This window comes from Mobula hypostoma, chromosome 7 (assembly GCF_963921235.1).
Source record: "Mobula hypostoma chromosome 7, sMobHyp1.1, whole genome shotgun sequence".
Taxonomy (NCBI): domain Eukaryota; kingdom Metazoa; phylum Chordata; class Chondrichthyes; order Myliobatiformes; family Myliobatidae; genus Mobula; species Mobula hypostoma.
In genome coordinates, this window is record NC_086103.1 from 134,488,799 (window position 1) to 134,560,887 (window position 72,089).

At 38.7% G+C, this 72,089-nt stretch overlaps 1 protein-coding gene across 1 annotated transcript; it reads left to right on the forward strand.

Moving 5' to 3' along the window:
- The first annotated feature begins 2,598 nt into the window (after positions 1-2,598).
- Positions 2,599-57,845, forward strand: LOC134349552 (GRIP and coiled-coil domain-containing protein 2). Its single transcript, XM_063054048.1, has 23 exons — positions 2,599-2,834; positions 7,540-7,596; positions 7,736-7,820; positions 11,204-11,271; positions 11,772-11,876; positions 12,180-14,630; positions 19,687-19,759; positions 24,002-24,102; positions 24,192-24,290; positions 25,561-25,680; positions 26,614-26,778; positions 26,914-27,018; positions 28,002-28,164; positions 28,733-28,833; positions 29,441-29,518; positions 33,738-33,875; positions 38,982-39,103; positions 40,125-40,301; positions 43,205-43,422; positions 47,426-47,620; positions 51,739-51,878; positions 53,319-53,520; positions 55,235-57,845. Exons 1-23 carry the CDS (start codon positions 2,700-2,702, stop codon positions 55,300-55,302), a joined length of 5,166 nt encoding a protein of 1,721 aa, XP_062910118.1. The 5' UTR covers positions 2,599-2,699; the 3' UTR covers positions 55,303-57,845.
- The last annotated feature ends 14,244 nt before the right edge of the window (positions 57,846-72,089 follow it).

The window sequence follows — 72,089 nt, forward strand, 5'->3', positions numbered from 1 at the left end:
TTAACAAACCGCCAAACTCAGTACTAGTTCCTAAAGCGGTAAATGCGAACACAGTCTTAAAGTGGTAAATTAGAACACAGTTCTTAGAATGGTAAATTTGAAAGTCCAAGATATTTATACAATTAGGAGAGACTTTCCTGAAGTAAAGAATTCCTCGAAGATGTGATGTTACTGTCAATCCCAGCTGGAATCTGCCTTGTCCGCAGGATTCATGACAACGGAAATAAAATGGTTTAAAGGAACTGACCTTTTCCTCTGTAGAATAGGCTAGATACTGCACAACCTTTTCTGCTTTAGCAGAGGTTATCTCATGCAGATCACTCTTTCTTCAACGAATTCAATAATGGTCGATCCTCTCCAAAACCAACAAATAACTCCTTCAGGTTCCCGTCTTCACTCTCCAATAATACTGAAAAGGTACATCAATAAATCTGGCAGCTATTGGTGAAACTGCATCATAAGGCAAATATGCAGTATAGCAGAGTATCTCACTGACGATTTAAACTGAAAACTAACTGCGTCACCAGGGGTCTACCCTTATATACCTGGTGAGAACAGGTCATCACGTGACCTCACATCGGCGGGAAAATTACATCATGTGACCTCTGCAAGACCATTACATCATCCTCATAAGACAGTCACAAGATCCATGAAGTATGTAACACTGAATATCTAGAATTGTGTGCAAGCCATTAGATATGTGTGCATGATCTGAAATAGCAGTGTGTGAGAACACAAAGGAATGCACGGATGCACGACTTTTCAACAGAGACTGTACTTTATACTTTATTGTCACCAAACAATTAGTACTAGAATGTACAATCATCACAGCGATTGTACTGTACTGTATTGACTGTACTCTGCAAATGCCTTAGACATATATATATATCAGTATTGCACTGTACTGCTGCCGCCAGAAAAGCAAATTTCATGATGTATGTAAGTAAATGATAAATCTGATTCTGATACTGGTCTCCATTGTGGACTGAGAGCAGGAAGGGGGCCGAGAGAGAGGGGGAATCATGGTTGGGAAAAGGGGAAAGGAGAGGGGATGGAGCAGGAAGTACCAGAAAGACATTCAGTAAGGATCAATAAACCAATTGTTTGGAATCAAGTGACCATGCCTAGTGTCTCAGGCTGGGTGTGTCTACACCCACGCCACACCTCACTCTTGGCACTCCTTCTCTGCCATCTGTCCCACACCCCTCTCAATGCTCCATCCTCACTATTCCCAGCTTCCTTTGTTCCTGCCAGATTTACAGACTCGTTCTCCGCTCCACGTTGACAAATACAGTACTGTGCAAAAGCGTTAGGCACCCTAGCTATATATATACACATGTGCCTAAGGCCTTTGCACAGTACTGTGTATGAACACTGGCAGTGTACTGGATTCAGCAGCAGCATACAGTACTGGTGTGATTAGTGGGATCTGGTAGTTGGAGATGAATTCACTGAGCTCACCAAATCTTGAAGAGAAATCAAGTCTTCAGAATACGACTCCTAGCATTTTCACTGACTTTTAGCAGGCAGAGACAGGTGAGTTTTTTCCTGCATTTCTTTCTCCAAATCGTCTCGTGCTGCTCAAAGGATACTGAAGTCTGTTCTTTCCCTTGTGATCCCCTGTCTTCTACCAAACCACCTCTGGAATGACTTCTACTGCACCCACATTCACTTCCCCTCCAAGAACTGCAGGTTAACGCTAAGCAATGGGGGCTATCCTCAATGACACTTGCCATCCATGAAACAACGGGCAAAGATGAAGTTTGTGCTGGATGCTTTAATTTCATTCAGCAGGCAGTATAAGTATCATCCCTTCCTTGAGCTAGAGGCATGGGATCCACACTGCAATCCTTAATTATTGTCCAATTTAGTCTCCATTAACTCGCACCGAGCAAAAGCCTAATTTAGCAACGCTGAGCACTTTGCAACTAAATTCTTTTTCTAATTGTGTTTTCTTGTAAAAATTGTGTATAATTCATGTTTAATTTATGTTTTTCCGTGTGAATGCTGCGCTTAGGATACGTGCCTGTGTTGCTGCTGGATATGTTCGATTGGATCTGTGCAGATGACAGTAAGATCGATTTTGATGTAGCAAACTTCTTTACTTTTACCGTCTCAGCCTACATTTGTGTTATTCGCAGTAGGATCGATACGACTATTGATTTATTTTTGGACAGGATAAATGACACGAAGGGTTTCGGCCGAAACGTCGACTGTTTACTCTTTCCCATAAATGTTGCCTGGCCTGCTGAGTTCTCCCAGCTTTTTGTGTGTGACACGCTAAATAGTCTTTTTAATAATGAGAATCATTGTGTAGAATCCGGCAAATGCAGGCCGGATATCTCCAGGAAAAAAACATAATCTGGAACTGTTTTAATAATGTATCATGTGTTTTTTACGTAACAACTAAAAAAATCATGCAAGCTGTACAATTTGTAAAAGCTGATAAAGCAATGTACAGTATTAAGAAAAAATGTGATCATGACCTCGGCTCAAAGCAACTAATCAGGAAAGAAAATATTAGAGCTGTGCATAACAGTATTAACATTTCAAGTTATGTGATCAATGACCTTTCAGCTGAACGATATTGCAGTCCAGTATTTTGCTGTCGTGTATCAAGCGTAGCAGCCAAACGGGAGCGAACAGGCGGGACTGCCCGCCTCCACGTGTACAGAGGCGGCGGCCGCACCCCGGTTGTCATGGTTCCTCTCACTTCCGGTCTCCGCTCCAGTTTGGGGACGTCATCAGGCACGCTGCCGGAAGAGCCTGATCCCGGTCGGGGTCCGGGGTCCCGCGGCCGAGTTGGGGCGGTACGCGGGCAGAGAGCCATGGAGGTGAGTGTGGGGCTCCAGGCTTCGTCAGCCTTAATCTACGACTATCCGGGCGGGCTTCTGGTGGAAGGGCCATTCGATTATTTATCAGCTTGGTGCCAAAAGCATAAGCAAATCGATCACGAATACCGCGGCAAAACCTGCCAGACAGGCTGCTTTATTATTGGTATTAAATGTGACGTTTCAATGTAGTATGTACTCACTCGGGCTGCAACCAAGTTAGCGAAGATGTAATTCCGAATGGTGTATCTGCGTCATCTGCAAGCAGGATGTTTGCAAGCACATCCTGGAGGAGCTGAAATGAATCTCAAAACAAGAGATTCTGTAGATGCTGGAAACCTTGATAACACGTAAATTGTTGGAAGAACTCAGCAAATCAAGCAGCATCTATGCAGCATATATTTCGGGCCCGAAACGCCGACTGTTTATTCCTCTCCATAGATGCTCCTGACCTGCTGAGTTCCTCCAACGCGTTGTGTGTATTGCAGAAATTAATCTGAAGTCATTTAAGAACAGCAATTGCCCCAACATTAAATGTACTTCGATGTAGCTGCATCGTGGACAGCAACTTAGATGTTCTACTTAAAGGCTAAAGTACCTTTTCAATCTTGAGTGAAGCATTCGTACACGTCTATATACGGGTAGCAGTGCTGTTTTCAATTGCTGATGTGTTTGCATTTACTGAAGCTTTCGACAGTGCCTAACTAAAACATCCAACTTGCAGGGAAACAGATTTTTATGGTCTGCGAGTAAGGAACATAGAATGACTCTTCATTATGACACAAAGTTAAATTCTGATTGTTGCCTTTTGACATAAAGCTGGCTATGTTTTAGTAATATAATTCTCGATTCGTGTTATAGTAGAGAAAGGCGCTTGCAAATAGTTAATGGCATGCCCCTAGAATGTGCCAACAAATCTTAGTGAACAAATTAGTCAACAAATGCAGCAAATACCAGTTTGTTGACGACTAAGGAAAGAATATTCAGATCCTGAAAGAATAATGATGTGGGGATTTATTCAAATTATATGTCTGCTTTTCTAACTCTACAGTCCATCTGAAACATCTTGCTTGTAGCATTTATGTACCCCATTAATACTGCACTTGTCAGCTAATATTCTGTAACTTAATCTTAGAATCAGAATTGAACTCGTAATCTTTTAAGAATTTAAAAAATTAGCCAATATATATCTGACAAGCATCTAAGTTTCCTTTGCTCTCCATCTGTTTAATTTTATTAAAAAGTCAAGTGTATGATATTGGAATGGTGTAAAATTTGCTGGAAATACAATTAAGCAATTTATGCCTCCATTCGCTCTTTCCCACTGGAGGCAAGGAAAAAACAAAGCAAATTTTATCAGTTCCTTGGTTATATACATGCCATCACGTATTTCAAACTTGCCTCGAGTGAGAACATGATATTAAACAGTAAATGAGATCATGGAGGATAATGCTTAAATGAACTAAAGTGCACTTGCAGGTGTATAGGAACGGAAAAGGCTGCAGAAAGTGATGGACACAGCCCACTCAGTCCCTGGCAACACCCTCCCCACCATTGAGCACTGGCACAAGAAAGCAGCATCCATCATCAAGAACCACCTCCATACAGGCCACGCTCTCTTCTGACTAATGCCATCAGGCAGAAGGTGAAAGAGCCCTAGGTCCCACACCACCAAATTCAAGAATAAGTTATTACTCTATAACTGCTGATCGCTATTCTGTACTGGTTTTATGAACTACAGACTCACTTTCAAGGACTCTATACAATTGATGCTCTCAGCACTTTTTTTTCGCACAGTTTATCTTTTGCACATTGGTCGTTAGTCTTTGTCTGTTTATGTATAGTTTTTCGTAAATTTTATTGTATTTTTTATCCTGTAAATGCCTGCAAGACAGTTAATCTCAGGGTAGTTTATGGTAACTTATCCATATTTGATAATAAATTTACTTTGAATTTTAAACATGGCTATGGCTAATCATTGATGGAAATATCAATCAGCTATTATTTTGGTTTTAAGTATAATAGAACTTGTAACAAAATATATTAATGTATCACTTTACCATTTTTTAATTAGTAAGCTCTAATCTATAATGAAGGCAGTTAAACTAAAATGGCATGTTTATGAGATGCTTCTCACTGACACTACAGCGTGGTTTTTCAAAGACTGCATTATATATAAGAGTGTAGTGTACAGTACTTTTTTGTGTCCGATGCCAAGATATATTTTGGGACTGTCAGGCCAATATCAGGATTTGGGGTATACTCTAATAATTGGGCTTTTATCTTGGTCTGGTGAATGCACAAAATTGAACATGCTCTGGTAAAACTTTGTAAAAGGAATGCTACAGAAGTGGTGTTCAGTTATTTAATGCTTCAATAAAATAAAAATTATAAATAGTATTAAAGTAAAAAATGTTGCAGCCACAAATATATATTTTTTAAAAACTGTTGTTGCTTTCATGTTTCATTGAAGTCTCATTTACTCAGTTAGAATTTTTAAAAATCCATCTGAGAATAGATGTGCTGCAAAAGAACCCATTGTTAATTCAGGATATTTCCACGAATTTATTCCAAGTGTCCAGTATGCACAGAACCCTATCGACATTCATGTAAATTTCCCAACCAAATACTGAAAATGGGAACTGAGCTTGAAAAGTGTGTTCTCTTGCAATGAGATAACCATTGATTTAGGTCAGAGCATGTTGGAAAAAAAAGTATTTAATGAGACTCCAAATCTGCTTGTGTAAGATGGATTTACAGTGCCTATAAGAAGTATTCACCCCCCCGAAAGTTTTCATATTTTATTATTTTACAACATCTTGGAGGATTTAATTCAGCTTTTTTGATACTAATCAACAGGAAAAGTCTTTTGTGTCAGAGTGAAAACAGATCTCTACAAAGTGATTTAAACTAATTACAAAACACAAAATGATTGCGTGAGTATTCACCCCCTTCAAGTCAGAATTTAGTAGGTGCACCTTTGGCAGCTATTACAGCCTTGAGTCTCTGTGGATAGGTCTCTATCAGCTTTGCATATCTGGACACTGCAATTTTTCCCCATTCTTCTTTACAAAACTGCTCAAGCTCTGTCAGATTGCACGAGGATCATGAGTGAACAGCCGTTTCAAGTCCAGCCACAAATTCTCAATTGGATTGAGATCTGGACTCTGACTTGGCCACGCAGGACATTAACTTTGTTGTTTTTAAGCCATTCCTGTGTAGCTTTGGCTTTATGCTTGGGGTCATTGTCTTGCTGGAAAACAAAGTCACAGTTCTCTTGCAGACTGCATCAGGATTTCCATGTATTTTGCTGCATTCATTTTGCCCTCTACCTTCACAAGCCTTCCAGGGCCTGCTGCAGTGAAGCATCCCCACAGCATGATGCAGCAGCCACCACCACCATGCTTCACGGTAGGAATTGTGTGTTTTTGATGACGTGCAGTTTTTGGTTTACGCCAAGCATAGCATTTAGTCTGATGGCCAAAAAGCTCAATTTTGGTTCCATCAGACCATAGAACCTTCTTCCAGCTGACTTCAGAGTCTCCTACATACCTTCTGGCAAACTCTAGCTGAGATTTTATGTGAGTTCTTTCTTTCAACAGTGGCTTTCTCTTTGCCACTCTCCCATAAAGCTGTGACTAGTGAAGCACCCAGGCAACAGTTGTATGCACCGTCTTTCCCATCTCAGCCACTGAAACTTGTGACTCCTCCAGAGCTGTCATAGGTCTCTTGCTGGCCCCCTCGCTCGTCCCCTTCTTGCATGGTGACTCAGTTTTTAAGGGCGACCTGCTCTAGGCAGATTTACAGCTGTGCCATATTATTTCCATTTCTTGATGATCGACTTAACTGTACTCCAAGGGATATTCAGTGACTTGGAAATTTTCTTGTATCCATCTCCTGACGTGCTTTTCAATAATCTTTTCATGGAGTTGCTTAGAGTGTTCTTTTGACTTTATGGAGTAGTTTTTGCCAGGATACTGACTCACCAGAGGTTAGACTTTCCAGATACAGGTGTATTTTTACTACAATCAATTGAAACACCTTCACTGCACACAGTGAGCTGCATTTAACTAATTATGTGACTTCTAAAACCAATCGGCTACACCAGTGATAATTTGGTGTGTCATATTAAGGGGGTGAACAGAACGTCGACTGTACCTCTTCCTAGAGATGCTGCCTGGCCTGCTGCGTTCACCAGCAACTTTGATGTGTGTTGCTATGCAATCAATTATTTTGTTTTTTTTTATTTGTAATTAATTTAGATCACTTTGTAGAGATCTGTTTTCACTTTGACACGAAAGTTTCCTAGGGGGGTGAATTATTTTTATAGGTGCTGTATTTGCTTTCGTATTTAATTGCCACTCTCCCACTGTCTAAATTAAGATGAAATGCAAGTTTGCCAACTGTATCTGATAAAGTAGTGAAAGTTATTTAAAAAGAATGAAGCATTTTGTAGGATTGAGATTGATTACAGAATGGAAGTTAGAAATAATTTTCAAATAGTATTTGTATAGATTGAGAATTGCATTATGATAAATGGATTGAGGAGTTTGATTTCAGAGGTTAAATTTCGAATTGTAGTTTTAGCATTACCCAGCTATTCATAATAGGTAAGAAAAATGTCAGGAACTGTGTGAATGCTGGTAACGTATTTAAAGCAGTACTATCAGTGTTGTGTGTTAAAAGCTCAGTTTATTTTTCTCAACAGGAGAGTGGTGTAGATGGTGCAGCATCGCCAGCGACTTCTGGAACTGGAAAATCTAAGGTTTGATAAAAGGAAATCTTTTGAACCTTAACCACAGCAGTTTTTGAAAGCTGTTGAACTTCTATATCTAAATATTCTTTGTAAAATAATATTGAAATGCATCACAATCAAACTAATCCATGTTCTGTTGTATATGCAGCTGGACACTCTATCAAAGGATGACCTAATAAAATTTGCAAAGAAGCAGGTGGTGCTTTTACAGAAGACAAAGTCAAAATGCACTGGTAATATGCTTTTGTGAAAGGATCCATATCACCATCAAGGTTACTTTTAAATGATAAAAATGTGCTGTTTTTTTGTACTTCCTGAATTGTGAATACTGTCTAGTTAAGGAATTAACTGAAAAAAAATTAATTTTGTCATTCTTAATTGTGCTTTTCTAATTACTTCATATAACATGGATGCTGTCTTTTCAATAGCATACCTAGCTGCTATATTGGTTGAGTGCTGTATGATCACCCAATCCATATGAGAAACAACAGCTTTGATGCTCTAACCTTGGAAACCTGTCCTTAGTGTAAATTCATTTGCAGAGAATGGCATTCACATGTTGATTTCTAGAATTTCTATTACTAAATCTGTTGTAAAAATCCAACTCTAAAGTATAACTTTACTGTCCACATAACAAGTTAGTTTTGGCTATCTATGCCTAAAAGAATCAACGTATGAATAGATTTTTTGCAGGCTGACTTCAAGCAATTTGCACTTTATCAGGCCCTTTTAAAATTGTCCCAAAGTACTTCCCAGGAACAGAGTTATTGACTGTGATCATTCATTAAGACATTGATGTATTGTAAAATGTAACATGGCAGGAGGTGTAACTAAATCCTTGGGCAAGGAGCTAGTTATAAATAAGATATTTAAAGGAGTTGAGGGAGATTTAAGTAAGTAGTGCACAACATGTGCTTAAATGTCAAAAATCGGAAGTTCTTATGGTGGGGCGGGCTTTCAGTGCAAAGATACATTTAGTAAAATGGTGAGTCCAAAGGCCATAGCTTTTGGGAAACTAGAAGACTTTAAGTACAGCAAGAAATTAAAAGCTTAAGAAATGGAAGCAAGATTAGTTATGTAACCACTGAAATCTGCTCTACCATTCAGTAAGATTATGGTTGCTCTATGATGCTCTCTTGCTATGTAACATTATACCTCAGTTAAAATCTATAAAATTCAACTTGATATTTAATTACTGGTCATCCACAGTTCTCTTAGTATTGCAAATTCCTGAGATTCACAAACCCCCTAAATGAAGAACTTGTTCCTCTGCTCATCCTTAAATTCTGATACTCATATTCTCAATGAATAGTCTTTAGTTCCAAGGTCTCTGACACAAGGAGTCAACCTCCTAGAATCTACGCTGTCAATTCCTCTGAGAATCTTGTGTTCCAGTGCAATACCACCTGCTCTTCTAAACCCAAGACAGCATATTGAGCATCTGCCCATCCTACTTGATCTTTCCTCATGATATTACCACATCATCCCTGAAATCAGGTGAATCTGCCCCACGTCACTTGAAAAGGTTTCATTCCTGAGGCTGAGAATTTAAAATATCAGACCCAGGGGAGGATAGAGATGATGATTGAGTAAGTTTTGATCTGTGATATAAAAAGGATAAAAGTTTTGGGGACTTGACTTCATGGGGGATAAAAGGCTCGCGAGACGTTGAAAAGCCTGATGGTGGCAGCAGCAAAAGCTTTATTGATGCTCTAAAATGGGTGGAGCTGGAATTGACGGAAACAAATGTAAGGCTATATCTTAATGCTCTGAATCCCTTCCTGTGATCTTTTACAACTATACTAGCCAGATAAAAATGTAGAGGACCTTCCTTGCTGGTGTGACTTGTACCTGACTGCAGCAAAGAGGGTGAAGGGGAATATAAGTTGTCCAGTAGTTCACTGAGGAACCCACATCCCAAAAACATTACTGAAGGCTTTAAGAACTAGCAAGGCCCTAACTTCAATTTTCTAGGTTACTAACCTTTCAAACTTATGAAATAAGTTTTAAGTATAACTGGTATTCATATATTTAAGAAATATTAAACATAAAAATAAATATTAATACTCTCAAATGGGGTTTTAAAGTTCAAAGTTAGAATTTATTTTCAAAGCATGTATACCATATACAATCTTGTGATTCATCTTGCAGGTACTCACATAAAGAAATAATAGAATTCACGAAAAAAAACATAAGATCGCCACATATCCAATTTTCAAAAAAGAACAAATCACACAAATAGTTTTTTAAAAAAAACTATAACACTTAGAACATGAACTGCAGATTCCACAAGAGTGAGTCCACTGCTGTGGAGCCTGTTCAGCACTGAGGCGAGAGAAGCCTGTCCAGGAGCCCTGTGGCTGCAGGGTAACAACTGCTTCCAAACCTGGTTCCAAGACTCCTGCATCTCCCACCTGACAGTAGAAGTGAGACTGATCAAATGAAGGCATGTGGCACTGAACACCTGTTTGTTTTCCTCTCTTTGTCTCCTCGATTTTAATCTTGCTCGACATGTTAATCCATGCAGAGTGATGGAACCGACCACGGGTTCACCTTCCGCTATCAGGCCTCGATGCAGCATCCACCCCCTGCGACAACCATCCCGGCCGCACCTGCACTTTTGAAAGTAGTTTGCCAGATCCCTCAGGAGATTACTAAAGTGCCGGAATGTTTTTGTTTCAAAAGTACATTATTTAAAGGGAAATTACAGGCTGCACACTGCAACGATCACAGTTCAGAAGAAGTATATGTACTAGAGTTTCTAGTAATTTTGTGAGCTGTCTGCAAAACATCGCTGTTGGTCGCTGGTGCAATTTTGCATATGGAAGATATCTTCCCTATTCTAAAACTAGAAGTAATTGTTTACTTTTATAATTAAAAGTATTAAACTAAACTGAATTATCAAAAAAGTAGAACATTGCTGGAAGTGAATTGCAGTTGTCCATTGTTGAAAACCAGGGGAGCTCAACAGTAGGGAGTTTTGCTTTGGATTCTATATGGATTTCAGCAATGACATCATGAATCAATATATTTTGGGGTGCGGCCCAATTTCCTCATTTCAGGGAATGCAGGAGTCCTGAATTTGTTTCCAGTTAAATGGGTAAATCTTGCTAATTTTGTTTGCTGGGCCGTGGTGTTTGTGAGAGGCCAAAAAAATGCTCAGCTTTTCCCTCCCATTTTCTATCTGAAGAAATTGCAACTGACCCAATACTACTAAATATATCATCAGTCTATGGACAGAGGTAGTGGTGATGGTAAGGGCAATGGTGGTGTGTGTGGAAATTGATTTGTCTTCAGATATTGTTACAATGGAGCACCATAAATATGATGATGAATATAAAGAGATACAAGTTATTAGGTCCTATTTCATTGAATAGTAGGTTCCTTTTTGGTGTATCTGACCAGATCATATATTCCCTTAGCTCTACCAGTTCAATCATCATGACATTACTGATTTCTGACATTTTCAATTCTTGCTAAACAATAATATTTTATTTTAAATAAAGCATTTTGTGTTTCAGTGTTTCTCACCCCATTAATATTTACTTATGGTTTAACCTTCTTGCGATATGTTATTATCTAAGGTCAGGTTACAAATCTTGCATTATTATTTCAGAACTGGAAAATGAAATTGAACGGCTTAAGGCAAAACCATCTATTGAAGCTAATGATGCAGTTATCCAGGTAATGTTCAAAAAGCAGATTATTATGTTAACATTCCTATTTATGGGTTGTTCAAATGCACAGAATTGTAAATTGTGTGCTTCAGCAGATTTGATGATCTAATGACATTGCAATAACATAATTTTCAGGGCAATATAATGACGAACAAGAGAAAATCTGCAGATGCTGAAAATCTAAACAGCACACACGATGCTGGAGGAATTCTGCGGCCAGGCTGCATCAATGGAAAAAGTCACGGCCCAAAACGTCGACTGGACATTTTTCCACAGATGCTGCCTGGCCCGCTGAGCTCCTCCAGCATTTTGTGTGGGTTGTTTCAGGCTAACGTATCAGCTTTTTTAGATTTTGGATTTTGTCACAACCTGTAGGTTTTGTTGTCATAGTGATCATGAATGGACTACTAGCTAAATTATGTTTTTTGAAACAGAATGTTTTAAAACATGAATTTAAAGTTCATCTGTAGGTTATTGTAAATTGTACTGTTTTATTTCTTTGAACAGGAACTGACAACCAGGCTGGATTCGGTACTCTTGGAAAAAGCAGAAGCTCAACAAAGTACGCTCTCACTAAGAAAAGAGAATGAAAAATGCAAAGAAGAATTGAAGGTAGTATGAGCCATTTGTTGTGCTCATACAAGTTTTGGTATAGTTTAAAATGTTGCATTCTTTATCCTGTTCATCTGTATTTTCATTTTGTTTAGCCTCCGTATTTTAACCTCTGGTTTAGATTTTCATTGCTACATGTTTAGTTTGACCTTTGCTCTTTGGTTACTTCAATACATTAGCTATTTTAGCTGAATAATGCACTGAAACGTTTAGCTAAATATTACTTCTACTGCAGTAAGAGGTGATCAGAACATGTGTCCATGACATATGAACAATAATGAAATTATTTTTAATCATTTTAAGGTTGCATTGTCAAAAGAAACGGCACTTCAGGAAGAAATTGAATTATTAAAAAATCAACATATAAACAAAATTGAAGCTTTAGAATCTGCTCAAGCAAAACACAAAGATGAAATAATCAAGTTAGAAAATGAACTTCAGGAGTCAAATCTCAAGCACATAACCCACATTGGACAACTTGAGCAACAGCTTGAAGGCTACTCACTGCAGCAGACTGAAGCAAAGAGGCTAGAAGGAGAATTAAATGAGGTTAAAAAATCTTCTGAGGATCAGATTTTGCAGTTGCAACAGCAATTGGAATCAGTCACCAAAGAAAAGGAGGGAGAGTTGAAAAGGCTGGATGATATTAATAGGAACTTCATGTCTGAAAATGAAAATGAAATTAAGAATCTTAAAAACACCCATCAAGAAGAAGTGGCACTGTTGAAGCAACAGTTTGAATCTGCTGTCATAAACCACAAGCAGGAACTTAAGATCTTGGAGGAAAATTTAGTAGAGAAGCATTCATTGAAAGAGAAAAGTCTTGCAAATGAGCTGAGGGAGAATACTAGCAATTATGAGCTTCAGTTGAATCAACTGAAAGATCAGTTAAGAAAAATAACAGAAGGGCAAAAGGAGGTCCAACATTTGCAACAAGAGCTTCCAAAAGAATCGCCCTCTAACTCCAGTGAGCAGGTGATATATCTAGAGGATTGTGTGAAAAAATTAGAATCACAGTATTGTTCAATGCAGAGGGAGCTTGTTTACATGAAAAATGAAAAAGAGAAGGTTGAAGTGGAACTGCAGCATGCAAAAGAGGAGTTGTTTCATGAGCGAGAAGATTGGGAATTTAAGATAAATGAGCTCCAATTATCCAAGGAAGAATATATGACCATGGTCACAAAACTGACAGATGAACTTCATTCTGCTCAAGAACATTGTGAAATGGCAGTGGCTCAGTATTCCTCTGAAATACAGGTTATAACAGAACAACATAAAAAAGATGTATCAATGTTAAAGCAAACTTTACTTTCTGAAGCTGAAAATGAAAAACAAGAATCTCTTCTTAAGATAGATAATTTGACAAAGCAATGCCAAACATTATCAGAAGAGAAAGAGGAGGCAGAGAGTCAATATGAAAACTTGCGTAAAACCTTGGAAATCCTACAGACGGAATTGGGAGAATCTGCTTCAAAGATTAGCCATGAGTTTGAGGTTATGAAACAGCAACAATCTGATGAAATTCATGACCTGCAACAGAAACTCAGAAAAGTTTTTAATGAGAAAGATTCTCTTTTGGAATTAATCAATAAATTGCAGGCTGAAGTTGAAGAGGCTAAGGAACTAAAACAAATTGTAAATAATTTTGAAGAGAAGAATCAGGAATTGGCATCTTCAATTCAAATGAGGGAGGCAATTGTGCTTGATTCGAAAGAACATGTGGATAATTTAATGAAAGAGAAGGAGGAACTAATGTCAAAAATTGGAATCGCTGAAAAGTCAATAAATAGGTTGGAACAATCTCTTACAGAGGAGCAGGGTAAATGTGCAGAACTCCAACAACAAATAGAAGTGCTCAATAAGAACAACTGTGAGTTGGAAAAGAGATTGGATGAAACAACACTGCATTTAAAAGAGACGGTTTCTGAAAAAGATACTTATTGTCAAAAATTCAGTGACATGAAAAACAGATTAGAAACTATAAAAACTGAGAAGGAGTATTTGGACTCTCAAACAAAAAAAATGGAGGAACTTACTGCAAAGTTACAAAAGGAAAAGGATTTGTTGCAAAGTGAATTATCTACATTCAGACTGCAAAATGAAAACATGGAAACAAATGAAAAACTTCAAGATCTCAGTAAACAACTACAGGCTTTGATTCAAGAAAAGGAAAACTTGGAAATAGCAGATAGACTTGAAAAACAGCAATTTTTAAATGTTAGGCATGCAATAATTAATATTCTTAAACAAGAAGCTTTTAGTTTTGCAAATGGTGGAGATGAAATCAGTGTAATTGAGGCAATGCAATTACTTGAAAAACATGTTACAAAAATTAGGGAAGAAAAGCAGTCTGCGGCACTGCTATCTAATGAGCGCGTACAACATTTGCAAGAGGAATTGCAATTACAGAGTGATGCAAATAGAGATCTGCAGGCTGAACTAGGTGGTTTAATCGATGACCTCAAACAGGAGAAAAGTCTTTTGCAAAAGCATCTAGATGAAGCACTGCTTGATAAGGAAGGTTTGCAAAGAGATCTGCTAGAGATGAAAAATCTGAGTGAAAAAAATAATCTTGAGAATGAAGATCTGCTCATTCAGCTTCGAAATGTTACAGAGAAGCTTGAAAACATGGAAACACAGAAGCAAGTACAGAATGAGAAAACGGAACAAGAAGCAGCAGAGAAACTGAAGTGTCAATTGAACGAAAAAGAATGTGAACTGTCAAAATGTAAAGAGGAGCTTGAAACATTGAAGGTAATAACATGAAAATTTTAAACATTGAATATGTGTAAGTAAATAATTGGGGGGGCAAACAATTTGAAATTTTTTGTTTGAAAATCTTTCTTTTGTCTTTCTCAAGTCTAAGCTGAGCTTCTAACAGAGTACATAGAGTACAACACAGAAACAGGCCCTTTGGTCCATCTAATCAGTGCTGAACCGTTTCAACTGCCTACTGCCATCAACCTGCACCGGAACCATAGCCCTCCATACTCATCCACATACCTATCCAAACTTCTTGTAGACATTGAAATTAAGCTTGCATGCACCTCTTGTGCTAGCAACTCGTTTCACAGTCTTACAACTCTTGAGTGAAGAACTTTCCCCTCGTGTTCCCTTTAAACTTTTCACCTTTCACCCTAAACTCATGACCTCTGGTTGGAGTCTCACCCAACCTCAGTGGAAAAAGCCTGCTTGCATTTACCCTATCTATACCCCTCATAATTTTGTATACCTGTGGCTTGCTGATTCAGTTATCCACATTATCATCCAGATCATTGAGAGAGATGGTAAACAAGTAGACTCGGCACCAATCCCTGTGGCACTCCACTACTCAGGCTCCAGTCAGAGAGGCAACCATCTACTACCACTCTCTGGCTTCTCCCCCAAAGCCAATGTCTAATCCAATTTACTACCTCATCTTGACTGCCAAGCAACTGACCCTTCTTGACCAACCTCCCGTGCAGGACCTTGTCAAACACCTTACTAAAATCCATGTAGACAACATCCACTGTCTTGCCTTCATCAACTTTCCTGGTAACTTCCTCAGAAAAACTCTACTCTTGTCAGGCTTCCACCCGGGTACAGGTATCAATTCTAACCAATGTTTCAATGACAAATTATGCCATCTTTTTCAGGGATGATGCTTGGGTATGTCTAGTCCGGTGGTATATATATACACTCTGTCCCATCCAGTCAGGTTTCCGCTGTCCCACCTTGTTTACACTCAAATTCCAGTTCTTAGAGCAAGAACTTCATCTTTGTTAAATTTATTTTTCGGAAGTTTATTTCAGTGGCTTCCTTCAAGTGGTCCCAAAAGCCATTGGCGAGGCACAATAGTTTTGTGCTGTTGAAGTCAATCCTATGGCCATTGTAAATGCAATGTTTTGCTGCCGCCAATTTCTCCAGGTAACTCAAATGGATACACCTCCTGTGCTCCTTGATTCAGGCTTCCACTGTGTGTCCCGTCTGGCTGATTATATACTGCTCCGCAGTCACAGCATCACAGCACCCACGTCAAGGAGCAAAGGAGGTATATCCATTTGGGTTACCCAGAGAAATAGGCGGTAGCCGAACATTGCATTTGCAATGGTCATAGGCTTGACTTCGACACAAAATTATTGTGCCATGCCAATGGCTTTTGCGACCACCTGATGAAGGAAGCCATTGAAATAAAACTAGAGGAAAATAATTTTAACAAAGACAAAGGTCTTACGTAAGTAAGAACTAGTGGAATTTGATTGTAAACAAGGTGGGCTAGCGGAAACCTAATTGGTTAGCCCTCATCCAATCAGGAGGGATGGACGATGGGGGTATATACACCACTGGACTGGACATGCTGTACCTATGCATCATCCCTGATGAAGATGGCAGAACTTGTCATCAAAATGTCATTTAAAATCAACACCTGTACCCAGCTGGACGCCTGAGAAGAGTTTATTCATCTATAAGATTGGTTAGACATGAACTACCACATACAAAGCCATGCTGACCATCCTTAATTGGTACGTCTATCCAAATACTTACATATCTGATCCCTCAGAATACCTTCCAATCACTTTCCCACTACTGATGACAGGCTCACTAGCCAATAATTTCCTGGTTTATTCTTAATGTCTCTCTTAAACAGCGGAACAGCTTTGGTTATCCTCCAATCTTCTGGCACTTTACCTGTCACTAAGGATTTCAATATCTCTGCAAGGGCCACGACAGTTTCGGCACTTGCCTCTCATGGGGTCCGATGGAACACCTTTTCAGGCCCTGAGGATTTATCCACCCTAATTTGCTTCAGGACAGCAAAAACCTCCTCCTCTGTAATCTGTGTGGGGTTCATGATTGATGCTGCTTTGTCTCACTTCTGTAGATTCTGCGTCTGTCTCCTGAGTAACTATAGATGCAAAAAAAAAATTTAAGATCTTCCACATTCTGTTTTAGCTCCACACATGGATTACCATTCTGATCTTCCAGAGGACCAATTTTGTCCCTTGCAATCCTTTTGCTCTTAACATATCTGTAGAATCCCTTAAGATTCTTCTTCACCTAGTCTGTTAGGGCAACCTCATGCCTCCTTTTAGCTGATTTTTTTAAGTGTCCTCTTGCATTTCTTGTACTCCATAAGCCCCTCATTTGTTCCTACTTGCCTATACCTGCTATGCACCTCCTTATTTTTTCCTTAATCAGCACTTCAATATCTCTTGAAAACCAAGTTTCCCTAACCTGTTATCTTTACCTTTTGTTACAGTAGGCACATACAAGCTTTGTACTCTCAAAATTTCACCTTCTGAAGACCCCCCTCTCACCAAGTACACTTTTGCCAGAAAACAGTCTGTCTCAATCCACATTTGCCAATTTTTCTGATGCCATCAAAATTGACCTTTCTTCAATTTAGAATCTCAACCTGTGGACCAGACCTATCTCTTTGCATATTTACTTTGAAACTAATGGCGTTATGATCAGGAGATGCAAAGTGTTCCCCTAACGAACTTCTGTCCCCTGCCGTGTCTCATTCCCTAGTAGCTGATCAAATATTGTACACTTTTTGGTTGGGACTTCTACGTATACATTTGACAAGCTCTATCCCATCTAGTCCTTTTACAGTATGGGATCCCAGTCAGTATGTGGAAAATTAAAATCACCTACTATAACAGCCTTGTATTTCTTGCAACAGTCTGCAATCTTTCTGCATATTTGTTCCTCTGAATCCCTCTGATTGTTGGGTGGTCTGTAATATAGCCCCATTAAGATGGTCATACCTTTCTTATTTCTCAGTTCCTCTCATAAAGCTTCACTAGACAAGTTCTTCAGTCTGTCCTGACAGAGCACTGCCGTGACATTTTCCCTGACTAGTAATGCCACCCCTCCTCCTTCAATCCCTCCCACTCTGTCACATCTAAAACAATGGAATATTGAGTTGCCAGTCCTGCGTCTTTCAGCCAAATCTCACTAATTGCTACAATATCATAATTCCAAGTGTCGATCCATGCCCTGAGCTCATCTGCCTTTACTAGGATACTTTTTGCATTGAAATGTATGCCGCTCTGACATCAGTCACGCCATGCTTAACCTTTTGGACCCTGACTTTGTCTGAGGTTTTAATATCCTCTGATAACCCATATAATCCCAGATATAAAATATTCCTTTGCATTTCAAATACTATGGTGCCATTACTAAAAAAAACTCTGATTTCTCTTTTTTTAATTCATTTTTCAAGGCATAATTTTGATAGTGCATCAAATATATTTGAGATTAGAGAAGTTGGCTTGGGATATCATCATGTATAATTATAGAAAATAACAATGTTTTCAAATTTAGAACATTTTGATGAAGATCTTTCAAATTTTATGAGATATGCTGGGTCATTGCCAGGGTGAAAACTCATTCATAATTGGGTGAAAGAATGAGGCAATTGAAAGGTACCTTGCCCCAGTGACCTACTCCTGTGGCCACAGTATACAGTACGTGTGTATTTGGTCCAGTTGAATTTCCTTTTTAATGACAAAACATTCCTTATCAGGGAGTTTGCTTAGTATTTGTACAGCCTAATTGTTTTTGTCCAGATTGTCCAGATCTTGTATCATGTAGATTTGGAGAGTTGGTAACAAATATGAAATTAACGACAAACATCCCTTTGCGTGGCCTTATTACTGATAGAAGATTATTGATGAAGTTGGTGAAGATAACATTTCCTGAGGAACTCGTTGCAGTGGTATAACTTTTTTGTTTAAAGAGCTGCAGATGCTGGAAATCTGAAATAAACACACGAAGTGTTTCAGAAGGTCTTTAGACCTGAAATGTTTACACTTGCTTTACTTCCAAGTACACTGCCTGACCTGAATGCTTGCAGCATATTCTTTTTGTTCATGCAGTGATTTTTATGGGATTGGGTTGATTTACTGTCCAGCAATTAATGTCCATTTTCCTCTCTTCTCTTTGTATTACTACAACATTATTTTGAATTTTTCCTTAATCTCCATTGACTTCAGTTTCACCAGGTGTCCTTGATAACATACTTGGATTCCAGATCATTTAATCTTAAATAAAAAGCTAGTATTATCCACAGTGGTCACAAAACATATCAGATTCACTGATGTTCTTCAAGGTAGGAAATCGGCTACTTTTTTCGATTTGGTCTACATGCGAGTCCTGACCAACGCCAGTTTAGTTGATCGGCAGTTATCTTCTGGAATGATCTAGAAAGCAATTCAGTTGCATTAAATTGCTGTGTTACTGACAGGTCATGGCACCTGACAACATTCGAGCTGTGGTGGTGAAGAACTTCACCGGAGGGTTTGCATGTCTTTTTAGATTTGACACCTTTTTTGGTGCTTTATCTTAGTTTTCTGGGAGTCTTTTTCCAGCTTTATCTTTTCTGTACAGCGTGCTAAGTTTTGTCAAATTATTGAATTCCTTTGAACTAAAGGTTTGTCATGAAGAGATCTTTGATAATATAGGTTTAACCAGAAAAATCACTCAAGACATGTATGTATAAAAAGCAATTCTCTTTGGATCTGTGGTGAAATGAGAAATTAGTCCCGATGTTATCATTGAGTGTGAACTAAAAAGTTCATAGATACTTCGCATCAGTGGAATGATACCTTAATTCTGTTTAAGGTCAAGTACTAGTAGCTGACAATCTACGGATGGAAAAACATTTTTGATTTTTCAAATCATATTTGAATCTTGAGCAAATTTTTGCAGATGAAAATCCATAGCACCTAGCTTTTTGATCAAAAAGTATATTTTGCTTTGTTTCAAAAAGTGTTATCAAGCAAACAAACTTCAATTTGAGGGTAACTTTTTTCCTTTAATACAGGATTTGATGTTGAAAATCTCCAGTGAAGAAAGCACCTTAAAAAACACAATTGTGGAAATGAATGAGAAAGTTGGTATGTTTTCATTTTACTGCTGGTTCATTGTCATTGAAATTTTAGGATGCATGTATCCAATTTAAAATTTTATTTCAAATATTAAATTTGAAATAAAAAGAAACAAATATATTTGATTTTTTTTGTCCTACTAGCTCAGCCATTTTTTTTGTAGTAATTGATCAGGGCATATTAGATATGTAATGCTGTTTACAAGTAGTGTTATTTTTGTGATTTTTTTAAGTAAAATCCTTTTGAAAATTAAGTGAAATTTAGGCTTTTTGTAAGAGCATAAAGCTTTATTTGTTACTTATTTTAAGACAATCTTAAATGTAAGCATGAGTTATTTCTGGGCATCTGTAAATGACAATAAATCATGTGAAAAGTCATCAACCAGAAATATTAATTCTGTTCATTTGTCTTCAATAGGGCAGCTAGCAAGTGTATTTTCAGCATTTTCCGTTTTTGTTTCAGTTTGCAAATACTTTCCTTTCATACTAAAGCTTTTACAGTGAGCTTTGTAGGTTATTATTCTGTCTGGCAAAATGAGTATTTTCAAACCAGGATGGTCTGAGGTTTTGATAACTTGTCTGTGTAATAGCTGAGCTCTTAAGGATTGCAATAGCTCTCCAGTCATTTGATTCATGAATTTTACAACTGTAGTAAAATACTCTTACTGTGATGTAATTTTGACATTCAGTTGCTTTCATTAGTTGTCAGCTTCAGTTTCTGCAGAAATGAAATACTTTAACATTCATGGTTAAAAGTAATTTATTGTAATACTTTGTGTTTTAAAAGTAAAGAATGAGTTCAGTGTGCAAACAATGAAGGTATGTTTACAATCTGTAATATTTAAATTATACATTGGGTCTACAAGTAGACACATAACACAGATCAGTAAATTTTGTTAACATCTCAAATAATCTTTCCCCTACTCGGCTCCACAATCCGTGTCTGTAAACTTTCAAATTCCATCCTTGCTAAACCAACTATTCTTGAATGTTTTTCTTGTATGCTACATATTTTATATTTCAGTGGCATTATCGTCATTTTAATGGTTATTTACTCACCAATGTTTTTGCTGATTTGCACTGCGCGCCTCTTTTTGTTTGTTGCTTTCTTGTGGCAAAAGAAAACAGAATAGAAAGGTTAGTCGGCTCATCAAGCTCATGTCAACTCTCAGTAATCCTATAGTCTCCTATAACTGATTCTGTCTCAAATGCCCAATAATGCCATCCTAATTCCCTTATCACCTACATGAACTGAATAAATTAAAATTAACCTACCAACCTGTATGTCATTTCATATGGGAAGAAAGTGGGACAAGCAAATGGAACAAAAATGATTATAGGTAGGACATGAAAGTTCCACACAGATAATACCTGAGATTAGAATTGAATCTAAGTTTCTGGAAGTGTGAAGCACCAGCACTGCCCTTTACACTACAGAGTTGCTCTGTACCCCAGGATTTTCAAAATTATATGCAGAGATTTTGAACCTCTGTGTGGAGATGCCCCACATTTGAAACTTCTTGCATGCTCGTATTACAGTTTCTCCTGCTTTTTTGTGGCTCCCAATTTAGACCTATATAAATAGAATCCAAAGCTGTTATCAGTGAATTTCAAGCTTCAGGTTCTAAGTTATCACTTATTTAAATTCTGAGGTGATTACCCCTCCAGCAAATCTCATTTGTACTCAGACTTCCAATCCTTGAAGTATGCATCCAGACCTTTACAGAAGTAAAATTGCCCAACTGCAATTAACTGGTGTTTATAATCTTGTCCTAAACTGAATAAGTTTGGTAAAATTTGAGATTATTGTTTGCTTAAAGGTGGTTGTAGGCTCGGTATTTTAAGATCCTAGTGATTATAGACAAAATACTAATTTAAAAATAGTTGATAACATCCTGGCTTGTTTATAAAATTTGTGTTTTACTTTGAAATTTCAAACGCCAAATATTTTTATGGATTACTGATTATGAATATTGAAAACTTCTTTAACTATCTATAAAGGCAGTGTTTCATGTATTAGATAAACAGACACTAATTTTATTGTCAGCCTTGGACTTGGTTATTTACAAACTTGTATCTTAAAATTTTCTTTGTTTGTTTTTGTATCTTTTTTTTTGTTTCCCTTCTCTTCCTCCCATTTGTCACCCGTGTCCTAAGCATCTATCTAGGATATGAAGGGTTTTGAAATACCCTTCATCACCTTGTATTAGCAGTTAAGTGTTGATAAATATACCTGAAGAATTGCAAAAACATTCAATCCACGCTTAGGATACTCAGCAAGGTTACAGTGCCTATAAAAAGTGTTCACCCTCCTTGAAGTTTTCATGTTTTAATATTTTACAACATTGAATCATCACGGATTTAATTTGGCTTTTTGACACTGATTAACAGAAAAGACTCTTGTGTCAAAGTGAAAACAAATTTCAACTAATGGGTCTAAATTTATTACAATTATTAAACACAAAATAATTGATTGCATAATTACTCACCAACTTCAAGTCAGTATTTAGTAAATGCATTTTTGGCAGCAATTACAGCCTTGAGTCTGGGTGGATGGGTCTCTATCAGCTTTGCACATCTGGACACTGCAATTTTCCCCCATTCTTAACAAAACTGCTCAAGTTCTGTCAGATTGCATGGGGATCATGAGTGAACAGCTCTTTTCATGTCCAGCCACAAATTCTCAATTGGATTGAGGTCTGGACTCTGACTTGGCCAATCCAGAACATTAACTTTCTTGTTTTTAAGCCATTCCTGTTTAACTTTGGCTTTGTGCTTGGGGTCATTGTCTTACTGGGAGATAAATCATCTTCCAAGTCGCAGTTCTCTTGCAGACTGCATCAGGTTTTCCTCCAGGATTTCCCTATATTTTTCTGCATTCATTTTACCCTTGACCTTCACAAGCCTTCCAGGACCTACTGCAGTGAAGTAACCCCCACAGCATGATGCAGCTACCACCATGCTTCATGGTAGGGATGGTGTGCTTTTGGTGATGTGCGGTGTTTGGCTTACATCAAACATAGCGTTTAGTCTGTTGCCAAAATCTCAATTTTAGTTTCATCAGAACTTAGAACCTTCTTCCAGCAGACTTCAGAGCTTCCCACATGCCTCCTGGCAAATTCTAGCTGAGATTTCATGTGAGTTTTTTTCAACGGCGGCTTTCTCTTTGCCACTCTCCCATAAACCTGCAACTGGTGAAGCACCTGGGCAACAGTTGTTATATGCACAGTCTATCCTATCTCAGCTCTTCCAGATTTGTCATTCTTGGTGGCCTCCCTCACTAGTTCCCTTCTTGCACGGTCACTCAGTTTTTTGAGGATGGCCTGCTCAAGGCAGAACTACTGCTGTGCCATATTCTTTCCATTTCTTGATTATTGTCTCCAAGGGATATTCAGTGGCTTGGAAGTTTTCTTGTATCCATTTCCTGACTTGTGCTTTCCGATTAAAGTTTCTCGCAGAATTTCTTAGTGTGTTCTTTTGTCCTCCTGGTGTAGTTTTTGCTAGGATATGACTCGTCAGCAGTTGGACCTTCCAGAAACAGGTGTATTTTTACTACAGTCAATTGAAATGCCTTGACTGAACAGAGGTCTCCAAAAAAAAAATCTCCATTTAACTAATAATGTAACTTTAAAACCAGTTGGCTGCACCAATGATGATTTGGTGTCATATTAAAGGGGATGAATACCTATTACATCAATTATTTTGTGTTTAATAATTGTAATAAATTGAGACCATTTTGTAGACATTTGTTTTCACTTTGACCCAAGAGTTTTCTCTGTTGATCGATGTCAAAAAAGCCAAATTAATTCCACTGTGATTCAATGTTGTAAAACAATAAAATATGAAGACTTCCAAGGGGAAGTCTTGTATAGGCACTGTATTTTCATTTGTTTAAAACTGGGTTGCTCATAAATAGTGAGCATCATAAGCTCTAAATGCTATTTTATTTATAAATCTGTCCAGCTTTTAATTTAAAAAAACTCATCCCAACTAATGATCTCCTAAAATGACAGTTTTGCTAACTTTGAGAAGCAAATTTCATTCACTTTATTTTTATATAGCTAAATGTATAATCTGGCAAGAACCAGAACAAAGTTTTGAGTGTAACTTGAAAGTTCATGAATTGCATAATTGTTCATACTTTTATTTGACCGTCATCAAGAATGCAATACCTTATGGGTGTGAGGCTGAGTACAGAGGACAGAAAGTTTGTCATTAGCTTATTTCAATTTTTTTGGTCATTTTAAAATAGTTCAACTAGAAAAAGTAAGCAATGAGAAGGAAAATCGAATAAACAAGATTAAAGCTGTTGCTGTGAAAGCTAAGAAAGAACTTGATGCCAGCAAAAATCAGGTAAGTGTCCTGACAAAACTTCTCTTTCCACTTGAAGTGAATATTATGTAGGTATGAAATTGTATAAAGAGAAACTTGTTTTCAACTAGGTGTTACTGTTAACAGAAGAGATGGAGATTGTAAAGTCTGAGCGGGATCGACTCTCTTTTTCAATTAAAGACCTCATGCAAGGATCTGAAAACTACAAGGTAACCATTCTAAGATTGTTTTGTCTTTTACAATTTTCCCTCACAATGTCTGACGTTTGTACTTGAGTTTTCCCTTCAGAAAGTGACATTTGAAATAGATAGTGGACAGCTTTATATTATTTTCAGAAAAACTTGTAAAAGTCCTGGTGAAATGCCATTATGCTGGCTTCAGGAAGTGGATTAAGGAAAAGCCCAGTGGTTATGAAACAGAATTCAAATACTGCAAATATTGATTAAAGTAAACTTTTATGAATATTCGTGGCCTGACAGATTTTTCAGTTTTCATGGGAAAAGACAGGAAGCAACAGAAAATAGGTTGAGGAACTTTAATGAGTAGACAGTGTGATCTCTATTAAATATCACAATTTTAAAAAATGAATGCAACAGTGTAGTTGTCAATATCATCATGACATCTGCTGCCAACAGGAATATTGAGATAACAAAACTATCCTTACTAATCCTATGATGAGAATTAATGCGTGGTGTAATTTCTTGTGACTTACCGTTATTTATAAGATTTTAAATTGTATTTAAAGCTCCTTAAAGCTTCTATTTCATAGCTTATCCTGGAAATTTGAACAATTGTGCAGTTCATAATTGTAATCACTATTAGCCTCGTATTGTTCTATGTATAGGTAATTTTCTGAAAATTTTTAACATTTGCCAAAATATGTTCAGAGTTCAAGATGTTTATCGTATTTGAGCAGAGATATGAGAGTTAGGGTTTATAATTGGTAATATAAATAATCATATCTGCAGCTGTTGCATTGCTGAGAATAATATCCTTGTCATGAACATAAATGATAATGCATACATTTGCTATTTACCAGTCTTTTCCCACAAGTTTTCCCACACCAAATTTTTGGTGTTGATTATCAATGAGACTGTTTGACTCTGGTACCTCTTTGTGGTCATTAGTTGTGTATGATACATAGCAACCTATCCTGGTATTGGTCACGCAGATCCTTTCCTCATCTAATTAATTGAAGTATTAGTTCAATCTTTTAGTTGAATTATGGTCAATGACAGATAAGAATTTTGTTTTTTTTGCCCAATGTAGGATCCAAACACTTTCTTCCCACTACCCTAGCTAAAAACTATCTAACTTCAGGTTTACCCCAAGCTCGTGGCTCGACAGTCATAGGGGAAAGAAACTTATTAAGCAGAATAAGAAACTTATTAATGTCACTTAAATAAACTATAGCACTTGCAGGAAGTCCATTTTTAAGTTAGTTGATCATTAGTTTAAGATCATGCTTCTTTCTCTCAGAATCTTTTGCTAGAATATGAGAAGCAAGCAGAAAAGCTGGATATGGAAAAGGAGCGAGCAAATAACTGTGAAAATCAGGTGGAGGAACTCACACAACACTTGAATGCTTGCCTTCAAGAGGTATGACACCATCTTCCATCTACTGGGCAATATTTTTCTATCAGTGAATGTAGAAGACTTCTGTTTACAATAGGCACCAGTATGTTTCAAGTGTATAATTAAGTTTAAAGCAATACAAGGAAACCTATAAAAATCTAATCTGTACAAGCAATGTCAATAACATATATTTTAATGCCACCTGTTAATAGGAGATGGCTAATGGTGCTTCACAATGAGGAAATAATGAGCAATAATTATGAGCTGAAAGAAAGCATGCGTTGTTTTGAATAACAGAGAGAAGTGAGGGAATTGTAAAGATTATGACCAACATTGTCAAATGCACTTCAGAAGAATTTAGAAAAGAGAGGAATTACGCAGGGTGGAAAAGTCAGTGTCCTACGCTGCAGAAATCGGCCCTTCAATCCACAAAGTCCATGACAAATATGAACAAGTCCAGGATTCCTTCATATTTGTTCATGAGCATAGAAGTTGTGAATGTGCTTGCTTGCTTTTGACAGTGTTTTGCAACTGGCTAATTTAAGAGGCATAGTTATGCCAGCTGCCAAAGCGTTTGATTTTTCTGTTGATTTATGGGCAGAGCTATTTCTTCCTCTGTGTAGGTCTTTGCCACTGAGGATCAGTCTGGGTATTTCTCCAAAATCCAACACTGAGACATGTGCTGAAGGTCATCATAGGCTTGGATTATAGGCCAATTTCAACAGTAGGTTGCTTGCCACCAAGAGTAAATTCTAGATCTGTATTTCTTTATGATAAACATATATAGAAGGGAACACTTTACAGTGCAAGTTGATCATTTAGGACCTCCATTTATGCAAAGTTCACCCTTTTTTTTGAACAGGGCTCATTAAATAATATTTAAGCCTTGTCCAAAAAGTCTACTGCTGTACAACATATTAATGAATCTGTCGTGTCTTTCTGCTGTCTTCCATTTAGCATAAACAGTTAGCTTCAGAGAAAGAAGATGTGTTGGCCCATTTAGGAACTTCGCAGTCGAATGCCAAACAGCTGGAAGTACAGATATTAGAATCTGAAAAAGCTAAGACAGCTGTTGAAAAGGAGTTGGAGGCCATAAAACTTGTTAAGGAACAGATATCTAAGGTACTGGAAACTAAATATAGCTCAGTGCCTTAAAGTTTTAATTATATTTTGTGGAATTACCCAAGTTTTTTTTCTCAATTGATTTTCTTGTATAAATAACTTGTATGTTTAAAAAGTATATACTTTTCAATGCAGGACAATTGTATACTGGTAAAAGAAATCGAAGAACTTAAAAAGCAACTTCAAAATGAGAAACACCAGCTGCAACAAACAGTACAAGAACTGGAACATGTGAGAAAGGTAGTCAAGAGACGCAACCCACTGCATTCAAAAGCAAATCACTAAGGTTGCCAGAAATCTGAAATAAAACAAGACGCTACAAATATTCAACTTCCAGTTGTCTGTAACTTTAATTCTTCACACCAATCTCACTAAAAATCCAGCCTTTTACATTGTGCCTGCTAATCTCAATGTAACATTGATCAGCAACTTACCATACTTGACCCATCTGGATAGAAGCAAGGCAAGATTTGTCTTTGGAAGAGCTGGGAGTCGAGAATTTTGCCTCCTAAAGTTTCCACAGGATTTTGTAAATCAGATAACAAGACATAAAGGACTAACATTTTTCTTTTTGTCCACATTTGATATCTGGTGGGATGTTTCTGGTATTTTTTTGCCTCAGATTTACATCACTTTAGTATATTATTTCCAACCAATGGTGGATCAAAATAGTTTTAGAGCAGGCAGTAATGATTGAAAGTGCATCCTTCGGAATTTTACCAATATAGCATTTGGGCATGATCTGAAGAAGAGATGACTACCAGAAATGAAGCAGTGCTATTTCAAAGTAATTCTGATCTGGACCATTAAAAGTCAAAGAAAGCACTGTAAAAAGCAATTTAAAGTTACTGCAGGAGAAACTACTATACAATGTCTGTAACATTAGAACATAATTTTACTATAAATAGAAGTGCATCCACTACTGTCTACAAATAAACAATGTGAAAATGTACACAATAAATCTGATCAATTATTTTGTCCTTTTTGTTTATTGATAAGGACAATGGGATTTAATTTGGCCTAAATACTGTAACTCAAGCAATATAATACTCGTTTATATGGCACACAAATGGACATTGAGGATTTGTATTTGTATCTATTAATAGGTTTCTTTTCGTACCAATGAAATAAATCCAGTAATACTTAATTATCAATGGAATTTTGTTTTGTTTGAAATTTCGGTGCAGTGCAAATTACTGTCATTTATTTCCCATTGTTGCTAGGATGCTCAAAAAAGCACGCTAATGGACATGGAGATTGCAGATTATGAGCGCTTGGTAAAAGAACTGAACCAGAAAATTACTGATCGAGACAGCAGGATTGGCGAAGTGGTGGAAGAAACAACATCATGCAAACAGAAACTGGCTAACTTGGAAGATCAAATAAGTGAGTTGATCAATTTGGTTGATTGAAGTCCATTAAGAATTATTCTGGATTAAGTATGGATTCAGTGAACTGAATCAAACCACTTTGTTGAAAACATTTCCTCCTTAATAGTGATATCACGGAAATGGCAGGTCCACATCAGACAAGAATCATCGTGTGAGGGGTGAGAATGTTCTCTGCAAAATGGGTGAATTAGGCAAATAAGACAAAGACCTGTGATATAAAATGATACGTTCACTATCAAATTAGTTTAGCCACCACTATATTTTAAAAATAATGAAAGGATTTCTTGTTTTTTCATAAAAGCATCAGGACTTAGAATAATACTTCTGTGGATTCCTACCTTAATTTATCATGATGTGAACTTATATTTTTATTTAGCTTTGGGAAAACTTACAGGCATTCAGTATTTATACTGTTATATTCATACTGTTATTCCAATTGCATGTTTACCTGGAAATATTTATAAATAAATTGTTATTTTTAATAAGTTCTATATCATTTCTTTCAGCAGATGACATTATGACTTCTATAATAGGTATTAATTAACCTGATTGGGCATTTGCAGGATCTCTTCAGAAAACATTGGAGGAAAACAAAGAGAAAAACACCAAGATGAAACAAATGTTAGTGAAAACAAAGAAAGAACTTACTGATTCAAAAAGAGCTGTGAGTAACAATGGTATCTCCAGAATGTTCCATATTAGTGTGAAATTCTGTTTTATACAGAAATGTAATAATTTTATCAATATGTGTATAATTTTGAAAACATCCTTGATTAACCTCAGATAGAGATCAGGATGAGACTTGCATATGTGTGAAATTTCATTGGTACAAGTTCATTGCTGAGAGTTGGAATAGCAAAATACAATGGGATATCTTGTATGTCTGGTGAGCACTTCTTTGCTATGGACACTGAAGACAAGGAACTAAGAAAATAGAAGGCAGTCTTAAAAGGTTTCAAGATTCGCAACAGAAAGTCTGAAAGATCTACAGATAAAACAGGAAAAATGCCGCAAAATAACCAATAAAGCAAATACAGTAATTCTGAAGTACAAATATTATCCTTATGTTAAAACGGAAATTCAAAACTTGAGCACTGTGAGGAAGTGGTGGAGAGGTATGTGGATTCAATTCTTTGATTTAAGATTTATCATATGACAAAGTTTAATTGCACATTTACAACTCCTTATTTTAAATAAAGATTGTACCATCAATATGACCTGTTGGGATTTGCTGGAAACCATGAAATTGATATATTATTATGTCTCTTTAGGAAGCAGAGCAATTAGTTCTTCAAGCTTCTATTAAAGGAGATCTGGAATTAAGCCAACAGCAAGTGGAAAATTACAAGGTACGTTCTTTAAGTGTATTTTTCAATTAAGCTCTTGCAGGTTGTTTTCAAGTACATTTACTGGCCTCAGTTAATATGTTTGAAATAAAGACACAAAATGCTGGAACTACTTGGCAGGTTAAGGAGCATCTGTGCAAAGAGGAACAGTTGATATTTCAGGTCATCGTGACAAAGGATTTGTGACTTGAAACGTTAACTCTTTCTCATTCTAGAGATGCTGCATGACCTAACAACTGTTTCCAACACCTGCAGTTTCTTTTTAAGATTTCCATTTACCACCTGCTTGATATGGTTTGGTGAAATAGTTTTCTTCCCATGCAATAAAATGACTATTCAAGAAATTGGGATGATGTTTGAAGTTCAGTGGAACATGTTTTATTGGGTATTGTTCTTGTTGGAGTTGACAGTTGGGTCACACTTTGTTCATATGCACCATGTAAGTGGATTTAGTAGAACTAAATATGTGCCTTAAATTTAAACTTCTGTATGAAACACTTTTATTTTCTGATCTTTTTGCTATTTAGAAAAATTATTCAGAATTAGGAACAGAAATGACAGACTTTATTTTGATCCTGATACTTGTTTGACATTTGGAAAAATTAAATAATAATCCAGTCATATGCCCCCAGTCTATTCAATGGTCCTGTTATAATTTTGTTTTGTAGTCGTGAGGTTATAAGCAGCCCTTCTTTGGTAAAATACAACACTGAATTATCTTATTTAAGTCACCTTATACATTTGCTACAGCTTATCTGCTCTGCATCCTTTGTGCTTTCTTTCTTTCTTTTTTGCTACCAAGTTACCACTGGCCTTGTACTCATCTTATACTCTTCATACTAGTAAGGCCATCTAAGCCTTTGCTGGCTACATTTTCATCAACTCCAACCACAACTTTGCTCACTGACCTACAGTGGTATCTAGAGTAGCAAAGACCTTACAATTACATTTTGGCTAAACTCAGGTTGGAGGAGCAACGCCTCGTATACCGTCTAGGTAGTCTCCAGCCCCTTGGTATGAACATAGAATTCTCCAACTTCCGGTAATTCCCTCCCCCTCCCTTCCTCTATCCCTATGTCACTCTGCCCCCTCCCCCAGCTGCCTATCACCTCCCTCATGGTTCCGCCTCCTTCTACTACCCATTGTGTTTTCCCCTATTCCTTCTTCACCTTTCCTGCCTATCACCTCCCTACTTCCCCTCCCCCACCCCTTTATCTTTCCCCTTACTGGTTTTTCACCTGGATCCTACCAGCCTTCTCCTTCACACCCTCCCTCCACCTTCTTTATAGGGCCTCTGCCCCTTCCCTCTACAGTCCTGACGAAGGGTTCCAGCCCGAAACGTCGACTGATCTTTTCCACGGATGCTGCCCGACCTGCTGAGTTCCTCCAGCGTGTTGTGAGAATTACATTTTTGAATTCCTCCTCTGACCTTATTGATCCTTGCCCCGGAACTTGCTCCAAGCCAGTCATGTTCCAAGATATTAGCACATCTCCAGTTCTGGTCTTTGTATTGCATATTAGCAGCTGTATCTTCTGCTACTGAGACCTCAAATCATGGAATTCTTACACAAACCTCAGTACTTATCTATTTCTGCCTTTTTAGATGTTCCTTAAAATCTAACGTCATTGATTAAGATTTTGGTCACTTTTGACATGGATTGGTGTGAAACTGATAATGTTCCTGTGAATTACCATGGGAAATTTTACTTCACTTCACTAAAAGTGGTTTAATTCATGTTGCTGTTTTGTGATGGTGGTAATAGTAGTTCATAGAATTGACCCAGATTTCACCTTTTTTTGTTAAGAGCTCAGGAAACCAGGCAGGGAAATAGGGGGATAAAAGGCTATTGACTCCAACAGACTAATACTTTTAATCACTCCCGGCAAGGAGGAAAACAAGTGCTACAATCTTTCACCCAGATCAATAATGCACTTCCCACCCCCCCCCCAAAATTATTGATCGTGATCTTTTGAGGATTTTGCTGTCCTGTTTTGTCTATGCTCTTTGCCCCCTAATTTCCCTCTCATCTAGATGAACCAAGACACAAAAAATAATGATGATTTGAAAATCTAATTTGCATTTCTAGTGTGCCGAGCTTTTAGTCATTTAATTTCTGAAACTAATTTAAATGAAGTGATTAAACATTGAATCCATATAAGTGACTTCGAAAAATAATAGGCTGAAATTTGATTAACTGAGCTATTCTCCAGAATATGGTGTGATTTTTATATTTCAGTGTGTCTAGCCAGACTCATTACAGAATTATATGCCTGTCAATAATTAAAATAGAATAATTTGTTTCTGTAATTTTCATCTTATTTTCTTGAAGGAACACTAATGGTAGCCTTCGAAAAGTTGTCACACCATATGTAAGATTGACAATAGAGAAGTAAGTTAATGATGTAGTGGTGCTCAACACTTAAGCGTGTACAAACACAGATGCTGTCTCCATATTGTAAATGTGAACCACTTCCCATATCTTAGGAATCAAATCAAATCAAGTTTAATTATCATTCAAACTATACATGGATACAGCTGAACGAGACAGTGTTCCTCTGGGACCAAAGTGCAAAACATTCAAAGTAGCAAGCAAGCATTCAAAAATTACGAGTACCATATATCAAGCAAAGAAGCATATTCACTCGAAGAAAAAATATATACATAGTCCAAGATCCTGAACAACAATGTCCAGCAACTGATGGTACAGTCTCCCAGCAGTGTGCAGATGCATGCAATCCAGCCTGCCATTCCACCACTCAAATATGTAAGGGCAACACCTACAGGAGGGGCCAGACCCCAGCAAGCTCAAATGTGCTGTAGTGCTTTCGTGTCTCTCACTTGGTCTGCAGCAGCAGGCAAGCCCAAGGCTTGAGGCCTAGCTCTCACTACAGCTGAGGCTACACAGCTCCCATGTCATCTGTCCCTCCACCAGACAAGAATAACAGTCCTGCAGCAACTTGCGTTATCACTGTCCAGCAGAATCTTGCGATTACAAGTGAAATGTCCGAGACAATCTCCCACAGTTATATTGCACTAACTGTGAAGCTTCCGAGTAGAGGGCAGCACAGTCTGCAGCCAGGGTTAGCTCCTCCAATGCCTCGGAAGGCTTCGCTGCCAACACCAGTTCAGCTACTCCAATCAATGAGCAGCTCACTGATCGAGTAGTATCCGATGTTCTTGCAGTAGAATTGTCTTGTGATCGTAAAAAATCAAACTTTATGAAGTAAAAAGCACTACACTCAACTTCACTTGCCCCATCATTGAAATGTTCCCATAACCAATGAGCTCACTTTCAAGGCCAAGGCCTCTTTATCTCATTATCTCATGTTCTCATTATTTATTGCTGTTTATTTATATTTGCATTTGCACAGTTTGATGTCTTCTGCACCCTGTTTGATCTTTCATTGATCCTGTTATAGTTACTATTCTATAGATTTGCTGAGTATGCCCACAAGAAAATGAATCTCAAGGTTGCATATGGTGACATACAATATATGTACTTCGGGAATAAAAATTTACTCCAACCTTATTTTGAATTTTGTACCTTGGACTTCAGTAGCAGGGATCTAAAAGATGTACTGCCAAAGAGATTACCAGGTAGACAGAGGAAAAGACCTAAACAAACAACAAAGTGGTTAAGTTTAAACAGAAACTTCAGAAGTAGCAAAACAAGTCATTGTATCAGATTGGTTGCAGTGGCTTCACCCATTTGTGCAACTAGATAATAAGTGCTGATCTTGTTCACAATATCTGTGTAAATAAAAAGAGAGTGACCGTGAAAGACAAGTTGTAGCAAAGCCTTGCCGTGTCTAATACGTTTGTTTCAAAAAGGGATTACTGAAACATGTTGAAATTACTGTACCTAGTTAAGAAAACTGAATTGAATTACGGAATTATTTTATTACTTAACAACAACTCTTTCCACCTTGAGTCAACAAATTAAACATAAACCAGAAATTGAATTGTGAATGAATTATCTAGTCCGGATGGTATGTATCCCAGTTTTGATCCAGTAGCAAAAGCTAGTATTGCATCAATGCTTCAAGGGTTTTTAGACTTCAGTATCATGGTAATTACAACGGTGACTACTAAAAATAATGTACTTCCGTACTTGTATTACATTTCTTGGTCTGTGCATCTAATTCACAATAACAAAGTGGTACAGATAATAGCACATTACAAATAGGTTTTCAGAAAATCAGTAAACCTGTCATGTTGCAGATCCAAATGGCGGAATTAACTGCTGAAAACCATAAGACTCATGAGCAGTTGCGTCAGGCAAATGAACAAAACCATCGGACTTTGAGTGCATTTACACAGAAGATAGCAGCTCTGCAAGAAGAATGCAGTAATGCTAAGGTACAATCTTGAATGCATTTGTAATGTAATCTAATATAAAAATTTTGGAAAACATTGAGTTTAATAGGTAGCAATTTGTAGTCAAAGTTGAGTTTATCGTCCTATGCACAGGTGCAATAAAAAATTTGAAGCAGCACCACAGGCATCTACCATCATATGAAAAGCAATCACAAGAAAAACATAATCAAACATAAATTACACATCACTTTACATGAAATAATGCAAACTTGAAAAAAACTCTACTTAATGCAAAGTAGTCATAGTGTTGGTACACTGAGGCAGTGATCAGGATTGCACAGGTTAACTCAAGAACCGAATAGTTGAAAGGAATTAGCTGTGTTGTGGAACTTCCTCTTGCCCCATGGTTGCATGTGTGTGCATGAGTGGAAGAATACTGCTCCACAGGGATCATTACTGTGGCCATTGGTGTTCTTCTATTAAAGAATTGGTCTTTGAAATCAAAAACAGTACTAAATTTGAAGATTATATCAAATTAGATTCAGATTATCACTACTAAGGAGAACAGCAGAATCCTACGGTGAGAAATGAACAAATTTGGTGAATGGATAGAGAATTAGCAAGTTCAGATATGGTAGAGTGACAAAAGGGATCTTGGATCAAAAATGCATCAGTGATTGAATGGCCGCAGTTTACCAAAGCCTCAGAGATACTAAACCACTACACAGGAGTGACAAACCGATGGCACACATGCGCAAGATTACACGTGCAAAATTTATGCCACAAGGTGTATAGTGGAGCCTCTCAGTGCTTTAAATCTTACTCATAATTTAAAGGTACATAATGATTACCTTTACTACCAAATTGAGTGGCAAGTTACTTTTTTATAACCTGAGAGCAATGAGGTGTTTTCACAAGCACCAGCTAAATGGTTGCAAGAACGCATGATGACAAGTTAACCTTTAAGAAAGTTTCCATGACAACTGATGGTACACTCAGTATGATTTGTAAAGAGGAGGGTTTTGTCAATCTATTTGCAAAATACGTTGGGCATGTACTGATAAGCTTTCATCGTATAGTATACATTAAGACTGTGTGCAAAAGCTGACCTTCAGGAACTTGAAGTGATGAAGACTGTAACCAAGGTAATTAATTTTAATTCTGGATATGCTTCGAAAAAGGACAATTTCAGAATTTACTGAGAATGGTGAATTTGATGTACACAGTACTTGTGTACAACAATATTCATTGGATTAGTCGAGACTCTATCCTTAAAGAATAAAACTTGTCTGTTTTTGACAAATGAAAAATTTTCTTGTCAAGAATTATATGACATTATATTGGTTTGTAGATTGATTTTTTTTTGCAGATTTCTCCTCATTTAAATTACTTAAACACCAATTTATGGGGATCTAGCAAGTCACTTGATGCTATGTTTGATGATATAAGTCTTTGAAATCAAGCTGGCAGTATTTAAACATGTCGAAAATGGCATTTTTACATATTTCCCAAACCTAAATAAACTCATGACAGACATTCAGAGCCTTCCAATAAAAATTTGAGCATCACTGGTTCAACTACTGAACAATCTTCTTTAAGATTCACTATGCTCAGGTCAGTTGAAAAAGCTATAGATCTCAAAGTATGCAGACAGTGTATCATTAGAAAAACTGAATTTGAAAAGGTTGCAGTGGATTGATGTGGATAATTTTGAAATGCATTTGATTGATTTACAAATCAGGAATTTGGAGGCAAAAATGTGTCGACTTAAGAGCTGAACTAGAAAATAGTGAAAGAGATCGGTTAGACTGGATCAAAGTATAAAAATTCAGACAGGGAAGTTCTGAAACCTGGAATGGCACTATTAACAGCATTTTCATCAACGTATTCATGTCAGTGATGAATATGGTGAAATCAAATTATAATAGACTTATTAATAAAACTAGTGCTAAATGCATAGCTCTTAAAACAGCCAAATACAAAGTGAATATAAAGTATTTGTCATCGTTAGTGCAAAAATAAAATTCTTGCTGAGAGTAAAATGTTTATTTCCCTTTCCTTTATCTTTTGTTGAATATCCACCAAAGCTTATAATTTCATATTCACATTTCTTAAGACATATGAGATAACATAACAATACTATTTAGAAAATATTATGTTAATTATATCTTGACCTCACCACCCGCTCCGCCCTCTGCTTACCACAGAGATCACACACTTCATGATTCCCTTGTCCATTCGTCCCTCCTCACTAATCTCCCTCCTGCCATGTATCCCTGCAAACGACAGAAATGCTGCACCTGCCCATTCACTACCTCGCTCACCTGTATTCAAGGTCTCGGACAAGCCTTCCGCGTGAGACAACACTCACCTTTGAATCTGTTGGTATCATCCTCCCAGTGTGGCCTCCCCTACATCCGTGAGTCACAATATAAATTGGGTGGGGGGGGGTGTGCACATTGTAAAGCACCTCCACTCCATCCTGGTAGCCAACCATTTTAATTCCTATCCCCATTCCTCTTCTGATATGTTAGTCCATGACCTCCTCTCCTGCAATGATGAGGCCACCCTAAGAGTGGAGGAGCAACACCTCATATTCCATCTAGGTAGCCTCCAACCTGATGCATGAACATTGATTTCTCTTTCTGGTAATTTTCCCTGCTCCTTCCCTCTTCTATTCCCCACTCTGGCCATTTACCACTTCTCTTCACTTGTCTATTATCTCCCCTTCTTCTCCCCCCTCCCCTCCTCCCCCCTTTCCCCCTTCCCCCCCACACTTCCTCTTCCCTTTCCTCCATGGTTCTCTCCCATCAGATTCCTACTTCTCCAGTCTTTTGGTTCTTCTACCTGCCACTTCCCAGCCTCCCCACCCACTAAGATTCACCTAGTACTTTCTCACATTTTCTCCTTCTGCTCACCCCATCTTTTTATTCTGGCATTATCCCTCTTTCCAGTCCTGATGAAGGGTCTCAGCCTGAAATGTTGACTGCTTATTCACTTCCATAGATAGTGCCTGACCTGCTGAGTTCCCCCAGTATTTTGTGTGCATTGCTTTGGATTTCCAGCATCTGCAGAATCTCTTGTGTTAATGATATTACTGTTCAGTTGTTTTTTAAAAGATTAATATGAATAATCTTTGAACAGGTTTTCTAAAATCTTCATTTATTTCGATCTCTGTTATACTTCTATTAATAGTAAAGCAATGAATACTTTTAAATAAGCCACAGGACTCATCCTTTATCCTTGCAGTCCATAATGCTATTACTAATTCATTTATCAATGACCATCTCTGCTCAAGATTACCATAGCATGTGAGAGAATTTTTTTCAAAGGTTATTGCCAATTTGAGCGCACTCTCTCAAAAAGATTTGTCACTCTGCACTAGCGTCTATTTCCAGAAGAGTAGCATTGAGAAGTTAGGGAAGTTGTGCTAAACCTGTAACAGTCTTTAAACCACACTTGGACTGCTGCATACAGATTCTGGTGATCATGTAAAAAATGGGTAACAAAGCACAAAGAGGTGCAAAGAATATTTACAAGATTTGTGCCAAATGTTGTGTATACATATCAGGAAAGGTTGAACAACTTGAATTTTTGTTTCCTCTTGTTGATCTTCATGGTATCTTGGTATTTAAAAATAATATGCATGTGTATATATTGTGTATATTTAAGTCAGAGGTTGATGGATTTTTGATAGGGCACGATGGGATACGGGGAGAAGGTAGGAGATTGGGGTTGAGGGGGAAATGGATCAGTCATGATGAAATGGCAGAGTAGACACAATGGGCCAAATGGCCTAATTCTGCTCCAATATATTATGGTCTAATGGATGCAAATGAAAAATTTCAACATTGATGAAGAAATATAATTAGAGTTTCATTTTTAAGTGGTTATCAGGAAATAGGTAATTCAAAGGAAACATCTTTGTTAAAAAGTCATAAACATAGAACTTGCTACAACTGGGAGCAGTTAGTGCAGTGGTATTAAATAATTCTGATCAGACAGAGGAAAAAGTCCAAAGTATATTTAAAAGGTGGCTGAACAAGTACAGAAGAGAGGGGAATAGAGAATTGCATTCAAAGATAAAGAAAGATGGAAGATATTCAAGCACTTCCTAAATGTGGTATGATTGCATTGAATGGTCTGTTTCCTGTGCCATCTGTCCTAAATAATATCTGCAAAATATCTCAGCCAAAGCCAAATGATGACTGATTTCATAGATGCTAGAGCACTTCATCATCCATAGCATCACATAATTTTCCAGTCCATTGTCTTTTAGTTTTTATAATTGTATGATGTAAATTCATAACTGTAAAAAAAGTTTTGTGAAACTTCAGAATTTTGAAGGTTTAAATATTTTGTTCATTTGTTTCCATGTGCAGTGAAATAATTACTGTATACAACTTTAAGAAAAAAAAATAGTTAATGGAAAATAGAAAATCACAGCTGAAACTACTCCCTGCCATTGACAATTAGCACTAGGTATTTTTGAGATCAGTGCCTGGTAGCTACCATTTATGAATGTGTTATTTGCATTGAGTGGTTGCTATTTTCACTTCACGGCACAATGGATGTGAGTTCTTTCCCTTATTTCTAGTTTTAATAAGTTACCCTACTCAATCTCTTCTGACTCCTTTATAGGAATTATCTATTCAATATCTAAATATGGGGACTATATATGAAATCAGAAATTAGGTTACTAGTATACAAAGGTAATTTATGTTATAAATCACTGAGTAAAATTTTCAGTCCTCCTTTTCTTCAAGCTCCAATGTTAAATGTAAACATGGATCAAAAAACTTAATCGTCATTGACTTCCTCCCCAACTTGGAGCACTCAGCAGTTACTGATGGTTTGGAATTGCTCTTCATCTGATCTGCATTCTATTTAAGCATGATTGTATGGTAGAATCATCACTTTGCAAAGCATTTATGTTCACCACTTGGGAATAGATCAGTAGCCTCCGGCAGTGCACAACAGAAATAATGATCTATCTCAAAGGAAACTAAACTATTAATGAACACATTAAATGCTGGGAATTCAGGAGTGATTATGTTTTAATGATCTATAATACCTAGGTGTGAAGAATGAAACTCCTTAAAATTCTTCTCAGTGATTTTTTAAAAATATATATATATTGCCTTACAGGCGGAACAAAAGGCAACTGCTGAAGATTTTGAAAGTTACAAAGTTCGTGTTCATAATGTCTTAAAGCAACAAAAGAACCGATCAGCTACCCAGAATGAAAATGAATTGACCCAGCAAGAAAAGTGAGTTATGGAAGCCAAAATAATTTTTCTCCTTTTGGTATCACTTTTCAATTACCTAATTGCAAATTCACTGTTATTTGTTGATGAATTTTACACTGCTTCCTTCACTTGTGTAAGTACAACATTTTGAGTTCACTGCTAATATGGCTGGCTGGGGCAAATTAGCACAATGGGTTGGGTCAGAAAAGTTTCTGGAATAAAACTTTTTAAGTGTTAATAATAAAGCTATACTAACCTAGTAATTGGTAACTGTTTAAAAACATCTAGTAACATGAATTCATTGAATTAATAGGTCATGGGAGTAATAATATACTGATTATTGTCAAGTGTAGAAAAAAGTAGAAACTTGGAGTGTTATGCTAAAATAGCTAACAATATTTACTATTTAACAAAAGATTATTAATATTACGTTAAAACATTCAGAAGGTTCAAAATACTTGCATTTCTTTAAAGAAATTCGTAAATTATGGAGGATGTACGCAAAATATCCAAGTTTCTGGTAATGTTTAGTTTTGATTATGAAGAGAGTAGAAGGCAAGCAAGGACAGCATCAAGTAAATAAAATTCAGATAAGTTGAATGCAATATTGTATCATGGTTTGAATAGAAAAAAGTTTCAAACAGATCTTTGAAAGTTTTCAATATTCAAAGAATGAAAATTGTTCAGAATAACTTATTCTGCAACAGTGATTTGGAATGTTTTGTTATGTTGAAGTTTCAATTATAAATAGTTGTAATCTTAGAAACATTAGAAAGTTTCAAAAAGTATTTGCAGTGCATTTGTTTGGATGAGTAAAAATGCAAGATGTTGATTTCTTATGCTTGCTTGATATATCATTTTCTTTCCTTGCTTAATATGTCAATATGCTCATACTGTAACCACCATAGAGAAGTTAGGAATGAAACTGTAACTACATTCTTTCATTGAGTCAGATTTTGCTTAATCTAGCTCAAGACCCCATACTATTCCAGGGGCTACACAGAGTCTGTGCTGAATTAATACAATTTCTTTTTTATTGTAGAGAACATCTGCAAAAAGTGATTGACCAGTTGAAAGCTAAATTACATGAAACTCAGTGCCAGCTGCAAGTCAGTGTGGGTGAGTTGCAGGCTCTACAGTTAGAGCATGACATGCTGCTGGAACGACATAACAAGATATTGCAGGAAACTGTTACCAGGGAGACTGAGATTCGAGAAAAGTATGTCCAACTCTACTTTTTTTTTAAACTTACTTATGTATTTATTTGCTCTAACTTTAACCTGGATATTCAACAGGTTAAGCTGCATAATTGGCAGGGGTTGATTAGTTTTCACATTAGAGAGTATTAACCAAGTTAGCCCAATCCACAACTTGGATAGTATAGGTAGATCTTGTCTTTCGACTCTGCAGGGTTCTGCAAGAGATCATGATTTTAAAAAAAATAAAGTTTTTTGAACTGAGCACAATGCTAGTGCTCGCAGTGGTGGCCAGTGACCCAGCAGTCCTGTTAGCAATCTTGTGAGAGGTCTCTCAATCCATTATGGCAATGCGCAGTAGGGCCATGTTTAATTAGTTGTGTCCATTCTCGGTTTCGACACAAGCTGGGGAGGCTGTTAATAATTGGTCAGTGCTGTATTGCACAGAGGGGAGGACTGTAGGCTGATGAGGAACGTGAAGTGCATTTTCCAAGCTTTGGATAACTTTGGCTGTGACATTAGCCTCTCCCTCCTGAATTACCTCTCCCAACTTCCCTCATGCACCCCCGACTTATGGGAGCGAACAAATTCTACCAGTGTAGTAGAAAATCGGAGGGAAATTTTCATTTGAAAGAAGCAATTTTTAAGTGCTACCAATGTGGCAATTTCTGAAGAGGAGGATTCTAGGCCTGTGGACAATTCTGATAAGGTTCGTGATGAAATATTACAGTCTTCTGAGTCGATTCACTGCACCAGTGTAACAACGGACACGAAAGAAATCTGTCTTTACAACGAAAGCTACTTATCAATGGGTTTTACATGGACTGGTGATCCAAGTTGTCCTATTCCATTGTGCCTAGTCTGTGGCAAACAACTTACAAATGTTGCAATGGCTCCAATAAAATTGAAAAGACACGTAACTACAAATCACAGCCGTATGACATGTAAAGTGCTGATTATTTTAAACGACTATTGGAAACTCAAAACCAATAGAGTAAAGTTTTTGTTAATAAAGTTGCATTCAGTAAAAGGATTCAGGAAGCAAGTTATTTAGTAACAACTTATTACAATTAATATTGGATTATTATATCTACAACTTACTGATCACACCAACGAACCTTGAGCTGTAGACATAATAGTTTTTACACTGGGGTTCCCTGAGACCTGAAAATTATCTCAAGGGTTCCTCCAGGGCAAAAAGGTTGAGAAAGGCCGCTCTGGATGGACTTTGTTTTTGGATAGTGATGAATCGGGCATTGTTCAGTGGAAAGCGCAGGCTCCTAAGGCCACTCTTGCTTTTCCTAAGCTATTTGAATGCTGTTCAAAGCTTCCTCCACTTTTCCTCAGGCCCTACAAACCTGATTGCCATAGTAATTCCTGCCAAGCTAGTTAAGGCAGAGACTTCCAACTGCATTAATATATTTAAAATGTTATCTTGCCTCCGGCAGTGGGTTGGTTACCCAGCAATGGATTGGTTGTCCATCCACTTCATACCTCTGTGAGCCAGCGGTTGGAACTGGTTTTCTGACAGGCTTAGAATTTCTCCACATTTACCCATCACCATACATGCAATCACAGTTTTCACTCATCATTATTCCAGGCATACTCAAAGTTCAAAGTATATTTATTATTTAATTCCTTATTATTGTCTAATTCCTTGATATTTTTAAGCTTGGCATTGCTTGATCCTATAATTAGAGGATTTACACATCTAATTTTAATATTTAGAGAATATCCATTCTTGAAATTTGAATATTAATTGATTCTCTGCTCACACTTCAACAGTAAACTGCAGTAGTATAAGACCTTATTTTTTATTTTCAAAGGAAAATAGCTATTCTCATAAACTAGTTAAATTTGTACACATACAATCTTGATGTAAAGAAATTGTCAATAAATACTGAATTTTATGCTTCACAAAGTGAAGATTAAAAGCATATTTTTTTAACTTTTTGATCCATAGCATAAACTGATAAAAAGACAGACACATGAGTATCTTATCTGTTTATGTTATTTAAAGTGTTAGTCATTCTAAAGGTGAAACCTGACATTATTATACATAAGCTATGTGTTATATTAAGCAGCGTGTAATTAGAAATGGTAGCAGCAAACAGTTTTAAAATTCAATTAAAAAGATCCCTAACAAAAATACACGATGAACATTTTAAATTGGAAGATAAATGACTCTTAAATCATCAGCGGTTTACACGGCTGTTGTGTTTCTCAAGTAATTGTTTTAACCCATGTAATCATGTACTGTTTATTGTGTCTATGGGTGAATATTATGGTGAATTTCAGTGTAAAGTACCAATGCTGAAATTTCTCAAAGGCATAGAAATGTTTGTGTTTTTTTTTGCATTATTTGACTCAACCAGTTGCTTAATAAATTAATTTAGAGGTGCTTGAGAATTATTTATAGTGCTAGATTTCAATGATGCCATAACATGTAACAGCATATAACTGTTGGGGTGCCACGGTACCATAACAGTTAGCACGATGCTCGCTATTACAGCTCAGGGAACTGGAGTATATTTCCAATGCTGTCTATAAGGAGTTTGTATGTCCTTCCTGTGAATGCATGGGTTTCCTCCAAATGCTCAGGTTTCTTCCCACGCTCCAAAGCTGTTATGATTGGTGTGTTAATTGGTCAATGTGAATTGTCCTGTGATTAGGCTAGTGTTAAATAGGTGGGTTTCTGGGCGGTGCAGCTCGTTAGGCCAGAAGGGCCTGTTCTGCGCTTAATCACTAAATAAATAAAATATTTATGAATTCAAAATTTCTTCTTAGATTTTCACATATAATTAATATAATTAATAGTTAGTAATTAAACCAGGGAATGAGCTGGAGGGAAGTTGCCATTATTGTGTCTCCCAAAAACCAATTGAGGAATTGATCTTGATCTATATATTTGTACAATAATTTGCAGACTTTGCAGTGTCCAGTCAGAAAATGCAATGTTGAAATCAGAACATGTTCAGACTGTGAGTCAGTTGAACATCCAGAATGAAGCAGCTCAAAAGAGCTTTCGCGAGCAAGTCCAGGAACTACAGGAAAATCACAAAAAGACCGTTGAATCATTACAGAACCAATTGTCTACAATGGAAGCACAAATATTCCAGCTTAAAAATGAAAACAGTTTAGCAAGTGAGTATCAATACTTATCAGAGTGCTGTCTGTTCATTTGAGATGGTGGATAAATTTACTGAATATGCTGTGTTGATGCAACACTCACAAAATGCCGGAGGAACTCAAGTCAGGTAGCAGGGGAGAAATGATCAATGTTGTGGGCTGTATTGTTCATGATTTGCAGGATCACAGCTATGATGTGCTGTGTTGATGTAAAAGGGGAAAGAACATTAATCACTTGCATATATTGTTCTTTCCATGTTGATTTTCAAAGGTACATTTAATGTCAGAGAAATGTATAAAATATACATCCTGAAATGCTTTTTCTTCGCAACCATCCACAAAAACAGAGGAGTGCCCCAAAGGATGAATGACAGTTAAATGTTAGAATCCCAAAGTCCCCCCCACCCAGCTCCCCTACCTCCCCCCACCAGCAAAATGAGCATTGGCACCCGCCACCAAGCATTCAAGTGTGCAACTCCAAAGACTACGCGTTCACCTGGTATTTGACAAACCACAGGTTCTCTCTCTCTCTAATAAGGGAGAAAGAGATATCTCTGTTTCACAGCGAGAGGAGAGACATAACAAACAACTCACTGGTTTACGATGTTAAAAGTCCGTTGCGTCACGTTTTCTGAGCTCTGTGCCCAAAGATCTCAGGTCTCTGGGCACACAGCCAAAGATATTCCAGCTCCCACAACACACTGGTCTGGGACACCGACCTTCAATCAGCCTGTCTCCAGAGCCCCGAGATCCTAGGCCTCCAAAGGCAAGCCAGACTCTTAGGCCGTGCCCTTGGCATGTCGGATAACAGCCAGTCACGTCACCTCAAGAGCGGGTCCCATTCCCACAAAGAACCAAAGTCAGCGTGCAACTCCAGGTTGGGGTCTTCAAAAGAACCTTGAAAGGGAAAAATAGAGATATTAAAGATGGAAATGGAGCTGTTTCCGAAGATGCACGCAAAGGAGTCGCTGTTTAGCGCCATTAGATTTTATTACTTAATTGGTGAATACAATTGATAATTGATTAAAGAATATGAACTTTCTTATAAATCAGGTTGTTGCATGGTATTCTTTCAAATAGTTAATTGAAATGTATTTAGAGCCTTTCACAAATGATCTACAGCTTGGATGAGGAATTATTCATTTACATGCTGTTCTGTATATTACAGTTAATAAGGTCATCAACGGTGTCATCAACCAAAACTTACTAGTCACCAGCTTACAGGCTTCATGCAGCGTGGAAAGTGATCGATTTTAGTTTCTTTCAGGACCAGCTGGCTGCAGACTTCATTGCAGCATTGGTTCAAATATGGACATGGAGCTAAATTCCAGAAACTAGATGGGAGTGACTGAGCATTATTTGGTCATGTGTGATCCAAGGATCTGTAATGAAAATGGAATCAAAGGGAAATCTCTGCAGTGGCTAGAAACATCCCTAGCAGAAAAGAAAGTGCTGTGGTTGTTGGAGGCTATTCATATTGCCCAGGGCTTTGCAGCGAGTGTTTCTCCAGGGAGTATCCACAAAGGGCCCATGGCATTGTTGAGGATCCGTACCACCCATCCCACTATTTTCTTGACCCACTACTGTTAGGAAGGAGACATAGAAGCATCAGGACTCGGACTGTCAGACTATCACAGCTTCTTCCCTCGGGCAGTGAAGTTAATGGATACCCTGCCACCACCGTGGTCTTGTAACTAGGACAGCAAGCTGTTTACTGTTTAGTGCTTCACTGCATGCATTTTGAACTATATTTTATTAACTTATTATAGTATAATATTTTGGGGAATGTGAAATATATTTTGCTATGTCACAAGATCACAAGACAAAGGAGCAGAAGTAGGCCATTCGGCCCATCGAGTCTGCTCCGGCACTCCACCATGAGCTATGCTATTCTCCCATCTAGTTCCAATTTCCAGCTTTTTCCCCATATCCCTTGATACCCTGATTAATTAGATGCCTATCAATCTCCTCCTTAAACACCCTCAATGACTGGGCCTTCACAGCTGTATGTGGCAACAAATTCCATAGATCCGCGACACTCTGGCTAAAAAAAATCTCTCCTCATCTCTGTTTTAAATGGGTACTCTCTAATACTAAGACTGTGGCTTCTTGCCCTGGACTCACCCACCAAGGGAAACTGCCTTTCCACATCTACTCTGTCCAACCCTTTCAACATTCGAAATGTTTCTATGAGATCCCCTGTCATTCTTCGATACTCTAATGAATACAGTCCAAGAGCCGACAAACGCTCCTCATGTGTTAGCCCCTGCATTCCAGGAATCATCTTCGTAAATCTTCTCTGAACTCTCTCCAACATCAGTACAACCCTTCTAAGATAGGGGGCCCAAAACTGCACACAGTATTCCAAATGAGGTCTCACCAGTGCCCCATAGAGCCTCATTAACACCTTACTCTTGTACACTATTCCTCTTGAAATGAATGCCAACATAGCATTCGTTTTTCTTACTGCCGATCCAACCTGGTGGTTAACCTTTAGGATATCCTGCACAAGGATCCCCAAGTCCCTTTGCACTTCTGATTTTTGAGTTTTCTCCCCATCTAAATAATAATCTGCCTGATTATTTCTTCTTCCAAAACGTTCAACCGTACATTTCTCAACATTGTATCTCATCTGCCATTTCTTTGCCCACTCTCCTAAACTGACCAGTCTCTCTGCAACCTTTCCGTTTCTTCAACAGTTCCTGCTCCTCCATCTAACTTGGTGTCATCCGCAAATGTAGCCACAAAACCATTTAATCCATAATCTAAATCATCGATACACATTGTAAAAAGAAGCGGCCCCAACACCGACCCTGGCAGAACACCACTAGTAACTGGCAACCAATCAGAATAGGATCCCTTTATTCCCACCCTTTGCTTTCTGCCTATCGGCCAATGCTCCACCCATTCCAATATCTTTCTTGTAATTCTATGGGCTCTCATCTTATTAAATAGCCTCTTATGCAGCACCTTATCGAAGGCCTTTTGAAAATCCAAATACACATCATCCACAGCCTCTCCCTTGTCAGTCTTATTTGAGATTACCTCAAAAAATTCCAATAGGTTGGTAAGGCAGGATCTTCCCTTCATGAAACCATGCTGGCTTGGGCCTATCTTGTCATGCACCTCGAGGTATTTCATATCCTCGTCCTTGAGGATTGACTCCAATAACTTTCCAACTATCAATGTCAGACTACTAGGTCTGTAATTTTCTTTTTGCTGCCTCTCTCTTTTCTAAACAGCGGAACTACATTTGTGACCTTCCAGTCCTCCGGAACCATGCCAGAGTCTGTTGATTCCTGGAAGATCATTTCCAATGCCTCCACAATCTCCAAAGCCACCTCCTTCAGAACCCGTGGATGCACCTCATCCGGTGCGGGAGACTTACCTATTCTTAGTCCATTTAGCTTCCCAAACATTTTCTCTCTAGTAATCTTGACTGTACCTAATTCTATTCCCTGAGACCTCTGGCTATCAGGTATGTTGCTAATGTCTTTCACTATGTGTGATACGTTTTGGTGCACCATGGTCTGGATGAAAGTTGTTTAGTTTGATTGTATAGGTGTACAGTTGGATGACAATAAAGTTGAATTTGAGCTTGACCTTGAAAGGGGGAAGGAGATAGAAAAGAGAGATTGAGGAAAGGCATATGGTCTACCTCTTACTACTTCAAACCAAATCAACGTATCCTTCTGCTCTTCCTGTCTTAACTAAATGGAGTTGTAATCCTGGATGCTTTAAAAAAAGACACATTGGTTTGTTTTGACTACATTCCTCTGAAATAAAACTAGATTTGCTACCATCAACTGCTGAGTCATAATAATTCTTCAGCACCACCAGATAGTGACTCATAGCGGTTACAACAAAGTAATACTGGTTTAGCATAAACAGGAGCTGTGGGCATATAGAGGAATATAATATTATAATTTTCATAAATAATAACTTTTAATCATCTTGAACCAGTGTAAAAAAAAAATGGGAACATAATTTAACTTCTGTTCATGTATATTTGTTTAAGGTTCTCCCCCAATTCAGTCTTCAGGGAAGAATTTGCGTGACCGAAAAAGCATGGACTTATCTCTAATAGATATAAATTCTATTGATCGTGAAGAAGGAGAGGGAATGGAGATGACCGAAACAGAATCAGTACTATCGACTAGTAGCCAGGTTGCATCACTTGAGCAGTTACTCAGCTTTCCTGAGACTAAATCAGGTTGGTTAACGATAATGAATTTGGAGCTATCTTAAAATGGTACTTAATTAACTTCAGTAATAAGATTTAAGATCGTAAACAATTTGTTTATTCTGCATTTGTTAAGATTTTTTTAGAAAACTTTCTACTTAATTTGCAATATTTAATTATACTTATGTAAAGGATAAAACATACTAAATACTATTTTCTAAACTTGTATAATGTAAACGTTGAGAGAGAATTTTAAGATATCTAATTATCTAGAAATTACTTGGTGCCCCAAAAGCCATGTTAATTGTGAGGCATGGCAACAAATAATTTGCCACTTGGGACAAATGCGCAAAGCTTCAGCTGTCAGGGCCTACGAACACTCAGCAAAATGGCAGAACACATAATGCCTATGAGTTAGCTGTGGCTCGGAACTGGTCTCTGGACTGCAAGGAAGAGGGGCAAGGGGTATTGTGGATGGGAAGGAGGAGTTTATTAGTATCCATTTAGAACAGCACAGTGCAGAAACATTTTTTTTTAGCCCACCGTGACTGCACCAACAACAATACCAATGTGAATCCATCCAATTTGCCTGCATGTGGTTGATGTCCCTCCATTCCCTATCTATTCATATGTCTGTCTAAACGTCTCTTAAAGATTATCATGCAACACACATCAAAGTTGCTGGTGAATGCAGCAGGGCAGGCAGCATCTCTAGGAAGAGGTACAGTTGACGTTTCGGGCCGAGACCCTTTGTCAGGACTAACCGAAGGAAGAGCTAGTAAGAGATTTGAAAGGGGGAAAGGGAGATCCAAAATGATAGGAGAAGACAGGAGGGGGAGGGGTGGAGCCAAGAGCTGGACAGGTGATTGGCAAAAGGGATATGAGAGGATCATGGGACAGGAGGCCCAGGAAGAAGGAAAAGGGGGGGGGAAACCCAGAGGATGGGCAAGGGGTATAGTCAGAGGGAGAAAAAGGAGAGAGAGAAAGAATGTGTGTATATAAATAAATAACGGATGGGGTACGAGGGAGAGGTGGGGCATTAGTGGAAGTTAGAGAAGTCATTGTTCATGCCATCAGGTTGGAGACTACGCAGATGGAAAATAAGGTGTTGTTCCTCCAACCTGAGTGTGGCTTCATCTTTACAGTAGAGGAGGCCCTTGGATAGACATATTGGAATGGGAATGGGATGTGGAATTAAAATGTGTGGCCACTGGGAGATCCTGCTTTCTCTGGCGGACAGAGCGTAGGTGTTCTGCAAAACAATCTCCCAGTCTGCGTCGGGTCTCGCCAATATATAGAAGGCCACATCGACAGCACCGGACACAGTATATCACCCCAGCCGACTCACAGGTGAAGTGTCGCCTCACCTGGATTATCATACCTGCTTTTACCACCTCTCTTGGCAGCATGCTCCAGACACCTAAAACTCTGCAAGAGGGAAAGAAAAAATTCTTCTTGTGGTCTCCTTCAAGCTTTACTCTCTCACCTTAAACCAATGTCATCTTGAAGAAAAGGCCACCTGCCTTATTTATACATCTCCAATTTTATGTACATTGGATTCCAGTTAATTTGGACACATTTGGACCAGTACATTTTGGCCCAATTAAGCAGCTGCTCCAATTAGCCGAATTTTCATAGAAATAGTTAAAAAGGTATAAGAAAGACGAATTGAGTAACAAATTATGTTCTCAAATGAAATACAGAACAAATTAGAACACTACCAATAGTACTATAGTATTATAAACTTATTAGTTCCTGATACTTATTGATGGAGGAGTTCATCTGTGTCGCATACTTTTGACCGTAAATGAACAAAATCAGCACAGGCGCCTAATGAAGATAATGGACTACTTCATATAATGCTGTTGACAATTCAAATCTTCATTTCAAGATGATTGTCAATACCTTCAAATTATTCATAGTTTGCAACTTGTTTAGGTAGTGAAATCGTTTTACTTGCACTCCCGACCATTTCTGGCATCTCTAAGCTTGAATGCTTGAAACTGAAATGAGCAAAACAGTTCTGAATTGTCTTGTTACTTATTTCTTGCCAACTGTGAGTGACAAAAATCACTGCTTTTGATCGAAAACAAACAGTTGCAGCCGGTGCTATTTAAAAACTGTTCGCTGTAAGCTTAGTGTCATGTCAAATGGCCACACAAGTGCACATAACTGATGCTAGTTAGAAGCTGTTTGGCAACAGTCTCACATCCCAATTAAGTGGGATAGTGTCCCAAATAAACAAATGTCTAACTTCTCACTTGCATTTGACCTTGCAAAGTGCAACGCCTCACACTTGTCCATATTAAATTAAATCTGCCATTTCTTTACCCAAATTTCCAACTTATTAATACCATGCTGTATTATTTGACAGTTTTACTCACTGTCCATAACTCCATCAAATTTCATATTGTCTGCAGACTTGCCATTACGGACCACCTACTTTTTCATCCTGACGAGTAAATGTCCTGGCACTGATCCTGCAGAATACCACTGGTAAAGAATTCCAATCAGGAAAACACCTCTCCACTATGACTTCACTTTCTGTCGCTACCCCCTTGCTCCTCTTAAGCATATAAGATTCCTTAGGATTGTCCTTAATCCTACTTGCCACACATATTTCACAACCCCTTTAGCCTTCCTCATTCCTTGTTCTTTCCTGCTTCCTTTATGATTCTCAAGGGTCTTGTTCAATTTCAGCTTACTAAACCTTGCGCTTCCTTTTTCTTGTTGGCTAAGCTTACAATATCTCTTGTCATCCTAGATTCACAAATCTTGCCATCCTTATCTACTGTATCTTCTTTCATCTTCAGAAGAACATGCTAGTCTATCTGCTGGTCTTTAAACACATTCCTTCATGTCAAATGTGGGTTTGTGCTTAAATAGTCTCTCCCAGTCTTATTTGTAATTATGTTGCAATTAGCCTCTTCTCTCCTCCCCCCCCCCACCTATTTAACACTTTTCTCCGAGGACTAGTCTTATTTTTATCCTTAACTATCTTAAACTTATTGAATTATGATCACTGTTCCCACAATGCTCCCTTGCTGAAACTTTGATCATTGGGCCAGGTTCATTGCACATTATAATCTAGTTCAGCCACTCCCCTGGTTGGACTATTTACATATTATTTCAAGAAGCCCTTCTAGATGCACCTAACAGATTCTACCCTAGCTGGCACTAACAGAATCCCAGTCAATATTAGGGATGTTAAAAACACTTTTTTTACAACTTTCCCTGATCTCCCTGCATATCTGTTCCTGTAGCTCCAACTGCTTATTGGGAGGCTTGTACTAAAGACTCATTATTATAATAATTATACCTTTCATATGGCTAAAATTCTATCTATCTGTCTATCTATTCTCACTAGATTTAGTCCTTCAAGATGGAGAGGATATTCTCCCTAATTAGTAACTAACTCCCCCTCAGTTGTGGGGGGGGGGGGCGGTGTCAGAAGAGAGTGATCACTGTTGATATTGGACACACCGTCTACTAGAGAAGGTTGTTAGAGATGGTGCTTGGTTTGGGAGTGGTGTGGCAGTATTGTGGTGGGGGGGGTAAGGGAGGTGATGTACTTGTGTCAGGTTCTTTGGGAGAGGTGAGTGGCTTGGGGGCAAGGATTCAGTAAAGAACTGAAAAATGGGAGTTGGTATGTTGATGGAGTGAAATGAAGGAAAGTAAAAGCAAATCACCTGAAGGGTCCTGCTCAGGAAGAGCTCCTTCAAACCATGTAGAGGAAGAAGCAATGTTTAAAAAAAACTTGATTGGGTTGTGAATGTCCATTTGGGGCAAAGAGACTTAATGTTTTGCTGTATTGTAAATAAATATTACATAAAGGATAAAGTAATTTCACATGTTTTCAACATTGATAGCTCTTCAGTACACACACAGTTCATGACAGGAAATCGCTGGCGTGGAGTGATTCAAGCTGGAAAATGTGCTCTGAGAAATATAGGTTTTATTTTAATTGAGCTAAAATACCAGCAGCATAACCAAATTCCTATCTAAAAAGATGCATGCATCCCTGTTTTCACATGGTTTGCTTTTCCATTGACGAAAGAAATGGCCATGAAAAATGCTGAAAATAATTTTGAATTTGTGTTGTGTTAGCTCTACAAACCTTTCTCATTTATTCTATTGATGAATTTCAGATGTTCCTCAGTGGCAGCCTGAGCCAACTAAAGAAGAAATTGCGCAAAAGTTAAACACAGCTACAAAGAGCATTGACCACTTAAGTGGGCTCCTCAGAGACACAGAGGCTACCAATGCCATGCTTATGGAACAGATTACGGTAGGCATGTGCACATAGTGGGTTGGAGCTCAAAGCAGACTGAAGTAATTTACTTCAGTTTGCTGAAAACATAAAAGAACAAAATCTGCTTCAGTACTTTGTTTTCTTCGCTTAATATCTGGATGCCAGGAAACTTGTCAATTTATTAAATAAGATAATGATGAGAAAGACCATACATTTATTCTAATTTTCCTATTAGGAAGGCTCTAATTGTACTTTGACAGGCTGCTTCAGTCATTCCAAGATTTTCACTTCCACTAACCGATCTGAAATCCATTCTGGGTATTGATCCTCTTTTCTGAAACATAAGAACATAAAAAATATGTTTATACTTCCCAAACAATCCTTTGGTCCTGCTCCAACATTCAATATGGGCAGAACCGATATCCTCTGTGTCCACTATCTCACTGGATGCTGATGTTCTGTTTGCCTAATAGTCAAAATATGGTAAAACAAAAATTGATTTGATCTCTTTTGGCTAAAAGATTTGACTCCAGTCTATCTTGTATCCAGTGACTGAGCATTCTCCAATGTAGAGAATTCCCAATACTTTACAGTCCTCTATGCATTTCCCTAGTAAATATCCAAATGATTGCCTCCTGACTGTAAAATTTTCAACAAGATTAATTTTCATTATAAACTCCAGTGATTAAAGGCAGGTCACTATCTCTTCTCATAAAATAACCATCTGCTTCCAGAAAACAATCCAGTTAATCTGTGCAGCACATAGTTGTTCCAAAATCTGATATAGTGACTTAACTATCTTATGAAAGTTTACTGTGAATGCTTAGTGAAATTTTGAGTGAGGTAATTGACAAAATGGCAAGGGAGGAGTTAATCTGGAAATGAACATGTATGTTGGCCTAATGATGTTTATAGGTGAGAAACTGGTTGGTCTGATTTGGCTTTGGATGGTCAATATTGTTGAATTAGAATACAGTCTTGTTACGCTTTGCTGTGGATGTATTTCATTAGATAAACATGTCTGATTGTGGCCCACACGGATGTTCCTTTTTGGGGGAGGGGGGCAGAAGAGACAGTGTTCTAGCTGTTTGAGAAGTTGTTTAGCTTAATCTAGGTCTATGCAGATCACAGATTTGCATCTGCATCTCTAGGTAAGTAGGAAGAGCACAATTATTTAACTTGGCTAGGTAGATGGTAGATAGATTCAAGGCAATAGGTATCTGAGGGGGAATAGATTACAGGGGAAAAGTGGTAAGATTGGTCTGAGAGCCAGAATATATGACATGGACCAAATGTGGTGGGAGAAATTTGGGTGGGAAATATGAAAAGCTTTCAAAAAGCTGTTGTGAAATCTACTGGTCCTTAATGATACAAAATCGTATAGCCCATGAAATGCTTCCATTAATTGTAGGTTCCTTTCTGATTTTTGCATTTAACTCTGTCAATTTTACTATTTTTTTTTCTTCTACCACATAGCTGCTGAAAAGTGAAGTAAGGAGGCTAGAAAGGAACCAAGAGCGCGAGAAGTCTATTGCAAACCTAGAATACTTGAAGAATGTTATGTTGAAGTTCATATTCCTAAACGCAGGAAGTGAGAAGCAGGGTCTTCTCCCGGTAATTGACACAATGTTGCAACTGAGCCCAGAAGAAAAAAGTAAACTTGCTGCTGTTGCTCAAGGTAAAACACAAAATCTGATACATGCTCACATTTTCTCACAGATTTTCAGTTGGCCATTGCTGCCTTTGTGAAAATGTGAGATATACTTTTCGTTGTGAGTAGGGAAAAACTACATTCCATCATTCCTTGATCCTGCAAATTATCCACTTCAAGCAGATGTGCAATTGGGTTTTGTAGGCTAATACAATGTCTCCTTCTATCGCCAGATTATATATTCATTATTTTAGCAATGCTCTAAAAAAAATCTCTTCCCTCTAGTTCTCTTAATGGTTTTAAAATCTATAACTTCCATTTATCATCGTACTTCTCCCAGTCTGATCTGTTAAATGGCGCTTCATTTGACTAATTTGTCAGTGAACAAATGGAATCAAGTTTTAAAATACCCAGGCTTATTTCCATATCCCTTGATGGCCTCAGTCCTTCTATCATTGTAGCCCTCTAAGTTCCCATCTCTGGCCTCTGACACCATAGACATGAGTCAACTGCAAAAGCAGAAGCTCTGGAATTCCTTTCCTCAACCACACTATCTTTGCTGTTTGTTTCTTGTGAGTCTTTAAAATCCTATTTGGCTAAGCTTTAAGATAAGTGTCCTAATGTTTCCTTATATAGCTTGTCAAATTTTGGTGAGTAATGTTCCTGTAAAACACCATGAAATACTGTACTCTAAGTAGTTGTTGTCATTGATATCCTCACAGTACCCTAGTCATCATTCCTTGGAACCCCAACCAATGGAAGACTGCCAGCAAACCAAAGTAGTCATGCTGTTAAAATCAGTTATAAGTAATTGTGGGAGAGAAATAACATGGCATTTTTGACTATTTAAAGAAATCTGACCCCCCCCCCCCACTCTGATACATCTAACAAAGGTTACCTGGTAGTAAATTATGCTTTTGCTTTGTATTCAGGAAATAGAGGGCCTTCATTCTTAAGCATACAGGATTACTTGCCAAATTTCAGCCACTGCTCAGTCTAGCAGAGTAATCTTCGGTGATAATGTTAGCACCCTTTTTCCTTGGTTTCTGACCCTCTCCAGCACATGCAACCAGGGTTACGTAGCATGTCGACATGTCCAAAGGAAAAAAATGTGATGTTCACCAGAACACCACCCAAAGACTTGCTGAAAGAATATTTACATTTGTTTCCCATAAAATTAATTCTCAGGCTTAAGTGGAAAATAGGTTTACGGGAGGACTGTATCCAAACAGAACATTTTAAGTCAAACAGGCTGATGTAACCTCCATTTATTGGATACATTACAGAAATAGATCATGGAAAGCCTTGTCAAAAGTGCCTTGTTCTGGAAATATTATGGTCGGGGGTAAAATATCTTTACAATTTTAATTCATAACTTGTATGCCAGTAATTGTTTCTGGTCTTTGACTTCCTAATGTTAGGTGTCCTGTCAAGGATGATGAAACTTTCAAGCACAAAGAAAGTGCTGTCCAAGAAACGAAACAAAAATGTGAACCACTGTACCACATCCCCTGGGCATTTCAAGATTCATATTACAGAACAGCATTGGCAACCTTCCAAGCAGTTTGTCTGCCTCCTAGACTAGGGATTTTCCATGATGTAGGAAGAAAATTCATAGACATTTTTTCTCTATTCAAGCAAATATGACTGCGAGAACTGTTATGTCCCTTGATCTTTATTTCTCTGTTGATATGAATTATATAAATATAATTATGACTTTTCATTGGTGTTTTCTGTTTAGGGGAAGAAGAAAGCACTTCAAGGTCATCAGGTTGGGCTTCATATCTTCATAGTTGGTCTGGACTTTGATACGGTTCAATAGGGCAAAATATTTCAGTTAACATTCCAGCCTTACCACAAAGTGCGGATAATGACAGAAGACTGCCTTAGACTTTTTGTTTTGTGTGTTTCTAGTTTGATTTGTAAATATCTTTTTTTGTGTTCATGTTCTTTTTTATTATTTCTAACTTGACAAACCTATGGGGTAGAAATTGTAACTGGAAGGAGAAATTTTAATGTGATTTGCACAGGAGAGTCATTGATCTTTAAAGTAAATTTATGATGAATCTATTTTTCTTATTTCAATACTGTCAAAGCAGTGTTAGGCATGTGTCTGATAATACTTGGCATGACAGACCCAATTACTAATATACTACTGTAAAAACAGTTACTGATGATATGGAGTCTACAGAAATGAAAATGCTGAAGCTACTCCAGGTCACGCATAATCTTTGAGCTTACAAATATTAACGTTTCAGCATGACCTTTCGTCACAACTGCTTGCTATTCTACAGGTTATTAAAGCAAATAACAGGGTAGTAAAGGGAAGAAGACATCTGTGATGGGGGAGGGGATTTTAAATCTAATTAACATCCCAGATAATTTGCATTTGATCCCTAGTCCTGTTTATCCAATCCCATCATTTTCTGTTTATTTAAGAGTTTTCAGCACTTGCCATCTTACTTATGGAAGCAATAGTTTATGTACAGCAAAAGTTGTTCGTTTAGTCTAAAACCAAATTTTATCATGACCAAAACATGAATGGATTGTATAAAAAGCTGTAAGTTTAAGTATGGGCATTATATAGATATATTAAAACATAGCATTCCAATGTTATTAGAGTTATATATGTTATCATATTGGCATGAAATCTTTTCAGAAAATTAGACATATTTTCATTGGGATCAGTTATATGTTTGAATTTGTTCAACTCTTACTAGGTGTAGTAATTTAACTGGAATAAGTCTATACTAAAAAGGTGTTGGAAGATGTAGAAAATGAAAGTGATTGAAAGATTTGCCCACCACTGAGGTTTTTGAAAGGTGTTTCTGGAAGTGTCTAAGTCTGTTGGATACATTTTTTAAAAAATACAAGTAAAGTGCACTTTCTTCGGTTGTGTATGCATTTTCACCTGGAGCTTTTCATTGGAGGGATCAAATGAATTATTTTGAAATAATATATATTTGAAGTATTTATTTTCTAAAACCATCCCTTCAAATTGTACATACTGGCAATTGAAGATTATTCTGTATATGTTGGTTTACTATTTCTTAATTCTGATATGAGGCTAACTGATTTCCCTTTTCCAGATTTCTACGATTTCCATTAAGCATTTGATACTGGTGGCTGAATTATCAAATGTTCAATTTGATGCCTGAACTAGAAAGTGTATTAGAGCACTAAAGTGTTGAGCCTTCTGCAAATATTTCCCAGCTTTCCATAAATGCATCCACAAATCATTAGATTTCTTTGCTAAATCAAATCTTTGCCCCTAAATTTTATTGACATTTTACACTCAACCATGAGCCATTTGTAAAATATTACTGTTCATTTTTCAAAACTACAGCAGAAAAGGGTATTTCATTTATAATATGTGAAGCAAGAAATGTGAAGATTGATCTCAGGTCATTTGTTGATTGTGTTGATGGACTTGTAAATGGATTTTCAACCAGTGTGCATATTCGTTTCTCAGCACATCAGAACCAGTAAGGAGGATCAGAGTTAACTACTGTCTGTTGTGTTCTTGAATAAATCACATTTGATTCTAATGCTGACTTCTTGTCTTAGACATATTTTGTAAAATGTTATAGATGGCCACACAGATGAAGTTGATTTATGGAAAAATTTGTACCTTTCTACTATGTGAAATTTTTTGATACTCGTTCTACCCTCATTGTAGCAAATTTCTTGAGAGCTAAGAATTGTAATTGATCATTTATTAAAAGCCATTAATAATGGAGAGGGAGCTCCAGAATTTAGACCCAGTGACAACAAAGGACCAGCAATATAATTTCCAGTCAGGATATTCTGCACCACAGACTGGGACTTGCATGTCTTGGTATTTCCATGCATCCGCTACCCTTGCCCTTTGTTAGTAGGTGTTGTATTTTGGGAGGAGTGCTATAAAAATGGCTAAGTAAGTAACTGCATAGAATTGTACAGACGGTACACTGCAACTACTTAATACCAATGGGGAGGTAACATATTAAGAGAAGTTGAAGGGATACAATCAAGTAGACTGCTTTATCAAGATGTTTTCAAGTTTCTTGTCGCTATCAGGAACTAGAACATTCTGTTTAACCTTGTAATCAATCAAGTAAAAAGCATCCTAACATACTGCAGAGTAGTAGGTAAAAGTTTGGTGTGCAGTCGTCCAGTTACTGTCTTATTGGGCATTATTCACCATACCTCCTCTGTATTCTCTTTTCCATAGATGCTGCCTGACCTGCTGAGTTCCTCCAGCATTTTATGTGTGTCTCGCATATCAACTATTTTCATTTAAACTAAGCTAGAATTTCACTGGTGTGTTTGAATGCAATTTTTGTTTACTTTTCAGATGATTGCTTTAAATAGAATTATCAATCCCCTTGCATAGCATATACAGGTATATTAAAATGCATTGTTTTATCAGTTAGGTTTAATTTACTTTATAGGGTTAATATATTTTCTCTTGCCTATTTAACCATACTCTTTGCATAAACATTATTCAGGATATCAATTACTTAAGACTGATATTCATATTGTAGTGAATGCCTTGAGGAAAAAAATGGTTTCTAACTAGAGAGCTCTCATTAACTCCTCTCCAGATATGGAATTAATGAATCAAATTTCATCTTCAAAAGGTGCATATTGCTTCCAACGTCTGTTTGCAACATGTGAACAGATAAACAACATCAATGCCACCTGTCAGAGCTGATAGTGGTAACTAAAGGAGTATAATCTGCTGTGTTTCTATGACCCTAGGTTGCCAATAAGGAGTCTTTTCAAACATGAAGTTGCTTCATCCACAATATGTCACATTAATTCCTTAGAGAGTAAGTAGTTCCATCTTAATCCTGCTAGCTCCAATTTATAGCAACATACATCAAAGTTGCTGGTGAACGCAGCAGGCCAAGCAGCATCTATAGGAAGAGGCGCAGTCGACGTTTCAGGCCGAGACCCTTCGTCAGGACTAACTGAAGGAAGAGTGAGTAAGGGATTTGAAAGCTGGAGGGGGAGGGGGAGATGCAAAATGATAGGAGAAGACAGGCGGGGGAGGGATGGAGCCGAGAGCTGGACAGGTGATAGGCAGAAGGGGATACGAGAGGATCATGGGACAGGAGGTCCGGGAAGAAAGACGGGGGGGGGGGTGACCCAGAGGATGGGCAAGAGGTATATTCAGAGGGACAGAGGGAGAAAAAGGAGAGCGAGAGAAAGAATGTGTGCATTAAAAAGAGTAACAGATGGGGTACGAGGGGGAGGTGGGGCCTAGCGGAAGTTAGAGAAGTCAATGTTCATGCCATCAGGTTGGAGGCTACCCAGACGGAATATAAGGTGTTGTTCCTCCAACCTGAGTGTGGCTTCATCTTTACAGTAGAGGAGGCCGTGGATAGACATGTCAGAATGGGAATGGGATGTGGAATTAAAATGTGTGGCCACTGGGAGATCCTGCTTTCTCTGGCGGACAGAGCGTAGATGTTCAGCAAAGCGGTCTCCCAGTCTGCGTCGGGTCTCACCAATATATAAAAGGCCACATCGGGAGCACCGGACGCAGTATATCACCCCAGTCGACTCACAGGTGAAGTGATGCCTCACCTGGAAGGACTGTTTGGGGCCCTGAATGGTGGTAAGGGAGGAAGTGTAAGGGCATGTGTAGCACTTGTTCCGCTTACACGGATAAGTGCCAGCAGGGAGATCAGTGGGGAGGGATGGGGGGGACGAATGGACAAGGGAGTTGTGTCGGGAGCGATCCCTGCGGAATGCAGAGAGAGGCGGGGAGGGAAAGATATGCTTAGTGGTGGGATCCCGTTGGAGGTGGCGGAAGTTACGGAGAATAATATGTTGGACCCGGAGGCTGGTGGGGTGGTAGGTGAGGACCAGGGGAACCCTATTCCTAGTGACTTCTCTAACTTCCGCTAGGCCCCACCTCCCCCTCGTACCCCATCTGTTACTCTTTTTAATGCACACATTCTTTCTCTCGCTCTCCTTTTTCTCCCTCTGTCCCTCTGAATATACCTCTTGCCCATCCTCTGGGTCACCCCCCCCCCCGTCTTTCTTCCCGGACCTCCTGTCCCATGATCCTCTCGTATCCCCTTCTGCCTATCACCTGTCCAGCTCTCGGCTCCATCCCTCCCCCTCCTGTCTTCTCCTATCATTTTGCATCTCCCCCTCCCCCTCCAGCTTTCAAATCCCTTACTCACTCTTCCTTCAGTTAGTCCTGACGAAGGGTCTCGGCCTGAAACGTCGACTGCGCCTCTTCCTATAGATGCTGCTTGGCCTGCTGCGTTCACCAGCAACTTTGATGTATGTTGCTTGAATTTCCAGCATCTGCAGAATTCCTGTTGTTTGAGCTCCAATTTATATATTCCTTTCAAAAGATTTTGCAATTCATAAATTAACCTACGTGGCTGTATGAACTAGGAGCAGGAACAGGCGACATGATCCTGCTCTACCACTCGTAAGATTGTGGCTGATCTAATAGCAACAATGTGTTCTACCACCTAACTTTCAGCTATTCATCAGGAAACCAGCCAACATTATCTGAAAATACTGAAACATTTCTTCCATGGTTCTTTGACAATTCCAAAGGCTCATGGCCTTTTGAGAGAAAATATTTTACCTCATCTCTGACACGACATTCTTCGTTTTTAAAACTATCCCTAGATTATTTCCATGTAGGTTACCGACATGACTACCTTTTTCATTTACTATGACTTCCCCCTACATAATTCACAGTTGCTGGGCATATATCATCAATTTCCTACACCTTCACTCATCCTCCAGCCAGAGTAAGGATCAGGATCCCCTATCCTTGCCGACCTTCCAGCCAGTTTCTGTATTAAATGGATTGTCCTTTGCCATTTTTGGTACCTTGAATGAGATTCCAAATTCAAACCTCACATGAGGCTGATTAACAAGATAAAATCCTATGGTGTTACAGGAAATGTCCTGGCATGGATAGAAGAATGGCCGACAGGCAGGAGGCAGCAAGTGGGAATTAAAGGGGCTTTTTCTGGGTTGACTTCCACTGACTAATGGTGTTCCTCAGGGGTCAGTGTTGGGACTGCTACTTTTCACATTATTTGTCAGTGATTTAGATAGTGGAACTGATGGCTTTATGACAAAGTCTGCAGATGATTCGAAGATGGGCGGGGGGTGGTTGTTCGTAGTGCTGAGGAAGCAATGGGATTGCAGCAGGACTTGGACAAATTGGAAGAATGGGCAAGATAGTAGCAGATGGAATACAGTGTTGGGAAATATGATGCATTTTGGTATAAAAAAGAACAATAGTGCAGACTATTATCTGGATGGCGAGAAAATTCAAACATCAGAGGTGCAAGGGGACTTGGGAGTCCTCTTACAAGACTCCTGGAAGGTTAATTCACAGATTGAGTCTGTGATAAAGAATGCAAATGCAATGTTGGCATTTATTTCAAGCGGAATAGAATATAAAAGCAAGGAGATGATGCTGAGTCTTTCTAAGACACTTGTCTAGCTGCACTTGGAGTATTGTCAACAGTTTTTAGGCCCCTTATCTCAGAAAGGATGTGTTGTCATTGGAGAGAGTCTGGAGGAGATTCACAAGGATGATTCCAGGAATGAAGGGGTTAACATATGAAGTGCATTTGGCAGCTTTGGACCTGTACTCACTGGAATTTAGAGCAATGCATGGGAATCTCATTGAAACCTACTAAATATTGAAAGGACTAGATAAGGTGGAAGGGAGAGGATGTTTCCTCCGGTGGTATCCTGAACTAGAGGGCACAACCTCAAAATTGAAGGGTGACCTTTCAGAACAGAAGTAAGGAGGAACTTTTTGAGCCAAAGAGTGGTGAATCTATGGAATGCTCTGCCACAGGCTACAGTGGAGACCAAGTCCATGGGTATATTTAAAGTGCAAGTTGATAGATTCCTGATTGGTCAGGGCACCAAGGGATATGGTGAGAGGGCAGGTGTATGGGGTTGAGTGGGATCTGGGTTCAGCAATGATGGAATGGCAGAGTGGCTGGATGAGCTGAATGGCCTAACTCTGCTCCTATGTCTTATGGTCTTAAACATCCACCTATCAAGTGGCCATTCCCTTCACATTTCCCCTATCTTTTCCATCTTCAGCAACTACTGTTTACACAGCACTCACTGGAGCAATGGCAGGAGATGCAACACCAACTCTTTTACCTTGCTCCTTGCAACACCCAGAGACTGAGTGTATTAGATGCATGTGAATCAGCATTTTCAATCAAGTTTATTTTTGATGCTTATTTTGTGTATTTACATCAGAGAAATGCAGATTGTGTAACCTCTAGTTATACAATTGTCACACCTGCGCCTATATCACCTCCCTCACCACCATTCAGGGCCCCAAACAGTCCCTCCAGGTGAGGCAACACCTCACCTGCAAGTCTGTTGTGGTCATCTACTCTATCTGGTGTTCCCAGTGTGACCTCCTGTATGTCAGTGAGGCCTGATGTAGATTGGGAGACCACTTCGCCGAGCACCTTGGCTCCATCTGTCACAAGAAGCAGGATCTCCTGGTGGTCACCCATTTCAATTCTACCTCCCATTCCCATTCTGACATGTCAGTTCATGCTCTCCTCTACTACCACATTTCACCTATCACCTGCCCCCTTGTACTACTTCCTCCCCTCTCCCCACTTTCTTCTCTGACCTCTCACTTTCTTTTCCACTCCTAATGAAGAGTCTCAACCCGAAACATTGACGGTTTACTCTTTTCCATAGATGTTGCTGGCCTGCTGAGCTCCTCCAGTATTTTGTGTGTGTTGCTCTATATGGTCCACGGGGGTGACCCCACACTAATTGCCAATTCCACTCCAACCCTTGCCTATCTGGCTGCAGTGTCCTGCATTGGCCCAATGAGACCTAACAAGAATAAGGAGCAGCATGTTATCTTAGGTCAAAGCCCATTGTCGTCTTCAGATCTCAAAATTCAATTAAGATGTTTCAGGTATTGAGTTTTGCTGTTGGGTTTTACATTCATATCAACTTTTTTTTCCTTCCCATATACACTACCTGGTGTGCTAGGAACTTCACAACTTTCTTTCTTTTCCAATATTTTTATTAATTTCTTACATAAAAGAATACAGTACAGTAGAATAGATAATATATATTGATTATAATATGAAATCACAGATAAGGTGTAATTACCCCATATGCATATAAAATTAAATATAAACATAATATTGAAAAGAGATAATTATATTATTACAAAAAAAAATCTAAACCCTCTACCAGAAAACACAGCTGTTAGGTTAAAAAAAAAGGAAAAGATCCTTATCATATAGAAGAACATATAATTTGCCAATATATGTGCTTAATAGCAAATCAAAGACTATGAAAATAATTCAAAAAAGGTCCCCACAATGTTAAAAAATCTTGTCTAGTTTCGGAAATTGAACAGCAAATCTTCTCTAAATTTAAGCAAGATTTCATATCATGTAACCAATGAGTATGAGTAGGCAGAGTGGCGTCCTTCACTTAAGCAACAGTGTCCTCCTGGCTATAAGAAAAATAAAGGCCAAAATATGCAGATCATGTGTCTCCAAAATAATATCATTTCTTCCAACAATACTAAATAAGGCCGTCAAAGGATTAGATTTAAAATTTACTTTAAAAAGCACCAAAAAAAGTTTGAAACACTTCCTTCCAGTATTTTTCAAGATTTGGACAAGTCCAAAACATATGGATTAATGAAGCTTCTCCAATATTACATCTATCACAAAAGGAAGATATATCTGAATAAAAACGAGACAGCCTATCTTTAGATATATGGGCTCTATGAACCACTTTAAATTGTAGAAGGAAACGATGGGCACGTAACGAAGTATTAACCAATTTAAAAATTTCATTCCAAGTGTCCTCTGAAATTGAAATCTAAATTTTGTTCCCAAAGATTTTTAATTTTATCTAAAGGAATATTTCTCATTCCGGACAACATAGCATAAATATTAGAAATAGATGCATTTTGGAAGGGTTTCAAATTCAAAATTAAATCAAGTAAATGTTTATCTGGACTTGTAGGAAATGTATGAACATTCATATCAACTTTTTTTCCTTCCCATATGGACTACCTGGTGTGCTAAGAATTTCACAACTATAATGTGTCCTTTTGTGCTCTCTCTTCAATTTCCCTCATTAACTTATTGTCTTCACTCGCATTAATCACTACAATGACGAGAGATTTCCCTTTCACCCTATCCATCCATCCATCCCCTAACATCTCTACCATACAAAACTGAGCAAAACTCGTGTGCTTATGGAACGACTTTAATAATAGTAAGATGGGTATTAAGTCCTTATCATGTGAGATTTGAATGAATAATGAGATTTTGTTTTAACATAAATTACTGTAAATTTACAATTCCCATTCACTGTTCTCTGATTAAACCAGCGATTACAGTTCCATAAGCATCAGCAGCCTCTAAACCTCCTCCCCTATCATTAAATCATGAATAGCAGTCTTATTTGTAGGGATTGTGACAGGTGCAGTGAACATTATTTGATTGCATGTCCTTCAGGAATTGTATAAATAGAGCAGGTGGCCAACACATTCCACACTGCTGGTATCACAGATACGAGGATCCATTAGCAAGGTGGGCTTGAAGCACGTGATTTGCCATGATCTCACTAAGCATGAAGGACCCTAGAGGAGCAGTATGGCTTATTCCTGCTTATCATTTATTTGTTCTTAAAGCTGCACTTCTTAATCAGAGATTGCAGTTGGTCTGTTTAATCCAGAGTTATACAAAACTGCTTCTTGATCCTCTGTGCAAAGATTCTGCAACTGAAAATCAATCAGAGTGCTTCTTGTTCAATGGAAACACAAGGCAACAAATGCCGGAATGTGGACTAATTAATTATCAGCTGGTCCAGGAGCATCCACAGGGAGAATGAGAGAGTTGATGTTGCAGGTCAAAGCCCTGTGTCAAGACTCCTTATTGGGGTTTCTCATTCAAGCCTTTGCTGAAATTATGTGATATGTGCTGGATGAGGTTATGGCAGACCTTCCCCATGATGCCCTTCAGTTCTTTGAGCCTGCTGATGAAAGTTTGCATATGAATAAAAAGCCATTTTGTTATGGAGCTGTAAAGTGATCTCTACTGCAAAAATGTAGCTTAAATTGTAACTCATGATCATCAAAGGAAAGGAAGCAGAGGAGCTTTCATAACTCAATGCACAGATTTATGGTACAGAGCATAAAAGGTATCAAATTATAAATCCTTTGCTGTCAGTATCTGGGATTGAAAATATCATACCTATTTTCAACAGAGGTCATAACTTCAAGAATTGATCATTTCAAACAACAGAGTGAGTTGTATATTTTCCGCAAACATGAGGAAATCTGCAGATGCTGGAAATTCAAGCAACACACATCAAAGTTGCCGGTGAACGCAGTAGGCCAGGCAGCATCTCTAGGAAGAGGTACAGTCGACGTTTCAGGCCGAGACCCTTCGTCAGGACTAACTGAAGGAAGAGCTAGTAAGAGATTTGAAAGTGGGAGGGGGAGGGGGAGATCCAAAATGATAGGGGAAGACAGGAGGGGGAGGGATGGAGCCAAGAGCTGGACAAGTGATAGGCAAAGGGGATATGAGAGGATCATGGGACAGGAGGCCCAGGGAGAAAGACAAGGGGGGGGACCCAGAGGATGGGCAAGGGGTATAGTCACAGGGACAAAGGGAGAGTGTGTATAAAAATAAATAACGGATGGGCTACGAGGGGGAGGTGGGGCAACACCTCCCCCTCGTTCTGGGAACAACACCTTATATTCCGTCTGGGTAGCCTCCAACCTGATGGCATGAACATTGACTTCTCTAACTTCCGCTAATGCCCCACCTCCCCCTCGTACCCCAACCGTTACTTATTTATATACACACTTTCTTTTTCTCTCTCTTTTTCTCCCTCTGACTATACCCCTTGTCCATCCTCTGGGTTCCCCCCCCCCCCACCCTTTCTCATTAGGCCTCCTGTCCCATGATCCTCTCATATCCCTTTTGCCAATCAACTGTCCAGCTCTTGGCTCCATCCCTCCCCCTTCTGTCTTCTCCTAACATTTTGGATCTCCCCCTCCCACTTTCAAATCTCTGGAGACAGCTTATCCACTGATGTCTACTATAAGCCTACTGATTCTCACAGCTATCTGGACTATTCCTCTTCTCACCCTGTCTCTTGCAAAAATGCCATCCCTTTCTCGCAATTCCTCCGTCTCCGCCGCATCTGCTCTCAGGATGAGGCTTTTCATTCCAGGATGAGGGAGATGTCCTCCTTTTTTAAAGAAGGGGGCTTCCCTTCCTCCACTATCAACTCTGCTCTCAAACGCATCTCCCCCATTTCACGTACATCTGCTCTCACTCCATCCTCCCGCCACCCCACTAGGAATAGGGTTCCCCTGGTCCTCACCTACCACCCCACCAGCCTCCGGGTCCAACATATTATTCTCCGTAACTTCCGCCACCTCCAACGGGATCCCACCATTAAGCACATCTTTCCCTCCCCCCCCCTCTGCTTTCCGCAGGGATCGCTCCCTATGCGACTCCCTTGTCCATTCGTCCCCCCCATCCCTCCCCACTGATCTCCCTCCTGGCACTTATCCTTGTAAGCGGAACAAGTTCTACACATGCCCTTACACTTCCTCCCTTACCACCATTCAGGGCCCCAGACAGTCCTTCCAGGTGAGGCGACACTTCACCTGTGAGTCGGCTGGGGTGATATACTGCGTCCGGTGCTCCCGATGTGGCCTTCTATATATTGGTGAGACCCGACGCAGACTGGGAGACCACTTTGCTGAACACCTACGCTCTGTCCGCCAGAGAAAGCAGGATCTCCCAGTGGCCACACATTTTAATTACACATCCAATTCCCATTCTGACATTTCTATCCACGGCCTCCTCTACTGTAAAGATGAAGCCACACTCAGGTTGGAGGAACAACACCTTATATTCCATCTGGGTAGCCTCCAACCTGATGGCATGAACATCGACTTCTCTAACTTCTGCTAAAGCCCCACCTCCCCCTCGTACCCCATCCGTTAGTTATTTTTATACACACATTCTTTCTCTCACTCTCCTTTTTCTCCCTCTGTTCCTCTGACTATACCCCTTGCCCACCGCCTGGGTTCCCCCCCCCCCGGTCTTTCTCCCCGGACCTCCTGTCCCATGATCCTCTCATATCCCCTTTGCCAATCACCTGTCCAGCTCTTGGCTTCATCCCTCCCCCTCCTGTCTTCTCCTATCATTTTGGATCTCCCCCTCCCCATCCCACTTTCAAATCTCTTACTAACTCTTCCTTCAGTTAGTCCTGACGAAGGATCTCGGCCTGAAACGTCGACCGTCCCTCTTCCTAGAGATGCTGCCTGGCCTGCTGCGTTCACCAGCAACTTTGATGTGTGTTGCTTGTATACTTTCCAGTTGTGTTTCCTATGGCATTAATTCTGCTTGACTGATTTTGGTTACATGTAAGTAATATTCCAAGTGAATGTTATAAAGCACCTAGACATTGATGAAACCTTTGATTAAAATCTCACATGAAATGCTGATACAAGAAGTTTAAGGCAGTGGAGCCCAAATAAATTTTGGTAATGTTAAAGATTTGGTACAGTGGAAGCCAAAGATTTCAGTTAACAGAGTTATAATAAGCTAGGGAGGTACACTGCTACAAAATACCAGACTAGTTCTAGAGTTTCTTATTATCTATATGACTGACCTTAATTTGAAAATATGTAATATTTGCTCATTTTCACAATGAATTAGAATAGGAAGGTGAGGTTGCTTGTCTAGTTAAGAAGTTAAAATATGGCAGAGACATTTAATCAATATTTGTAAGTAATCATAACCATGACATCAGAAATGGAGGATGAATGTTAAGGAATATGATCATTACAGAGACAAAAAAAGAATGCAGATGCTGGATTCTGGTGCAACATACAAAATGCTGGACAAACTCAAGTGGGTCAAGCAGCATCTTTGGTGAAAAATGGAGAGTCGATTTTCAGTTCAAGACTCTGGATTGGAATACCCAATGATTATCTGAGTAGGATGAAAAAAAATCTTCAACAATGATTGTATCAGTCATTGCAGATAGGCAAATACTGATAATTCTAAATTACAACCACATATCGGTATGTTTTAGGACATAATGTTGAAGCTGTATGAAACTGGCTGTACAGAAGTTTGAATACAGTGTTACGGTCAAGGAGGTACTGTTGCATATCTAGGTCCTGAAAACTGCTGAAGCTAGCAAGAGTAGGTGCTTGCAGATAGGTGTCAAGTTATGAGAAAGGAGGAATTTTCAGTAGTATATAAGATGCCAAAAAAGATTTATTTGAGTATTAATTCATGGTGAACTATGATCAAGAAAGATGAATGATGAAGCTAGTAAAAGTCAAAATCAAGTCTGGTATCAGAGGATGTTTCTTCATGTGAAGAGAGATTAGTAATGGAATGGATTTCCAGGTTTATAATAGATTCAAAATCTTTGGAACCGTTAAGCAAACTGTTGGATAAAATGAGGTGGGATCATGGGTTTTATGAATGGAATGGAAGGAGTTGTATAAACCAAGCAGTCACTGTTACCATTGTGTAGAAATTGACAGTGAAGTAAAAGTGCAGACCCATCATGGCAAAGCTGGCACGAGGGGCTGAAAGACATCTACTGTTTACACTTTTAAATTTACCTTAACAATATACGATCACTAAAGCACAAATTGTTATGTTGCTGACACGTAGTGTCAAGGCACCACAATCCTGACCCATGGTGCTATCTGTATGCAATTTGTACCTCCTTGCTATGATTGCATGGGCTTCCTCAGATTGCTCTGGTTTCTTCCCACGTCCCAAAGATGTGCAGTTTGGTAGAACACTGTAAAATGGTTCTAGTGGTCTATATAAATGACAGAGTCTGGGAAGTTGAAGAAATAATAAAATACAGGATTAATAATAACGGACAATGCAGGCACAGTGAACCAAATAACATACTTTCTATGACTTAATGACTCTTAGACATGATATCAATGGTTACAAACTATGGCAACCAGCTGTGCACTATAGATCCACTCAACACACACAAAATGCTGGAGGAACTCAGCAGGCCAGGCAGCATCTATAGAAAAGAACACAGTCAACGTTTCAGGCCAAGACCCTTCATCAGGACTGGAAAGTCAGAGCAACAGCTGGATAGCCTCCAACCTGAAGGCATGAATATTGGTTTCTCCTACAGGTTAAAAAAAAATCCTTTCCCTTCCCTTCTTCTATTCTCCATTTACCTCTTCTCACCTACCCATCACCTCCCCTTGGGTCCCCTCCTCCTTCCCTTTATTCTATGGTCCACTCTTCCCTCCTATCAGATTCCTTCCTCTCCAGCCTTTTATCTTCCCTGCCCACCTGGCTCACCTATCACATTCAAGCTATCCTCCATCCCTTCCCACCTTTTTTATTCTGGTATCTTCCCCTCCCTTTCCAGTCCTGCCAAAGGGTCTCGGCCCGAAACATCGACTGTGCTTTTTCCCATAGATGCTGCCTAGCCTGCTGAGTTCAAGTCTTCCCCAGTAATGCTCCTCAACTCTTCCTCCACTACATTGACAACTGCATTGGCACTGCCTCACATACTTCATGCTGAGCTTGTCAATTTGATTAACTTTGCCTCAAACTTCCACCCTTCCTTTGAATTTACTTGGTTCATCTCTGACACCTCCTTCCCCTTTCTTGATCTCTCTGTCTCCATCACTGGAAACAAACTGTCAACTGATAAATTTATAAACCTACCGACTCGCATGGTTAACATGACTATACCTCCTCCCATCCTATCTCCTGTAAAAATACTATTCCCTTTTCTCAGTTTCTTCACCTCCACCACATCTGTTCCCAGGACCCGTCTTTTGACATCAGAGGCGTCCTCCTTCTTTAAAGTTTCCTCCCTCCTCTATTGATGCTGCCCTCACCCTTATCTCCTCCATTTCCCCAACATTCACACTCACCCTATCTTCCCACCACCTTAACAATGATAGTGTTCCTCTTGTCTTTACCTACCACCCCATCAGCATCCAACACATTATCCTTCGCAACTTCTGCCATCTCCAAAGGGACCCTACCATTAAATATATCTTTACCTCACCCCATCCCATCTCCATTTTCCTCAGGGATCACTCCCTCCATGATTCACTTGACAACTCATCCCTTCCCACTAATCACCCTCTCGGCACTCATCCCTGCAAGCAGTCTAAGTGTTACACATACCCCTACATCTCCTCCCTCACCTCCATTCAGGGCCCCAGGGAGTCCTTCCAGGTGAGGCAACACTTCGCCTGCGAATCTGCTGGGTTTGTCTATTGCCATCCTTTACGTTAGTTAGACTTGTTGTAAAATGGGGGACTGCTTTGTTGAGCACCTCCACTCTATCCACTACAAGAGGGACTTCCGATGGCCAAACATTTTAATTTCTATTCCCATTCTTGTTCCAACATTTCACTCCAAGGCCTTCTCTTGTGCCAAGTAGAGGCCACCCTTGGGGTGGAGGAGCAACATCTTATATTCCATCTGGGTAGCCATCAAACCAATGGCATGAACATCGATTTCTTCTTCTGGTAAACAAATCCCCCCACCCCCATTCCTCAATCTGACCTTTTACCTCTTCTCACCTGTCTATTACTGCCCCCTGGGTAACCCTCCAACTTTCCTTTCTCCTATTGTCCCCTCTCCTCTCCTTTCAGATTCCTTCTTCTCCAGTCCTTAACCTTTCCCACCCACCTGGCTTCACCTGTCACCTCTAGGTAGCCTCCTTCTCTCCCCCCACCCCAACCACTTTTTTATTCTGGCATTTAACCCCCTTCCTTCTCAGTCCTGAAGAAGGGTCTCAGCCCAAAATGTCAACTATCTATTCATTTCCATAGATGCTGCCTGACCTGTTGAGTTCTTCCAGTATTTGTGTATTGCTAAGTATTGAAAGAAGTTACGGGGAAGCAGAGCTGATATTTATATAAAGTTGATGTGTTTGCTAGGGACTTGCAGAATAGCATGCAGAGGAAGAGAAAAAACACAATCTCAGAAAATTTTGGAGATATCATTGCGGTGTTTAAATAAACAAACCAGATGCAAGAACAGTCTTGAAGAAATGGTCAAAGAAGTCAAGCTGATGAAAACTGCCATGACTCACTACATCAAGTGGTTACAGAAGACTAAGGTATAAAGAATAATGGTGCCAGCTATAAATTGTATCATTTGTGAATTTGACCTGAATTTTATTGGGTCTGTGGCCAGAGCAGAAACCAGGCTGAAGCAATTCTAGTAAGGCTATTCAAGAGAGGGAGAGAGAGATGGCCATAAGACACTGAAGTCACAAATTGACTGAAAATGCTCAATGAAGGGACAAATTTTATTCAATGGATGAAAAGGTAAACTGGTGACCCTGGTGTTAAAATGAATGAGGCCTGAGAAACTAATGTTGGGTAAGATGGTTTATGGATGGAAGCATTCATTATTAGGAGTTTAAATTTCTTTTGTCTGTTCACGTCATATGGATGTTGGTGGAAACGCAAGAGCTTATTGTTCTATTCTAATTACTATGGTACTCAGGGAATAGTGAACAGCCAACTGCATTCGTGGGTCTGGAGTCACATAAAGGCTAAACTTCCTTCCCTGAAAAACATTAATGAACCAGCTTTTTAATGACATTCAAATGGCTGCAATTTCAGAAGTGTTTCATTTTTTAAGTTTAATTCTCCAGTTGTCATATTAGGATTCAAAGTTTTGTCTCCAGGTGAATAGCCATGACCTCTGGATGATAGTCCAGTAACATCATCACAATGCCCACTACACCCAACTTCAAGATTCGAGATTGTTCAATCATTTTCTGTACAGAAGTGTAAAGGAGAATGAAATAATTGTTACTCTGGATCTGATGCAGGACAAAAGAAAAAACACAATAACAAAAAAAAATGATATAAATACACAAGGTAACTTATATACATTGATTGTATGTACATAAACTGGTGTTAGGTACAGGAGTGTCTGTACATAAGGTGACTCTGACAGGAAATGATAAAGTAACAGTGGGGTGGTTAATAGACAGAGGAGCTAATCAGTTTTACTGCTTGGGAAAAGTAACTGTTTTTGAATCTGGTGTGGATGCTACGTAACCTCCTCCCTGATACGAGTGGGACAAACAGTCCATGAGCAGGGAGGGTGGAATCCTTCATGATGTTACTGGCCTTCTTCCAGCACCTTTCTGTATATATGTTCTTCTTGATGATGAGTAGGCCAATGCTGGCGATGCATTGGGCAGTTTTAACCACCCATTTTGGAGCCTTCCTGTGTGTCAGTGCAGTTTCTGGAGTATGCATTGATGCAGAATGTTAGGGTGCTCTCGACTGCAGTTCTGTAGAAGGTCATGAGTATCGATATGCATAGTACAGCTTTCTTCAGCCTACTCAGAAAGAAGAGGCATTGGTGAGTTTTCTTGACTATGTAGGATGTGTTCTAGGTCCATGAGAGATTTGAGTGAGATGTGCACTCGCAGGAGTTTGAAACTGCTCACAGTTTCCACTGCTGTAAAGAGGAGTGTATGCGGCGTGAGTTCTCCTGAAGTTGATGCCCATCCTTTTTGTCTTGTTAAGT

Coding starts and splice junctions, on each gene's coding strand:
- LOC134349552 (XM_063054048.1), top strand. CDS start 2,700: ATGGTTCCTCTCACTTCCGGTCTCCGCTCCAGTTTGGGGACGTCATCA. Junction 14,631..19,686: donor AGGAGCTTGAAACATTGAAG/GTAATAACATGA, acceptor CCTTTAATACAG/GATTTGATGTTGAAAATCTC. Junction 24,103..24,191: donor TTGATGCCAGCAAAAATCAG/GTAAGTGTCCTG, acceptor GTTTTCAACTAG/GTGTTACTGTTAACAGAAGA.